Source organism: Lampris incognitus, chromosome 3, assembly GCF_029633865.1.
Source record: "Lampris incognitus isolate fLamInc1 chromosome 3, fLamInc1.hap2, whole genome shotgun sequence".
Lineage (NCBI taxonomy): Eukaryota > Metazoa > Chordata > Actinopteri > Lampriformes > Lampridae > Lampris > Lampris incognitus.
The window spans coordinates 77207146-77279234 of NC_079213.1; the positions used below are offsets into that span (position 1 = coordinate 77207146).

Below are 72089 nucleotides of genomic sequence, written 5' to 3' on the forward strand. Positions count from 1 at the left end.
GGCCCCGTTCACCACTGTTTTCCGCGGTCGTTCGTGCCTGCGGAGCTCACGTCGGTTCGTTTTGTTTTTGTACGGCATGATGCTCACCGCTCGCCCCTCCAACCCCCATACGATGGCTCATTTCGGGTTCTTGAGACGGGTCCTAAGGGTTTTGTGCTAGATATGGGTGGGCGTAGGGAGCGTGTCACGCTTGATAGGCTTAAACCGGCGCACAGGGTGGCAGGCGAAGTTGTGTTTCCGGCCCAGGTTCCCCGTCGGGGTCGTCCTCCTTCCAGGACCCCGGCAGTGTCTTCACGGGTTCAGCGTTCTGCTTCTCAGCCGGCTTTGGACTGTGTTTCACCTACTGTTTCGGCTGAGGGACGGCGCAGCCGTTATGGCAGGCTGCTTAAGCCTCCAGTGAGACACTAATTTTCTTTCCAGGAGTCCCTTCTGGGCGTTCGGGGGGGGGCTGTGTGGCGGACACCAGGGGCTATGCCTTTCACTCAGCAGGACTGTGAGCTGGGGGCGTGGTTTACGTTCCCGGGCTGGCCGGTGCAGGGTTGTTCCTGCTGCAGTTGGTTTTTGGAGTTGAGGAATAAACATCAAACTCGCCTTGGTCTCCCGTGTTTTTCCTCATTCCTGCCACAATGGGTGCTTAGTTTGAAGATGTTGTTTTAAATTCGTAACTTAGTTGTGGAGTGTTACACTTGCTCAAAAATGGTATACCTTACACACCACTTTTTTCTTTGATTCGAGGTTCTTTCGGCTTAGCCTGCTGTGACGCAGTGCAGCTAGCATATCAGTGTGTTGTTGTAGTGGGCTGTTTTCTGCGAGTAAGCTCACGCGATCTGCTTGTAGCGTCTGTGCGCGAATGGAAAACAATGGGGGGAAAGTGCAGAGCACAAGTAAGGATTCTAAGCGCACATTCGAAGGTTAATTTAGCTAATAATTAATAATTAATAAAAAAAATTCACAATCGAAGAATATTCAAATATAGAATGTAAATTTGACAGCCCTAATGCTCATGCCCCCCCCCCCATGAAAACCGTAGGCCCGGCCGTCAGATTTGTTCTGGCGCCGACACTGAAGACGCGACTGACGTCTGCAATTCTCCAGCTGCGATCCTTGGAGATAGTTTGGCCACTCGAGCCATCCTGCTCACCACACGTGGGGTCAATTTTGACACACGTCCTCGTCCAGGTAGATTCCTAACATCTCCACTTACTTTAAGTTTCATACTTATTGCCCCTATAGCGGAAATTGGTATTTTCAACCGTTTAGCTATTTTTAGAGCCATTTCCTGATTTGTGTAGCACATCATTACAATCTTCTCGGATCTTTCCCATGATGATGGATGACTATTATGGGAATTTGGCCTGTGTGTCAGTTCATATTTATTCCCCGGTGAAACAGGTAGTAATGGGTGAATGGGTGACCATTTAAGTGCTCCTAGTAACTCAGGTGAACTTAAAAAAGTAAAATATGAACGGGAATATACTTCAATTAGATTTTACTCATAAGAATTTCAAGGGGTGCCAATAATTATGGCACAGATTCCCCCCCTTTTTTTCTCCCCAGTTGTACTTGGCCAATTACCCCACTCTTCCGAGCTGTCCCGGTCGCTGCTCCACCCACCCTCCTGCCGATCCGGGGATGGCTGCAGACTACCACACGCTTCCTCCGATACATGTGGATTCGCCAGCCGCTTCTTTTCACCGGACAATGAGGAGTTTCTCCAGGGGAATGTAGCGCGTAGGAGGATCACGCTATTCCCCCCAAATCTCCCCCGAACAGGCGCCCCGACCGACCAGAGGAGACGCTAGTGCAGCGACCAGGACACATACTGTAGCATTCCAGCCGGACTTTATTCAGACGATGCACTCCAATAACGACTGATGGGTCCGTGGTGCGGTATCAGACCATTTATTGCAGCATTTTACTAGTCACACCGTATATGATGTCTATGTCGACAGTCCTTCGCGCTATGGCCGGGTTTGGTGCAGCCATAGCAGAGCTTGTTCTCTTTCACAAATTATCTTCTCTCCTCCAGAGTCTTGGCGATGAACTTGGGACATGCATGTAGCCCGTGTTGACTGTCTTGGCAGAACGCACAGGGGTTTTTTTTCTTTCCACTGGCTGGCTTTTGCTTGTCACTGTCCGTTGCAGTTTGCGTACTCAGAACACTCGCCTTGTTCCTCTTAGGGTCCCTGTTATTCGGTTTTGCTGTGCTAGACTCGGAGTTGCATAAGGCATAAGGTGAGGTGATCGGATTGCATGCGATCGCTGCCTCCTTTGCCATGAAGGTGGTGAAGTCCTTGAAGCTGGGGAATTCTTGATTCCTGTCCAAGGCTTCCGTAGCCTTCCTGTTCCATCGAGATGCTGCCCAATCTGGCAGTTTGTGGACCAGCTTCATGTTCTCTTCACAGTCGTTCAATATTTCGAGGCTCTTCACGTGAGACATTGCGTCTTGGCGGGCGTTCAAGAAGTCGGAAAAGTCTCTAAGTCCCTCTGCATCCCTTGGTTGGATTTTTGGCCACTTTGTGAGCCTGTCTCTGAAGGCTCTCTGTATGACAAAGGCCTGTCCGTATCGGTGATTCAGTTTGCTCCATGCGTCCTTGTAAGACTCGCCGTCGTTTCTGTAGAAGGTCCCTTCCAGTGTCTTACGAGCTGGGCCGCCTACATATTTCCTCAAGTAGTAAAGCTTGTCTGCTGAGGAGATGGCCTTTGAGTCAATGAGTGACATGAATGAAGTTCTCCACTCAGTGAACTGAATAGGGTCGCCATTAAATACCGATGGCTCTGGCACTGGAAGTCTATTCAGGGCTATACTATCTTGGAGGGCCCGGGCGAGGGACGACACGTTTACGTCAGGTGACGATGCCGTTATATTGAGGGTTTGGTTGCTGGTAACTGGGGAGCCGTGAAGATTTCTTTCAGGATCAGTAGAGTGGACACTGCCGCCCTGTGATGTTCCCTGGTTATAGACTTGAAGTCTGGCCCGTGCAGCCCTTAAGTCCTTTTTTGCCTGTAGACATTCAAGAGCGCGTTTTTCAACTTCAAGCTGCCACCTTTGTTGCTCCTCTGGCGTCCTTCGTTGCTCCTCTAGTGTCCTTTGTTGCTCCTCCAAACGTTGTATCTTCTCCCTTTGCTTATCTTCTTCAAGCAACCCTTCGAACTCCGCTTCCTTTGCTGCAAGCTCTGCTGCCGCGTCCACACGTTTGACTGTTAAAGTGCTGCCTTCGTGGCTGTGGACTGACTTTGACACTCTTGAGACAGTGGATCCATAGATTGAGCGCGCATAGCCGCCCTTGAGTCGCTCCTTGAGACGTCGTTGTGCTTGTTCTGCATCAAAATCTAAATCGATGTCTACAATCCTCTCGTAGGCGATTTTCTTAATCTCTGTTGTAGCTGCCTCACATGCATCAACAAGGCTTCTCATTTCGGCTGAGGGTGTGAAGTGACCTCGTATGTCATTATAGGTGTTCAACACAGCCTCTTTATCCTTCTCCAAAGTATCAAGCAGAGATGCCAGCTCAGTTTCCTTGAGGTCTTTCTTTAGCCGCTCTCTTGACTCACGAGCTCGACTCTTCCATTTTTCGCACGCTGAGAGGAGCTTTCTCTCCTTCTTCCTCACCTCCTCTTGTTGCAGTTCAAGCATTTTAGGAGTCGAGATCTTCACTCGAGTCGAACGTCGGAAGCTATCCCCATTTTGTTCTTGGAGTTGACTTTGGAGGCTACTTAGTGTTTCTTCCTTAGTTTGAATTTCCTTCTCTAAGTGTTCTATCTCTGTAGTCTCTAGCGTTTCGTTGAGAGCCTCTTGTAGCTTACTAATTTTAAGCTGTAGTCTATTTATCTGATTCTCTAGCTCTGACTGTGGGGCAGGATTCTCTGTTTCAGTCATATTCAATTCTGCCATGATAAATGTGATGTAATGAATTGTTTGCCTTTACTATAGCTCATAGACTACCCGAAGAGAGGAGCAGAGAACCTGGTATAGCTACAGACCGCTTAGAGGACTAGAGCCTATTACTGTAGGCTGACTGTTATATTACTCACTGCAAGGTTATAATATCAATCTCTCCACTGAATACAACATTCAGTTACCATTCAGACTGTATAAATCATGCATTAAACATTTCCCCCCTTTTTTTTACAGTCAACAGGAAGGATGATCAGTAAATGGATAGTAATAATAATAACAGTCAATAAGCAAAGTCACTTGATTCACTTGTTACTTTGTGTGAACTTATTTGTTCTATAAAGTCACATTGAGAAACATCAAATTCAATAAATGTCCATTGTTGTTGATGTCTTTTTCTTCTTAAACCTTTTCTTCTCAAACCATATGTTTATCGATGTTCTCAGTGAAGATGAATTGCTCCTTATCAATCAATGAAATGTTCCATACCTTTAGAGTCTGACCGTCGCACCAAACCTTTAGCCAGCTGCCTGATGACCGTAAAGTCTCTTTGTCTAGAAGACCCATAGAATGGCGCCGAGTTGCTCGACGAAGTGTCCGTTGTCAGCAACACCAGACGTAGTAGCAACTTGGCCCCGTGATTCGTCGTCGTAGACCTCTCGGTGCAGCGTGGCGGCAGGGTTGATGAAGGGGTTAACTCTTACTGTAGCATTCCAGCCGGACTTTATTCAGACGACGCACTCCAATAACGACTGATGGGTCCGTGGTGCGGTATCAGACCATTTATTGCAGCATTTTACTAGTCACACCGTAGACACACCATAGAACCACCGTAAGAGCTGTTCGCCTTCCAGCTAGTTGCTAAATAAATGATGATGATCAATGAATTATAAGTTGTCAATTCGTTCTGTGCATAGCGAACATGACCATCGTGTCCAACTTTCAGTTTTGTTCTGTCGTTTTCTCGCAGCAGCGCACAGCATCATGGGAGACCAGAGTTTTTTCAAATAAAGGTCACATAACAAAAGGAAGTGTAATTCGCTGTTAATATCAATCAGGACGGTACTTTAGGCACCAAATACAAATCAATAATGAGCACCATACAAATCAATAATAATAAAAAATATTATGACAAAATTATATGGGTCATTTACACATACCCACATCCGACTTCCCACCCGCAGCCGCGGCCAATTGTGTCTGCAGGGACGCCCGACCAAGCCAGCGGTAACACGGGGATTCGAACCGGCGATCTCCGTGTTGGTAGGCAACGGAATAGACCGCCGCGCTACCCGGGCAGATTTTTTGAAAGGGGGGGGTGTCTATATCGATATTTTTTTTCAATCATTTTGCTTCAATTACAAGTTAGATTTTACTTATTTTGAATGAAAGATCAAGAGGATAAGCAGCAAAGATATTTTTTCATAGCCACTTTTGCTCATATTTATAAAGGGGGCCAATATTAGTGGAGGGCAGTGTGTACCACTTACTATATTAACAGGCCGCTCTGCTGATTTTCTCTTATGACTAAACTATTACTGTGGCTTACCTAGTTGCATTGTAATTTAGTTTTTGCAACCTTCACTTTGCCCTCGACTAAGCTCATGGCTATGGTATTTTCCTTTAACTAGACTGCAGTGACCAATTTGAACATCCCTTCATTATATTCTTCAAGGGATCACCCTTTACATCCAGAAAAGCAAGGAACAAATATATCCGTTGTTATTCATCACAGGAAATATTTCAGAGGATACACCGAGTTTGCATTGCATTGTGCATTCACATGCACATATACCTACTTCTTGTTGAAACGAGAACACTTTATCCTCCTTTGGAGTCCAGCATATGCCAGCTAGCAAAACTGGGGAGGTGAACATTGATCTCTGGAGGATGTACTCCCATCTGCTCCCACTCATGTCAACGTCCGGATCCTAAGTTTGCATTTGAACTTTCTAACTTCTAAGGGGACCATCTAAGATTACAACAGTAAAGCTAGTGCAGGCGTATTCCACCAGTGCATGACTAGAGCTCAATGAAGACCAAGTTAACCATTTGACAGTTCTTTTTTAATCTCAAATAATTTCAATGACAACTTGCTCCAAGAATTGGGGACCCCCCCTTTTTGCTTGTTTACACAGCACAGCAAATAATATTACTGATAAGCTGTAAATACTAATAATAATGTCAAGCTGAAATGTATTTTATAGTAGAACCTCTAAGATGACACAATTGAAACGTATCGCCCAAAATCCAGCTGAGATAAGCAGCCAAAAACTTGACAACTCGAATTAAAATGTGTAACACACAAATATGAACAAACCCACTTTAATGGTGAGTAACAGACTATATAATGCCCTATAAACACTGACATTACATTTACAATGTAAACTATGTGAACCGCAGGCCTTTTATTGTGACCAAAAAATAAAAATAAAAAAGGAAAATAAAATAAAAAGGCCCTCTCACCTGTAGGGAGTGTGTTCCTGTCAGGAATCTCTCCCCATGTGAGAGTGGGTATGTAGGAATGCAGCAGTCAATAAGCTAGGGCTTGGTTCTGGCACATAAAATGTTATGCCAAGGCACAGCACGGACAGATCCTCACAAAGGAACGCTTCTTCCGTAGTGTGCAATTGGAATGAACGGCCAAAGCAAAGTGTATCAAAGCCAGGATGGATAAGTGGAAAATAACCATATGTCTCATAAATATCATCTACAAGAAAAAAAAAAAACTCCTCCCTAAACAGGGGTACACAATCATCATTTCCATGAACAATATATCCTAAGAATCAAAGGCAAACTCTTGGATTTTTTTTTCTTATCCAGTGTTGAGGCACGTGCTTTTATAGAAAATACATAGAGAAATATAAATGATATTTGGTAAATGGCATATTTTACAAAAAATGTACTGCAATGGAAAAAAAAGATGCATTGGTGCAAATGACAATAGCAAAATATTCAAGGTGCTGCTTAAAGTTCTTTATAAAACAGGGAAAAACAGAGTGTGATTCCAATCTTCCATGTGGTATTTAACAGTTCAGCTTGTGCATGAAGAGGACATCATGACCATATTTGCAAAAGTGCCGACAGTACACTTTTCATTCTTTTAAATACTGTAACTTTGAGCACTAAATGCCTCTTGCAAAAATATTTCACTAGCACCAGTAATACTCATGGCAGTTGTGAAACAATACTATATAGTGCAAACTTTAAACTAATAGCCTAATCTTTTGTAGTTGAAAAGAGCTTGTTATTTACGTACATTGACAACAAGTTATACATTGAGGCTGGATGATGCCAAACCAGTATTTATGGGGCAAAACTAGTGTGTGTGTGTGTGTGTGTGTGTGTGTGTATAAATAAAGCGGTTTTTTTTTTGGAAACCATCAATGGTGTTGATAAAAGTGCACAACAAATGAGGAGCGGAATATCAATATAGATGTAGGAAAAAAAACGTTTAATACATAGCAGTACAAGCTTGTTTTGTGCGTCGCACACTCATCAGCTGCTAATGTCATTAATAATGTAATGACATTAGCAGCTGATGAGTGTGCGACGCACGAAACAAGCTTGTACTGCTATGTATTATACGTTTTTTTCCCCTACATATATATATATATATATATATATACATATATATACTTTTCCAGGTGGTGTGTGTCTTCCTCAATCTTGGGGTCCACTCTCTCAGTTTGGGGGTCACAGCCCCTACTGCTCCTATTACCACTGGGATTACTGTGGATTTCACCTTCCACATCCGATCTAGTTCTTCCTTCAGCCCTTGGTATTTCCCTGGCTTCTCATGCTCCTTCTTCCTGATGTTGCCGTTGCTCGGGATTGCTATATCGAGCACTCGCTGTCTTCTGTTCCTTGTCGACCACCACAGTGTCTGGTTGGTTAGCCAGCACCTGCTTGTCAGTCTGAAACTTGAAGAAGTCCAGCAGGATCTTAGCTCTGCCATTCTCAACTTCCTTTGGTGGTGTCTCCCATTTGGACTTGAAGATAACAGCAAACAGGCCCAAAGATCAAAGATTGAACAATGAGGTGGGAAACACGACTTCACAAGGAAAAAAGACAGCGAGGGGAGCAATACTTCACTTTGTGCTCTAGTACTCCAATTTTCTTAAATTGACATATCTTGGATATTTCTGATACATAGATTCCAATGAGGACTTCAACTTCATTCTTAATACATATTTATATCTCAAATTCTACAGCTTATAGGGGTATTCACAGGAATGCATTGAATGGCAGAAGAGCTATTAACAGGCTCATTAACAATCTACTTTTGAAACTGAGCCTTATTTAAAGATCCAGCAATGAGGATGAAATATTGTCTGAGGCAATGCTACTCTGTGCTTATCCCTGTTGAAAAAGATTCAAGTTAAGATAAATCTCTTCAATTATGAACATGGGAATTCTGACATATATAACAAAGGGATGAAAAAAAAAACACAAATCTTCTCTCCATAGGCTCATGAACACCCATTCAAGGCCATAGTGTCACTTGATACAGATATATGGATTTACAGGCGCAGCTGAAGGAATGAGTAGGGAACCATTTCAGAAGAATACTGCTGAATGACCCAGTAATGGAATGTCTCTGGTCTGCTTGCTCTTAAATAAAAGTCCTGATCAAGTACTAAGAGACATTTTTCCAAAATAAAAACTTCCAGAGTTTGAAAAATGAGGAGATATTCCAGTTCTTCAATCTCCCAAATCCCCAAAAAATTTCACTATAGCTTTATCTAAAATATAACAGCAAGTACCTATTTATAACTTTATAAAACAATTAAACAATCCTCTTGAAAAATACAATAAAATTCTGTAAAAATTAACGTGCAAATTTGAGTTTGAATAACATACTTATGACTATAACTCATCATAAGATAGTTTGGAGCGAGTGCTCTTTGGAACGGTTTACAACCTGCTCTTCTGTCCTCAGTGTGGGGTGATCGGTGTGATCATGCCTCGATTTCAACTCTGGGTTCCTCGTGTAGGTGACACACTGGGACCCCCCAGTAGGGGGCAATGTCAGTTGTACACTATCCTTTTGTGTGAGGACTGGGGTAGAGGTGACCCAGCGGGACAGGCTCAGATCTGATGGATCGAAAGCCTTATCAAGACATTCAGAGTCCTTGGTGGGAGTTGGTTGGGACTCCTGCATGAGCTGAGGAGCTTCTTTGGTGTAAGGAAGAGTGTCTGTTTCTGTAGAAGTTAAAGTGTAGGGATCTGGGGGGCCATTTTCACTGTCTCTGAACACCGGTGGACTCCTCTGGCCCTTGCAATGGGGATTGCTGGCATCATCCACTCGTAAGGCTGACCCCTGACAACCCTGTGGTGTCTTAGAGTTGGTAAAGCTCTGTTGGCCTCTTTGACTGCAACCTTTTGGGGCAGGCTTGATGAAGGACAGGAAAGAAGGCTTAAGGCCAAGCTGTGACCCCACCTTGATCCTGCTCAGGCTAAGGATGTTCCTGCGAGTTTCGCCAGGGAGTTTATCCAACTGCCTTCCAACTTGGACAGAGCTGGGGAACAGGATGCCTTGACACGCCCTGTAGAAGTATCTGAAAGATAAAGTAAAGCCAGACTTCAAGATACACAGTCAGCACTACTATGATTACAAATACCAGACACTCAGGATAAACATAAAAGGCATCTGGTATCAATAACAGATATAACTCATGACAACGGGCTTGTGCGTATTTTCACATCCACAACACAACCTTTTAGTGTACCTGGGCAAAATTGATGTGACAGGGGTGATGCCACAGAGCAGGTAGAACATGGGATCTTGAAGCAGCCTTTGCATGGTCCAGTAAGGGTTGGAGGGGGAGTAGCAGGTTGGACAGGAGCCATTATAACACAGAGCCACCGTGAAGAACAAGGCTATGCTGAAGGTAATAGAAACCCAGTTTATCCAGGTCTAGAGCAAATTGGGATAAGTGAAAAAATGGGATCGACTGGGTGAAAGACATCTGACTCAGTGACTCACTATAGCATTATTCCCCTTGAAACACCACACACACACACACACACACACACACACACACACACACACACACACACACACACACACACACACACACACACACACACACACACACACACACACACACACACACACACACACACACACACTTATACCTGAAAACTAAAGCACATAATTAATTATGGTCTCCAAGCACACACAGTGTGGGGACGAGAAAAAGTGCTGGCTGGTTTCACCTCAAATACCCTTCACTTACTTTCACAGCTATATACCAATGTGTGCAGTATTTTCCTGAGCAGCCAGAGAATGAAGTACCTGCCAGCTAAACATTTGGAAATATTTAATTTTGGTCAGTGCTGTTCACTTTGTATTCAGGCTTCCATGCACTAGAGGCCATCATGTCCAGTTAATGATAAGGACATTTTTCATGCACAAAAGTTTTCAGACTAAAATTTACAGGCTCAGCATAATGGAAATGACTGCTCTATTGCAGGGTCATAAATTCTCATGACCGAGACTGCTGTGCCATTTATGAGAATCACACACGGGTACCTGAGATTCAAATTTAGGCAAAGCAAAAGGTATAAACAGGTATCAGTTTCCCCATGGCTATGTCAAATGGTGGTGTGCCATAATGTGGTGGATACAGTTTGCAGAAGGCTTGGATGGAGACAGACTAACTGCCAGGCTGATATATAGTCCCTGATGCTGCAGTGCCTTCTAGTTCAATCTAATCAGCCAGAGTTAATGCATAAGTATCCACGGGCGTTTCAGCCTCCTCATGGCTACACTTGCAAAGCCAAAATGCTGATTTGAGTGGAGGAAAGCAGCTCTTTGAGAGGAGGAACCTTTTTAATCTTGGAGGTATAATACTGCTACTTTACTACTGGTGCCCATACCTCTGAAAAACAATGAATTCATTTTCACAAAATCCTAGTAGAAAAATGTAGCTAGCTAACAAACTTTTTGTTGGACTAACTTCATCCAACTTGAGCTTGCTCAATGGATTTCTGATCAACCGATTTTAAATACAGCTTCATTTAAAGTTAGTCTATCATGTTGTAAATTGTTATATATAATATACATAATTATATTATATATTGTTGTGTTGTAGTGTTGTTATTCTATGTTAAGTACACTGAGAGCGCCATGAATCCGGAGTCAAATTCCATGTATGTGCAAACTTACATGGCCAATAAACATGATTCTGATTCTGATGTAACGTAAAAGAAGTTTCTTACCCAGGTTTTGGTTTCAATGCCCAAGTGTACCAGTATGGTGAACAAGGCTATGGTAGTAATGGGAGTTCCCCATGTAAACATATCCACATCAGAGTCAGCATAGGCCTGGTAAGAATGGGAGGGTAAAAGACAGGGAAATGATGGGAGGGGGAGAGAGAATGGCAGAATACAGAAATATCACTGGCTAAGTCAGGGCAACAGAAAAAATTTCCATCTTAATTAAAAACCCAAAGAAATTCAAAATATACTCACAAAGTAAGGAATGAAGAAACAGACCAGGCTTTGGTAGAAGGCATCGATCATATTCATCCAGAACATATATGGCTTGTATTCCTGCAAGGTAGACAGTGTTTATCAGACATGTACATATATCTACAGTCACTTGGATTTAGTTGTCTCCCTCTGAGGCAAACTGAGAATCAGAATAACAAAAAAGGTAAAGGTGCTTTTTTAATTGCCCCCCCCCATAATGTAGTAACATGAATAAAACAATTGGATTTTACAAAACTAGAACTGTACTTTAACTGATTCAACATTCTTTTGTGGCTTGCTGATCTACTGTGTTGATATACTGTGTACACAATTGTTGATGAATATACAATAGGACAAAACAAACACACAACCCCCCCCCCCGCCCCAATCCCCCCCCCCACACACACACACACACACGTTACGTGTCATCACAATATATGGAACACACTGGCATGCAAACAAATTGATCGGGGGGGGGGGGGACAAAAATAGCCCGATTGTGGTCTGAACCTCTGAGTTCTGCCCATTCATGTAGAGTTGAGGTAGTTGCTGGAGAGTCTCTGCTGACACATCTTTGTCCAGTGTGCCAGTGATGAGTTGTGGGAAGGCAGAAAACATCAGGTTGAAGAAGATAAGATACCATTGGTCAATCATGGCTGAACCTGAGAATCCACAGTAGAACTGATACCAGAAGATAAGGGCTACAAACATCTGTGGGAACAAAAAACAATATCACTTTTTTATGCATACATTCCAGGAAGTAGGGTGAAACATGGAAATAAACAATAACTTAAACAAGTGCTAGTGGGCTACTGATTCCCCATTCATGGATTCCATTTAAATCACTTGCCTATTTTGTGTCATTGTAAGCCAACCTTGTATCATGCTTTTCGTGCTCATAGTCACAAAAATTAAGCTATTGAATCGTGTCTTGGAACACAATTGTCCGACTTATTACGTGCTAACCAGAACGAATTTTAAAACCATACATTTTAAATGGGAGCATGGGGGAATGGGGAATATTGGGAGAAGAATGCTGAATATGGAGCTGACAGGGAAGAGGGAACGAGGAAGGCCAAAGAGGAGGTTTATGGATGTGGTGAGGGAGGACACGCAGGTGGCTGGCATGACAGAGGAAGATGCAGAGGACAGGAAGAGATGGAAAAGGATGATCCACTGTAGCGACCCCTAACGGGAGCAGCCAAAAGTAGTAGTAGTAGTAGAGATTTTAAATGGGAGCATTTCTCAAGACTTTTTTTCGTGCTGGACTCAACAACATTTAAACCAATGCATTTCAATTGGGAGCTTTTCAATTCAATTCAATTTATTGTCATTAAAAACAATGTGCAGGCACATGTTAAAAATGAAATGAGGACTGTGGCTTCACCAAACAGTGCAAGACAGATACAGACAAACACAGTATAACATATACACACATGAAGACCAAAAGCTAAAAGTAAGTTAAAAAAGAGCAAGAGTACAAAATATTTAAAAATATCTACAGACATTCAGTGGGTGGCCAGGTTCAGGTGGGCAACAGCTTGTGGAAAGAAGCTGTTTTTGAGCCTGGTAGTATGAGCGCCTCCCAGGGTGCAGGGGGGAGAACAGTCCATGGTTGGGGTGGGTGAGATCTCTGCCAATGCTGAGACCCCTTTGAAGGCAACGTTTTTGATAAATGTCTTTTTTGGCTGGGAGCTGGGTACCGGTGATATGACGACCCGCTGCAGAGCTTTCTGGTCTACCGAGGTGCAGTTGCCGTACCACACTGAGATGCAGCTGGTCAGGATGCTCTCTATGGTGCAGTGGTAGAAGTTGGTGAGAATTTTGGGGGATAGATGGGCGCTCCTCAGCCTCCGCAGGAAATGCAAGCGTTGTTGAGCCTTTTTCACAAAGGCCTGGGTGTTTAATGTCCAGGAAAGTTCCTCGCTGATGTGGACTCCATTTAAAGCTGGAAACATGCTCCACTTCCACCCCATTGATGTGTATGGGGGAGTGGCTGCAGCTTCTAGACCTCCTGAAGTCCACATTCAGCTCCTTCATCTTCTGCATATTGAGGACAAGATTGTTGGTAGTACACCATGATGTGAGGTGCTGAATCTCATCCCTGCAGGCCATCTTGTCATTGTTGGTGATACAGCCAATGACTGTGGTGTCATCTGCAAACTTAACTATAACATTTGAAGGGTGAGTTGGCAGGCAGTGATGGGTAAAGAGGGAGAAAAGGAGGGGGCTCAGAACACAGCCTTGAGGGGCACCTGTGCTGAGGGTCAGGGTGGAGGAGGTGTGGTCACCTAACCTAACAGACTGAGGTCTGTTGGTCAGGAAGTCCAGGGTCCAGTTACAGAGGGAGGGGTTAAGGCCAAGGGAGAGGAGTGTGGTGGTTAGTTTGGCGGGGATGATAGTGTTGAAGGCAGAGCTATAATCTATAAACAGCATCCGGATGTATGTGTTGTTAAGTTCAAGGTGGGTCAGAGCAAAGTGCAGGGCAATGGCATCCTCAGTGCCATTGCCCAGTTCGGTAGGCGAATTGATGTGGGTCAAATGTGGGGGAGATAATATTTTTGATGTGAGCCAGAACCAGTCTCTCAAAGCACTTCATGGCAATGGGGGTGAGTGCTATGGGTTGGTAGTCATTCAGACATGTGGATGTTGGTTTCTTGGAGACAGGAATGATAGAGGTGGTCTTAAAGCATGCCAGGACTATGGATTGGGACAGTGAGAGGGTAAAAATAGTTGTGAAGACCTCAGCCAGCTGGTCGACACATTCCCAGAGGACCCGACCCGGTATGCTGTCCGGTCCGGCAGCCTCCCATGTGTTCAACTTTAGAAGGGGGGGGGGGCAACCTAGTCGCCAGAATAAAATTTGGCATTTTATGTTTCTGCAAACCAAACTAGTAATTTTGGCCTACTCTGAAGCTTATTTTCCTGATGAAAGCCAAGATCTTTATTTTCAGACCTAACCCTAACCCAGGCAATTCAGGCCCCATACCTGTATTAACGCCCTGGATGGTCAGCAGGATTGCAATATGTAAAGGTGACTACACAGACAAACAAACAAAACAATTTTGATTAAATAAGTCACATTTACATATTACAATCCTGCTGACCATCCAGGGCATTAAGACAGGTATGGGGCCTGAATTGATTGGGTTAGGGTTAGATCTGAAAAGAAAGATCTTGCATATATTAAATATTTACTGCAGCTGAAACATAAATTACACTGTATTTAGGTGGCTTATTTGAAAAAAGAATACAAACGTTGATATATTTAGGATATTTTAGCAAGTATTGTAGAAATGCGTTTTAGGGTTGTGTTCATCAACATCAGAAACGTTCGGAAACTTTGCGTTCTAACAATTTTCTGGCGAGACCTGAAAATACCTTTGTAATAACTATCAAACTGAATATCATATACATTCATTGAATGAAGATTATGACAATAAAATGCAAATTTCTCACTAGAAATGTTATCAAAATGGTTTTTAATGCTGAAACTATCTTAAAATATGGCATTTTGGGTATCCGGGCAGCGTAGTGGTTTATTCCGTTGCCTACCAACACGGGGATCGGTGGTTCGAATCCCCGTGTTACCTCCGGCTTGGGCAGGTGTCCCCACAGACACAATCGGCTGTGTCTGCGGTTGGGAAGCCGGATGTGGGTATGTGTCCTGGTTGCTGCACTAGCGCCTCCTCTGGTCGTTCAGGGGAACTGGGGGGAATAGCGTGATCCTCCCACGCGCTATGTCCCCCTGGCGAAACTCCTCATTGTCCGGTGAAAAGAAGTGGCTGGCGACTCCACATGTATCGGAGGAGGCATTTGGTAGTCTGCAGCCCTCCCCGGATCAGCAGAGCGGGTGGAGCAGTGACCGGGATGGCTTGGAAGAGTGGGGTAATTGGCTGGATACAATTGGGGAGTAAAAGGGGCGGAAACCCCCCCCCCCAAAAAAAAATACATATATACTGTGTGTGTGTGTGTGTGTGTGTGTATAAATATATACATATATTGCATTTTCCACTGACAGCAGACAGAAACTTGAAGTGGACGGAGGCTCCACCAACATTGGCTATATGTAGAAATGTTGATGTGAAATGTATTTTTTGTTCAGAAACGTCTAGATTTTAATGTAGCCCCCCCGTCCTAAAGTTGAAGAAAATCCCCCAATTGAAATGCATTAGTTTAAATGTCATTCAGTCCAGCATTAAACATGTCTGAGAAATGCTCCCATTTCAAATGCATGGGTTTAAATTTTGTTCTGTGCAGCATGAAATAACTCAGATGATGGTGTTCCGTGACACAATTCAATAGATTAATTTTCACGACTAAGAGCCCAAAAAAGCGTGATACTGAGTAAATTAGCATGCCCTAGCCAATAATTAACTATTTTCTACATACTTGTCTTCTCTTTCATCAACGTGATTTGTGAAGCTAACAGCTAATAACTAACTGTAAATATACCACAAACAACAACTGTTAACCTAACTTTGTTAAAACCAGTAACAAAAACAACCAACAGACATGAAGGTAGACTGTTAGCATCACTAGTGATTAAGCTGTTACAAGTAGCTGGATGGCCCATGTATATCTGTGACAGAATGCAATTTCACTGTAATTACAGCATAAATCATTATAATTGAAGGATGATTCCATGTCCACACAGGCAATATACTGTAAATACACCAATTAATTTGGTTTATTTGGGCCAGTTGAACCTCAAAAATCAATATACGTGGTGAAAGAAGCTTACAGCATTCTTGTAAAAGAAGTACAGAATCATGTTAGCCAGTCGAGAGTAGCACCAGTGGCCATGGACCAGCAGAAGCTTCTGTAGGTACTGAAATCGTGGAAGAGCAAAGTCACTCGCCATCACTGCCTGGAGGAGAGAAGGAGAAAGACCCAATAATAAATCTCTCTGCTCTATCTCTCTATCTTTTGCAGGTTAAACACACACACATACACACACACACACACACACACACACACACACACACACACACACACACACACACACACACACTGATTAGGGCATAACCATTCAAAATGGCAGGCTCTGGTGCATTTATATTCCTCTTTTTAATGAATCTTTAGTGGGTATAATCTCTCCAAAGCAATAACCCTTAAATGGGTTGTCCACTTTTTGGGATTCATTGCTGCAGCGGCAGAAAATTGTCATACTCATGTTGCAGAATACAAGACAGATGCCTCTCAAAAGCCTACTTATTCTGTAACTAACATTTCTAATGTTAACAGTAACCATTTATGAAGTATCTCAACTGTCAACCTTAACTGTCAACAAGAAAAATAACAGCAGATGCCTCATTTTAAAGTAATCTAGTTTCTGCTGTGCTCTGATAACAGAGCTTAAATGACTACGTGGGGAGCAAGTGCCCGATAGAAGAAAGGGCTGTTAATCATAATGCAGCGTGTGCGTAGGCCAGAGCACAGAAATGTGTATCTCAGCACACTATGGGATCCTAAGGAGTGACTGCCGTCTCATTAGGACCACATTTTATTAACAATGATTAATCTTGCGGACCAGTTAAGGACAGGATATTGAGTCTTTAACAGATGTGCTACGCTGTGGCTCGCCCGGAAAGCCTTCCCTGGAAGTTAATTGGAAGGCTCCATCATTGCTATGCACAATCACCTTTCTGGAATATGGCAAGTGCATGGGGGAGGGTCAACACACCCCTTCCTGATGTCATTGCTAAGGCTGATACTGTAACTCTGACATTGGCTGTGACCTTTGAACAGGAATGAAGAGGAGAAAGTACCTCTGATGGAGTGAAGCCTTGACATGAACATACTCCTTTCCAGTGGGACACTAGCAAAAGCAGGAGCCCCAACCTAGCTTGACTCAGCAATATAAAGGCAATCCTATTTGAAGGTGCATATTAATAAGTATAGAGGCAGACTATGTTGGATATAAAATGGTTTACAGATCTGTCACAGTTCACAGTTTTGGTAACTATAAAAAAGCATGCGAGCATCTGTTTATCATAGAAGCATGCAGCATTCTCTTCTTATGCAGTATCTCCCTATATATGTTCTTCCAGCCCGTTTCACTTTTCTTAACCTCTTAAGAGTCTTTCAACCCGCAGCCACTCACACAGTCTTTTCTATATCTATTATAGTCCCCTCTAAATCACCCCAAAGCCTCATCCACTCCTGCTCTCTCGGTGTCACTCTGTTCATCAGTCACCCTATCATTCCTCCCATTCCTGGACTTCCCTGTCCATATTTCTCCTTACCTGCATGCCTTCCTGTCCTGAGATCCCCACACCCACGTCAGCCACCTGGATCATGCTGACATCATTAGCGCCATCACCTGAGATTAATGTGGCAAGGCAGACACAAATAGAGGAGAGAGAGAGAGAGAGAGAGAGAGAGAGAGAGAGAGAGATCTTTATTGTCTTTGAAAGGATAGAGACTAATGTAAAACATATGTCAAAAGGAAATGATATCCACCATAAATTTCTCACATTGCACAAAACCTCACATAATGAATTAATATTTAAGCAGAAATGAGCATCAGAGTGTGTCAACAGGGCATCAGCGTACAAGGAGCATTAAATTATCAGTGGGAGAATTTTAATGAGTGACAGACAGCGAGTTTTTATAATGATAAGCCTCCATTTCCCTTATTGTGTCATACTGTTGCAGATCCAGCATGACAAAATAGGGGGAGTAATATGAAGTTTCTGCTGACGGTCAAGGACACGAGGTTAGTTTCTACTGACCATGTGTGTGATAATAATCCTTGATGTTGTTAAGGTGATATAGGAAAAAAAAGAAGTTTGTTTCAGTAGCTAATGAATTCTCCACATCCATGCTGTTAAAGCAGCATATGGGTAAAGAGTATGACTAGTTTGATAATGCCATATTACAGGCAAGAGGAGGTGGAAGGATTTGGCTGATAAGGTTTTTAGTTTTTATATATTGGTGGAGCTCTGTCAGCAGCCACAGATTATTATCAATGGTTAAAAGTGAGATTGATCGTCTATTGTTATTCTAGAGACTGCATGCCCTCTACCAGTTCAGCTGTCTATCTTCCAGCTGTTGAGCTGTAAACACGAACAGACTTGGTGAGGTGACTGTTCGGTGTTTTATCTTTTTTTCTGTTTTTGCTCCACTTTGAGAGCTTGATGGGTTTTGTCATAACAGGCCATGAAGTAGGAGATGAAGTGTTGGTAGGCAGCAAGGGTTTTATTGCCCTAGCAGTGAAGAATATTACAATGGCAATGCTCTCTGAATATTTGTGCTAGGTGGTGTTGGGGCTTTTAGCAGAGGTCAGCTTGCATTGGGTGGTGGTTAATCTTTGACTGGTAAAAACATTACTAGAAACTTGAAAATCTTCCCAAACAAGCTTTATCTAGTATATCCCACTGTCAGAAGCATTAGCAAAATATATTATTTTTTATTTTAAAGAAACAACTTTTCAGAAAAAACGGTGTTTTAATCAAGAGAATGCAAATTTAATTCAGCTGGGTTGTCTATCCATTGGCCTACTAATTGTGCCACAGTATAGTCACATTTTCCTGCTAGGACTCAAGCTTTCATAAATCAATACTGACATCACTTCTCTATTATATCAGTGAACACAATATCAGAAATTAAGACATTAAAAAAAAAGAAGACATGCATGTTAGGGTTAATACTCCTGTCTGTGCTCCTGACCGAGGCAGGGCAAGACGAACTGGAGTTGGTCCCTGGGTGCTGTACGGCGGCTGCCCACTGCTCCTAGCTACACAGCTAGGATGGGTTAAATGCAGAGTGTAATTTCCCTACGGGGATCAACAAAGTATCTCAAAATCGAAATCAAAATGACATAATTATGCCTACTCATGGCATCAGTCCTGAGCCGTTGTTGCCATTTTTGTCCAAGTAAAACAAAATGTGTCAAGTGAGACCAATTGGAGCCAACACATTTTATAATCAGTGTCTTTTTTTCTGCAGCTAACAAAGTAAGGCATATCTACAGCATCTTTAGTAAACATTTGCTTTCAAACTGTTTTATATTAACAGAACTTAATATTGGCGAAATGTTGCGTTGTAACTACTTAACCCTTTTGTAGCATGCTTACAAGTATTTCATTATCCATCCATCCATTATCCAAACGCTTCTCCTGCTCTCAGGGTCGCGGGGAAGCTGGAGCTTATTCCAGCAGTCACTGGGCAGCAGGCGGGGACACACACTGGACAGGCCGCCAGGCCATCACAGGGCCGACACACACATTCACACCTAGGGACAATTTAGTACGGCCGATTCACCTGACCTAGTACATGTCTTTGGACTGTGGGAGGAAACCGGAGCACCCGGAGGAAACCCGCACAGACACGGGGAAAACGTGCAAATTCCACACAGAGGATGACCTGGGACGACCTCCAAGGTTGGACTACCCCAGGGCTCAAACCCAGGACATTTTTGCTGTGAGGCGACCGCACTAACCACTGCACCACCATATTTCATTATGTGAGGAGAAAACCCTTACAGAATTGTAACAGGTTCTACTTTTGTTAGTGGTGTGTAAGGCGATATCGGCCAACTTTGTAAGTCTGGTGTCATATGCTTAAAAAATGGTGAATCTGAATGAGACAAGGTAGTGGAGGTGGTGAGTCCCGATCATCCGATTACCCTGATAAGTATTAAAAGGCAAGTTTATCAAGACTATCCCAGGAGTGGAAGGATGAGAAATGTTAGCTCCCTATCTCTCTCCACTAAGCAATTCCACCTTACTGCTAACACAGCAATGACAGAGAAGTGCTTGGCAGGCAAAAATGGGACCCTCCGGCATGAAATAGTAACAAATAAATGGTAAACAGTGAAAAGACAAGTCATAAGTCACTTTACCTTCCTCGTGTAAAGCTTACTGAATGAAGTCGGCCCAATGAAGCTGTGTAACATGGCTTCATTAATCCGAAATCTACGATTATAAAACATAGGCCGATCTTACCCTAAAATTAAAGTTTTTGAATTGCTATTTTGTTGATAAAGACCATAAAAATTCATTATATAATATATAATCTTTACTTTGAAAAATCTATACATCTTGAAGACAGTAAAAAAGAAAAATGTCTAAATAAAGCTTTGTAACGGTTTGATTTGTGATCAAAATCAAATGCCTCAGATGCAGTGGCTTATACTACTGCACATTAAGATGAGAAATAATATGGCAGCAGGATATCATGGGGACCGGATGTGGCGTATGGACCTGCTTAACCATAATTCTGGTAATCCATAAAAAATGCCAGCATCTGTTGCTTTTTCTGTTGCAGCTAGAAAAGACAAGGTGAGGTGCAGAGCAAAAGAGTGGTATATTTATTTTATGGTGTTCATGTTGCCGTGACCGGAATGTGATAAACTTTTTAACATTAAGGTAATGTTTTAGACAGCATTCTCTTCATTATTCACAATCTAAATCACACAGCCAACGTGTTTCAGAGATAGACTTCTGTTTGGGAAGGAATTTTGTGAGCGAGTGCTCAGATTGGGGACTTGGGGCTTTGAGGCAGACCACCTGTTAAGACCTCATCTATCTCCCCACAACCGCTGGTTTTGAGAAGCTCTTGCTCAGCCAAAGTAAACTGCAGAGATCCCTCATAATACTAGTATTCCATACCAGCCCCATACCATGATTGACCCATCACTGACAAATTACTGATTTCTTACATGTATAAAAACTTTTAGACAACTCAAGCAAGACAACAATTTGCTTTTTTTACAGTTACTTGCAATGTATTTGTTGGGCAAAACTTTTATTATTTGTCATACTTTATTAACATATGAGAGAATTATAATGCCAGAGATCCAATAAAATGAAGCAGAAAGCCATAAGAATGAAAAAAAAACCCCAATCTGAACGGCAAAATATGGCAGCAACTACGTTTTAATTCTAATGAGTTGAACTACTACCAGAACAACTAAATGAGTAAGCGAGGAGTTTGATGTCTTGCTTATAGGTGAGTTTCACAGATGGTTTTGTGTATGTATAATCAGTAATGATGAGTAAAGTAGTCAATTTGAAGCAATAGTCATTACTGTGTACTACTATACTGACAGAGAAATCAACCTGCTCGCACTGTCTTTCCCACAACGCCTACACGTACCTAAATGCATTGCTGCATGCAAGCTTCTGTATCGCCATCCATAAAATTATCTGTGCTAGTGTTGTGGGATGTCATTTCCACCATCAGGAACGTAGCTTAGTCGAGAGAACGAGGATGCTTTTTTAACAGTATGTTTAGAGGAGATTTTTGTATTAGAAACCCTGCTAGGCTGTCATTTTTCCGGCCGCCAAATGATGTCACGATACGTTGATATAGTAGAAATGATCAGGAAAAACTGCAGGTGTTTTTCATGTGCTATCCCTGTCATAGATAGGCAGAGATAAGTTTGAAAATCTGTGAATTTTCCCTTTAAAGAAAAGTTTAGACGATGTATGAGTAAGGGCACTCTCTTTATCACTATGACACTGTGCCAACTGTGAACTATTAGACATACTGTAAGTGGTTGTGCTTTGATTGCTCTTGACCTTCTACATACCTATCGCCAGAGTCATGACCTTCAACTTGTTTCGCACCAGTTTGACCACCATGCTCTTCTGCAGCGGTGTGGAGCGGCAGCAAAGCACTGACCGGCAGCTCCGAGCGACAGCTAGAAACTTATCCTCCAGGCTTTTATCCAGGGCATACGCCAAGGTCCTCCCATCAATCACCAAGCCCAGCCGGTGTACCATGAAGGAAGCCGTGTGGGTAGAGGAGTTGGGAGATGAGGAAGTGTAGATCTCAAAGGCCGCAAAATCACTGTGGAAGGCCTTGGCAGCCTGGTCCGCAGAGCCGCAGAGGAATTTGGCTTGGATGTAGTGTAAACTCTCCTCCAGCAGCAATGCACATGCCTCCTGATTCAGAGGGGCATAAAATGGGTTGGAGTTTAGTATGAGAACACTTGCTTGATATGAAACTGTTCTACCCACTCACCATCTGGCAACCAGGCACACCAACAGGTTCGCACTGAATCTTAGTTATCCAATGACAACTCAAATTCCTTAGTACACCTAACTATTTACTGAAAAATCCCCGTGAAAGGAAAGTTGTCAAAGAAACGCAGCTATAGCACGCATTACTGCGTAGTCAAAAATAATACAAAACCAGTTTATTCATATGATAATGGTTATCATCGAAATAGGTAGCAATTGTACAGAAAATAGCTTGTGTTCTATTATAACAGGTGTCTGAAATTCAGATTACAGTTGGTAACTTTTTTTGTTTTATTTGGTAAAAATGCCATAATACCCTTTCAGCTATCATTAATATAAGTGGTCTGAGAATAAATCGGGATCTCAGTGTTATCCCCTGCCTCTGTATTCAGGAATCTGAAAATGCTACCGCTCCCGTAAGCTTTGCCCAATCAGGGCCTCTCTCTGGCCTCTCCGCCCTGATCGGTTGAGGGGCTGTCCCTACTTCTTGTCAATCATGTTGCTGTCTGAGTTTCCTGAGCGTTCATGAGAAATCCATAACAATGGCGGACAACGAAGCTCAGGCAGCGTTGGAATCGACTCCTAGTAAATTTCCAATTCCTCCGTTGCCAACAACTGCATATTCAAGCAAAAAAAAGTAAAAATACCGAAGACACTGGCACAAAAGCAGGCAAAAGTCCTTTCTATTTTCTGTAGCGTTAGGTTGTTATTTCTCTGTTACCACCGCCAGTAAAATGAACTCACACGAACGAGCCTGAGTTTTGTTTGGGGAAAGGGCTACCTGAGGAAGGGAGGGGCTGGAGAAGGACCAGGAGGGGAGGGGGTGCTGGTGTTTGTGTTAAAAATCTCTCGAAATCTCTCTTGTTCTTTTTTCCAAAGTTACCAATTGCAGCTTTAAGTGACTGTTGCAGCTAGAAAAGTGCTATAGAAAATGCAACTTGATTGATTGATTGATTGATCACCTTTAGTTACAATATACTATATTGTATATTTAGGTATAAATCTCAATTATTTGAGGCATATAAATAAAAATAATGTATTGATATTGCCAGTATTTTATGATTGTTAACTGTAGAAAGTACAACTGTGGTAACATGGTTACAAATTCACAATGATTTGTGCATCCCTCTCTACACCAATGGGAATAGGCTGAGGGTCACCTGGGAATCAGCGTTAAGGGTGATGATTTCCTCCTCGGGGTCCAGCAGCTTGCAGGCATAAGCAATATTGACAGCGGTCTCCTGTTTGTCACCTGTCAGTACCCATATCTGCAGCCCCGCCTTCCGCAGCGAGGCTATGGTTTCGGGCACACCATCCTGTAGCCTGTCCTCAATGCCGGTGGCTCCTGCAGTTGTAAGAAAGGCTACTGTGACAGAACCTTGCAGCAGATAATATAACCATATAACTAATAAATAACCTAGGTAAATGTTAAGCGTACTGGTATTATCCACCATCACCCAGGAATCACCCAGGTGATGCTACACATTGGTGGTGGTTGAGGTGAGTTACCCCCTTCAATGTGAAGCGCTTTGGGTGTCTACAAAAGCGCTATATAAACCTAATGATTATTATTATTATCCCAGCCACCACTATGGGGTGGATGCTATAAATGCTATAACATGACACCCTCATATCAGGCCAAACATGATTACCCAGAAGTTGGAGGTTTGTCTCCAGTCGCAGAGCTGACTGAAAGAGTAATTCCTCTCTCCCCTGGATGGCTGTCTCTGCCTCCAGATGGCATTGCAGCCAGCCTGCATATTCATCCTTACTCAGAATCTGACACACACACACACACACACACACACCACACATACACACACACACACACACACACACATTTGTTTACATTTGGGAAAGAGGAACGTCTGGGAAAATTAAGTGAAGAAACTTTTCCTTTTTGCCTACATGTCAAGCAAATAGAAAGTAGCTATCCTGGGAGTATGTGAGACCTTGAAAAGGTGTTTTATCACATCAGTATGGTGACGGGCTTTACATAAAGGAAGCAAAAGCAGGGATATAATGAGCCTAGCTTGTGAGAGCATAAATTAACAGCCTGGGAAAGTAGCACAGATTGCAGCTGAGTCACAAAGAATGTCACTTTGGAAAGCTGATTCATACAATCTTCTGCGCTGGGCTACAAAAACTCACCAGATAGCCAGTGAGATAAATCATCATAACCACCCTTCCTATGTTTCATTATTACAAATACGCTGAGATAAGAAGTATGTGGAGTTCATCTCTTGCTGAGGTAGAATTAGTCTCTCTTACCTTTTTGGCAATGCATAGTGTTCGGAGGCCATCTGCAGCATAAAGGTTCAGGTAATTTTGTGTCTTGTAGAGAACCTTTCTTTGCTGTCTCCCTTTGGAATGATCTTTACAAAAAACAAAAAAAAGAGAGAGAAAAAGGAAAAAAGAGTTGATTAGCCATGTTTTCAGGGAACTGGCGTAAATGATTTACCAGATTTTACCGGATTACTAGAGATTCTTCCAAAAAACACATGACAGCCATCTGGCTTTCACACATCAACCAAACATGCAATCCTCCAATAAATCAAGTAAAACCAATTCCCCAGTTCATTTAAATGTTGACTAAATGTCTATGCTATTGAAGAAATATGAAACAGTTCCTGGACCAACTGTTTGAAAAGAGGTCTAATCTGTTTCAGACATAAATTGGTCTTAACAATTTAACATTACATGTTAAATTGAAGCATCACGTGTCTTTAAAGTAATATACAACAGACCCTCTTGCTCAAGTGTCTCTATCCTAACATCTTGGCCTCATCTTTCTGGCGAGGGAGAGTACACCAGCAGACTGGCTTTATCGGTCCCCTGACATCAGTCAGCTCTCATAATGCCAAGCTTGTATTAACTTTATAACATACCAGCTTGGTTTGCCCTACAACAAACACAGAGCCGTGTGTGATTATTTCTACTAAAAGAGGAAAAGAACAAACTAACACAGTAAAGTCACTAACTTTTAACTCTAGAAAAATGTGTGACTTTTTTTTCTCTTTACCATAAACAAGGCCACAGTGTTATAGAATAAATAGAATAGAATAGAATACCCCTTATTAGTCATTTTGTACATACATACAAATGAAATTTACTCTCTGCATCTAACCCATCCCAGCTGTGTAGCTAGGAGCAATGGGCAGCTGCAGTGCCCAGGGACCAACTCCACTTCTTCTTTCCATTGTCTTGGTCAGGGGCAGAGACAGGAGTATTAACCCTAACATGCATGTCTTTTTGATGGTGGGAGGAAACCGGAGCACATGGAGGAAAACCACGCAGACACGGCGAAAACATGCAAACTCCACACAGAAAGGACCTGAGACAGCCTGGAGTTCAATCCCAGGACCTTCTTGCTGTGAGGCAACAGTGCTAACCACATTCCATCGTGCCGCCCATTATTATATATTTGAAGCAGAACTGTTGTGTGACTGTTGTGACAAATATGGAATCATTGCCTTAAGTTTGCAATTGGAAGTATGCCTATTATCAACTGCACATTTTCAATTGAGTAGCTAATTGTGTATATCATTTACATAATATCCTGATTGGGCGTTTAAAGGTACAATATGCAAGTTTATCTGCTTAAACAAAAACTTAAATAAAAGTAACACATCCACAGGAATTGTGTATTGCATTGTCAAAGTATTACTTTTCCTGGAAAAAAAAATCACCCATCTATTTTTGTTTTAAAAAATTTGATGGCCCAACAAAATCTGTTATGTTGTGGTCTGAACTTCAAACACAACAGAGGGTCCCACATGGGAATGTATGCCTAAGCAGCCAATTACAATTCTTAGTTTGGATGGATCCAAATGTAACTGGCTGCTAAGGCGTACATTCCCACATGGGACCCGTTGTGTATAATTGATTAATTTGTTAAATTAATGTTAAATTAATTTGTTAAAGCGGTGCTGTGTCCTCACATGGTACCGATGGAAACTATAAAATCTGCTGTGGCGACCCATGAAAAACAGCTGAAAGAAGAAGTTTGTTAAAGTAGGAAACTATCAAAGACATTGAAAAACAGATGCTTCTGCACTAGTTCAACAGGGTTAAAGTTAGCTCGCCCAAATCATGTTACTGGGCTAACCGACAACCCAGAAAAGCGGGCTGAATTATCAGAAACCCTTCAAAACTTTAATCAAAAGATTGATTTGGTTGTGCACGTTAAAGAGGTGATGGAGAACGCCCTGCTAGCATCGCTGTAGATGGTGTTTCTGTGAAATGCTAGCTCAAATGAAACCACATCGTCAAATACTAGAATAGAAATACAAATACAAATTTGACGTTAAGAGAGGGAAAAAAATGTAAAAAACTGAAAACCTTCTTACCGATGAGGATTATAATGTTAGTCAAAAAAGAACAAAAAAACCTTAGCATATACTTAAAGATGCACTCAGAAATATTTTCGTTGCAGATGGTATAGACTAAATGTAATACTAAATGTCCATTTGTGTTTGAGTGAGTCATTTAAAAACCAGGTTCAAAAAGATATGAAAATATATTTCATATTCTCAATTTAGGCAGACTTATTTTTGCCCTGTGTCACAGTTAAATAAAAGCTTCATCTTTTTGCACGTTGTATAGGTTGACTGTGCTACTTTCAGTAGTTTGTGCGGGAAAATCCTTTGCCTCTTGTCGTAAAGAGCTTCCCCTTTTGACAAATAGCTGCTAGGGGCAGCAGGCCTGACAGTCACAGGTGGACTATAACTCGATGTTGTTTTCCCTGCCCCTTGAAGGGAAAATCCAACCCAAAACAGCATTTGCAAACTCCATTTTATTCCTATGGTTTCAAAGAGTTCAATGACAATCTGCAAACACAAACCCGAAGCCAGAATCCAGTAGGCCATGATCTGGATCCACATGTTCATGAAGTCATCAAGAGACCAGTGTCTGCAAATTCTTTGTATGCAGAGGAACTTATTCATGAACATAATAATTATTATGTTTTTAGGGTGGACATTCGCTTCAGTACGAAAGCTGCTTCATTCATAGCCCTGGGCCTGGAGCAAGCTTAAAGTTACATCATGAAAAACAGCGTCAGTCACAAACCCCTAAAAGGTCCACTTTCAAACTACAGCACCTCCACGTACATGGTTACTGCAGTGACTTCACTGCCTGAATGGAGCTATTGTGGCGGTCCATGTTATGAGGAGGCCCAACTCATGTCGCACTCTAATTGGCTGTTTTTATCCAATGGTAAAATAAAGTACAGAGTTGTTTGGGAAAGACACACCCTGCCAGCCATTAAAGCTGCTCCTAGACATTGTACTGAAATTCATAGTGGAAGAGGGACTGGGGCTGGGGGAAGAAAACTGTCCGAGAAGAGCAATCTCCTTCTCTGTTCTGGCGTGTACTGCCATGTGAATTTTAAGCGGGTAAAAAGACGTACTTCTGAAAATAGCAGACAATGCCAGCATAGACACTGCTCTATAGAGGACATTTAAAATGATGAACATTCAGCACACCATAACACCTAAACACAAAGGGAGTTGTGTGATCCACATAATGGAAAATAAATGTAATGGATCTCATTTAAATTCAGTTTCGCCAAAGAATAAGTCTGTACCTAAACTGGAAAACAGCCCAAAACAAAACAGCCATTGCCCTCATCAACTGATTTATTACAGTTGACAAGTCCTTCTACAAGGTAATAATTTTACTCTTGATCATATTTCAGTTATGGCTGGATAGACACCTTTCTTAGATGAACCCTTTTCTTTTAATCAACAAGAACAAGCTACTCATTCGAAATCACTAACCCGATTTCTAAAATATGTGTTGCCTGCACACCAAGACAGCATGCTTTAACTGAAAGATAGACAGAAAAAAAATAATAATGACATTTCGTCAAATGCTTTGATTCAGAAAAATCACAAAATTTTTATTGCCTAACTTTATTACCATTTGTTTTCTTTAACCGTTTTGTTTTGCTTGTCTAGTTTGCCTCTGATGTAAAAGCATCTGAGTATTTAGAAAAGTGCCATATAAATCACATGTATTATTATTATTAAAGTTAGAAAAAAAACTTCAAATAACTAAAAGAGCTTCGTTAGTGGCCACATTACAGACTGCCTGAAAATGAACCTAAATCTTAGTAAAACATATTGATTTCTTGTAATGACATTTCCATGGAGCAATCGAGTTTAACCTAAATGAATTTCTTTCATCATGCTTTCTCGCTGCTGTGGCAATCTTTCAATCTCTGGGTCAGCACAGTCCTTGCTAAGCACTACTGGACAGATGTCTGGTAAGTGTGTACAAAGCATTAGTGAAAATTGCCTCTGTCGCTCTGTATGTGTCTGGAATACTAACAACTGGGTGCACCTTTTCGTTACTCTTAAACATTTAAAGAGCATGGAATAAGGGTTAAGACTAGTGGTAAAACATACACAAGGAAACAGGAAGGTTTTTTTTTAGGGGCCAATCAAGGCAGGTATTCAAGTCTCTTAGCAGGGACCTGCTCTTGCGTAACAAGTACCATGTAGGATTATACTTTTATAAAAATAAGAAAGTAAAACCTTTAGGTCTGCAAAGAAGACAGAGAACACCTCCCTTTGCAGGCATGTTATAGGCATAACATAGTTAATGCCAGAATTCAGACAAGGGCCTATGCACAGCCAGTGCCCAGAACATGTTTAATAGGGATATTCACAATATGGTCAAACTATTCAATGACCATATTGCGACTACCCCTACTAAACATGTTCAGGGCACTGTCTGTGCATAGGCCCTTCAATAACCCAACCACTGGGAATGCACAAGCTAGTGCATTTTTAGCGCTGGTCCCAAGCCTGGATAAATGGGGAAGGTTGCGTCAGGAAGGGCATCTGGCATAAAACATCTGCCAAATCAAATATGCGGATCATAAATCAGATTTCCATACCGGATCAGTTGAGGCCTGGGTTACCAACGACCGCCACTGGTACTGCTAGCCAGCAGGGTGGTAGTGGAAACTATGCTACTGTTGGGCAAAGGAGAAGGAGAGGGGAAAGGCATGTCCAGAGGCAGCGGGAGAGGAGGAAAGGTAGGAGTGTGGAGGTGAGAGTCAGAACTTTGAATGTTAGCACTATGACTGGTAAAGGCAGAGAGCTGGCTGATAGGATGGAAAGAAGAGAGGTCGATATACTGTGTGTGCAACAGACAAGGTGGAAGGGGAGTAAGGCCAGGAGTATCAGAGGACAGAAGAAACTCTTCTACCATGGTACATATGGGAGGAGAAATGGTGTAGGCATAATTCTGAAGGAAGAGTATGTCAAGAGTGTGTTGAAGGTGAAGAGAGTGTCGGACCGAGTGATGAGAATGAAGCTGGAAATCAAAGATGTGATGATGAATGTTATCAGCGCATATGCCCCACAAGTTGTGTGTGAGATGGAAGAGAAAGAAGAATTCTGGAGTGAGTTGGATAATGTGGTGGAGAGGGTACCCAAGGAGGAGAGAGTGGTGATTGGAGCGGACCTCAACGGACATGTTGGTGAAGGGAACAGAGGCGACGAGGAGGTGATGGGCAGCTATGGTGTCAAGGAGAGGAATGTGGGGGACAGATGGTGGTGGATTTTGCGAAAAGGATGGAAATGGCTGTGGTGATTACATATTTCAAGAAGAGGGAGGAACACAGGGTGAAGTATAAGAGTGGAGGAAGGTGCACACAGATGGACTATATCTTATGTAAGTGGCACGATCTGAAAGGGATTGGAAACTGCAAGGTCGTGACAGGGGAGACCATAGCTAGGCAGCAATGGATGGTAGTCTATAGGATGACTTAGGAGATCAAGAAGAGGAAGAGAGTGAAGGCGGAGCCAATGATCAAATAGTGGAAGTTGAAGAAGGAAGACAGGAAGACTGTTGTGTGGAGTTCAGGGAGGACTTAAGATTGGAAATGGATGGTTGTGAAGAGTTGCCAGATGGCTGGGCAACTATTGCAGAAAAGGGAGACAGCAAGGAAGGTACTTGGTGTGCCATCTGGACAGAGGAAGGAAGACAAGGAGACTTGGTGGTGGAATGAGGAAGTACAGGAAAGTATACAGAGGAAGAGTTTGGTGAAGAAGAAGTGGGCTAGTCAGAGAGATGATGAAAGTAGACAGGAGTACAATACAATGAGCTCAGGTATCACCTTTTCTGTGCCAAAAAAGGTAAAATCGAAAGTCATCAACTCCCACCTTGTAAGGACTGCTTAACAAAACACGCACAGCGAGCCAACTACCAGGCTGGTATATGGAGAAGATGTTTGGAGAAGGACCCACAAGTGCCAAGCCCTGTTGGCAGAGGATGGAAGATAGAGAGAGATAAGGAAACTGAACAATTGGTAGTGCACTGGATGGAAGGCCAGCCTGGTTCTACTGGCCTGTAACTGCCCAAAGAAATGTTCACTCCCAAGATGTGTGTGTGTGTTGCAAATGGCCTCAGGTGTACTGACATGTGTAGACTAGCAGACTGTGAGAACCAGGCATCCACCTCATAGAGTGTGGAAAGTTCCGATGAAGATGTGGAAGATGTGGAAGACCTGGAAAATTATTATGATTATTAGGTTATGAAAGTATGTAAAACAAAGTACGGAAGGCAGTCTTTGTAATTAGTTGTAATTAGTTTGTAATTAACAGTCTTTGTGCTTAGTAATTATTTGAATTCCTGAATAAATTCTTTACAAATACATGTGACTGTGTGTCCTTGGTTAAGTTGGAGATATCCAATAAAACGCGATTCTACATTGACGGTAACTGTACAATGCACCAGAAACAAGGGGGAGGTTCCCCTGAATCATATGATGTATAACATTTGATACTGACTGAAAGAATAAGCTCAGAATTGGCAAAAATATAATTCTATTCCCAGGCGTTTTTTTTCTATAGAGGTTTTATAAAATGCATGATAACATACATAAAGCTACCACTGCTGCAACGTTATCACATATTTTCTTGTACTAGGGGTGTACACCTTGCCAAGAATCAGCATGAGAATTATTCCTCCCAGATGATACCGACCAACCCTACTGGTCCACGGAATACAAGGAGATGCAGTATAAAGTGAAGAGAGAAGTGGTGAAGGAAAAGGCGTATGGCGAGTTGTGTGAGAAGTTGGACACTAAGGAAGGAGAAAAAGACTTGTACTGATTGGCTAGACAGAGGGACTAAGCTGGGAAGGATGTGCAGCAGGTTAGGGTGATGAAGGATGGAGATAGCGATGTGCTGACAAGTGAGGAGAGTGAGATGAGAAGGTAGAAGGAGTACCTTGAGAAGCTGATGAATGAAGAAAATGAGAGAGAAGGTTGGATGATGTGGGGATAGTGAATAAGGAAGTGCGGTGGATTAGCAAGGATGAAGTGAGGGCAGCTATGGAGTTATTTAGGAGAAATGGCAGTGGGGTTTTTAATTAGATTGTTTAAAACAATCTCTGAAAGTGAGAGGATGCCTGAGGAGTGGTGAAGTGTCTACTAGTACTACTACAACTTTCATCTGCTCCCGTTACGGGTCACCACAGCTGATCATCCGTTTCCATCTCTTCCTGTCCTCTGCATCTTCCTTTGTCACACCAGCCACCTGCATGTCCACTCTCACCACATCCATAAACCTCCTCTTTGGCCTTCCTCTTATCCTCTTCTCTGGCAGCTCCATATTCAGCATCCTTTTCCCAATATACCCAGCATCTCTCCTCCACACATGTCCAAGCCATCTCAATCTTGCCTCTCTTGCTTTGTCTCCAAACCCTCCAACCTGAGCTGTCCCTCTAATACACTTGTTCCTAATCCTGCCCTTCTTCATCAATCACAATGAAATTCTTAGCATCTTCAACTCTGCCACCTCCAGCACCGCCTCCTGTCTTTTCATCAGTGCCACTGTCTCCAAACCATATAACATAGCTGGTCTCACAACCATCTTGTAACTCTTGCTGGTACCCTTCTGTCGCAAATCACTCCTGACACTCTTCTCCACCCTGCCTGCACTCCCCATTACTTTGGACAGTTGACCCCAAGTATTTAAACTCATATGCACTCATCACCTCTACTCCTTGCATCCTAACCATTCCACTGTCCTCCCTCTCATTCACACATAGGTATTCTGTCTTGCTCCTACTGACTTTCATTCCTCTTCTCTCCAGTGCATACCTCAACCTCTCCAGGCTCTCCTCAACCTGCACCCTACTCTCGCTACAGATCACAATGTCATCCGCAAACATCATAGTCCATGGAGACTCCTGTCTGATCTCATCCATCAACCTGTCCATCACCATTGCAAACAAGAAAGGGCTCAGAGCCGATCCTTGATGTAATCCCACCTCCACCTTGAACCCATCTGTCATTCCAACTGCACGCCTCACTACTGTCACACTTCCCTCATACATATCCTGCACCATTCCTACATACTTCTCTGCAACTCCCGACTTCCTCATACAATACCACACCTCCTGCACCCTGTCATATGCTTTCTCTAAATCCACAAAGACACAATGTAACTCCTTCTGGCCTTCTCTATACTTCTCAATGAACATTCTCATCTGTGGTGCTCTTTCGTAGCATGAGACCATACTGCTGCTCGCTAATCATTACCTCTCCTCTTAACCTAGCTTCTATTACTCTTTCCCATATCTTCATGCTGTGGTTGAGTGCACTGGTACCAATTTTGAAGAATAAGGGTGATGTGCAGAGCTGTAGCAACTACAGAGATATAAAGTTGATCAACCACAGCATTAAGATAAAGAGGAGTGGAAGCTAGGTTAAGAGGAGAGGTGATGATTAGCGAGCAGCAGTAGAGAAAGCATGTGATTTAGAGAAAGCATATGACAGGGTGCTGAGAGAGGAGGTGTGGTATTGTATGAGGAAGTCACGAGTGGCAGAGAAGTATGTAAGAGTAGTGAGGTGTGTGGTCGGAAATGGATGGGTTCAAAGTGGAGGTAGGATTACATCAAGGATCGGCTCTGAGCCCTTTCTTGTGTCCAATGATGGACAGGTTGACGGACGAGATCAGGAAGAGTCTCTGTGGACTATGATGTTCATGGATGACATTGCTATCTGTCGTGAGAGTAAGGAGCAGGTTGAGGAGAGACTGGAGAGGTGGAGGTATGTACTGGAGAAGGGGAATGAAAGTCAGTAGGAACAAGATGGAATATACATGCATGAATGAGAGGGAGGACAGCTGAATGGTGAGGATGCAAGGAGTAGAGGTGGTGAAGGTGGATGAGTTCTAATACTTCGGGTCAACTGTTCAAAGTAACGAGGAGTGCAGAAGAGAAGTGAAGAAGAGAGTGCAGGCAGGGTGAAGTAGGTGGAGAAAAGTGTCAGGAGTGATTTGCGACAGAAGGGTACCAGCAAGAGTTAAAGGGAAGGTTTAGAAGATGGTTGTGAGACCAGCTATGTTATATGGTTTGGAGACCGTGGCACTGACGAAGACAGGAGGTGGAGCTGGAGGTGGCAGAGTTGAAGATGCTAAGATTTTTGTTGGGAGTGACGAAGGTGGACAGGATTAGGAATGAGTATACAAGAGGGACAACTCAGATTGGATGGTTTGGAGACAAAGAAAGAGAGGTGAGATTGAGATGGTTTGGACATGTGTGGCGTATAGATGTCAGGTATATTGGGAGAAGGATGCTGAAGATGGAGTTGTCCAGTAAGAGGAAAAGAGGAAGGCCAAAGAGGAGGTTTATGGATGTGGTGAGGGAGGACATGCAGGTGGCTGGCGTGACAGAGGAAGATGCAGAGGACAGGAAGAAATGGAAACCGATAATCCACTGTGGCGACCCCTAACGGGAGCAGCCGAAAGATGAGCAATAAAAAGAGGTTATACTATTAAATATTTGGGATATACTAGTTCTACTGAAATATTTTTCACTTATTGTGTGAACCTCAACGCCACCTGAGGATTAGGTCTAATCTACTCTACCAGGAAGATTAATCAGTTAATTAATCAACTACAAATGGGTAAAAAAAAATGGGAAAAAAATTATCTTTGGCTAAACAGTGGCTGAACTGATACCTTGGTTAAAATAAAGTGCAAATGATGACATTCGGAAACTTTTTATTGCAAAGGCAAAGAAACTGAATGATATCAACTCTTTGTGACTGTTAAACCGTAGTTAAACAAAAAATACTTAAAACTAATTAATTTGTTGCAGACCCCTTTGTTTGATTCTTTTTGGATGAAATACAGCCACACTTTCGATTGTTTTGCTTTGCGCATTTTGACCTAATTTAACATGTAAGCACACTTAACGGCACCTACTGTCACTTATTATTCACAGAGTGAGTGAACATGAAGTGAAGGCATATGACGGGGTCATTGGTGAGCACATAAAGTGATGCTTCTGTTGCCTGTAACTTCTGCTTTAGAGCACCCAAGGCCCAGGGGAAAACAGTGAGTGGATTATTCAATCGGCAGCTCAGACACTTTATTTTGGCACTGCAATGACACACCGAAATCTGTGTTGCAATTTGGTATGGTATGTATCAAATGTATGGGCACCAGTACCATTGTGGTACCGAGTTTCTGTACCCAATCTTACATAAGACTGGGTAAACTGCAGTGACATCACCCTTCATGGGTAGTACACCAGTAAAAACCTTTTCATCCCTGACATCACACATTGTTGGCTAACAGCCATTTTCAAATTAACAAATTAAGCTGTTGCCATCTAATGCCGGCTGAAATTTAACTATATAAAACTAACTATATAAATAAGAATTTCCCTGTATGTTGCCTACCTGTCGCAGGGGGTTTAATGAGGTCCATGATGACAGAGTCTGCTCCTTTCGTATAGACAGTGATCTGGTCAGTCAGAGGGTGTCTAACCACCACAGACATGCGTTTCCTGGTGGAGTCGAAGCCCAGCGTGTGCAGTAGCTCAAAGTTCAGCTTGCCCAAATGGGGCAGTTCCACAGTCACCTGGTCAGGCAGGCGTCCCACAAGGGAGCACTTATAGGCCCTGGCGGCATAAACCAAAGCAGCCTCATCAGGTGACTCAGCTTCATAGCGCAACTCACCTTCCTCCATGGCCCATGTTTTGCCTTCATAACAAGGGGGGGTGGGACTGAAGGCATTCTCTAAGCCCCCAGCAGGCCGCACCTCATCCAGCTTGGTGAGGGTGCTCTCAGCCGAAGGGGAGGACAGAGCACTAGAGCAGCCTCTGTTGGAGGAGCGGTTGGTGATGAGGCTGGAGGAACTGCTGTTGTTGGAGCCGGATGTTAGTCGGCTGGGGGTGAAGCGTTTGATAAAGTCCTCAAAGGTTTTCACTGGGGACTTAAGCTCAAATCTCATCCTGACCTGTCGGACAAAAGAGAATACAGGGACAGTTGGATTAATACACCCCTTTAGTACTTGTACTAAATCCACAAATAATGTTACACTCTATTGCCAGGTGTGTAAGTTACAGGAATGCCAGGCACATTTTCAACCTAATAAAATGGACGACAGATGTAGACACACACCTAATGGATATTATTCTTTAGCCAATCCTTTATTTCAAGGTTGTACTGTACAGTAAAAGAGAATCTGACTTGCTATGTGGTCTCATGGCATCACCAGCCACAGTTCTCACATATAAATCATTCAGGTACTGGCTCAGCTGCAAGGGCATTGTAATAAAAAAGCAAACAATTATAGTAGACTGAAGGACAAAAAAACAAAAACAAACAAACACTAAAAAAAAAAAAAAAAAACGTAAAGGATACTGTATCAAAGCCACAGCTTGCACAGAGATTTACATTTCCAACCAAGTTATCAGATAACCTCCAAATGCAAACATAGAAAACATAAATAATGTCACTTTATCAAATTTAATGTGCAGGGATTTGTGGCACTGACTGTCAGGACAGTGAGCTGGAGAGCACAGCATGCAGCTAGGAAACAATATCACCTCCAAACAGGACAACCACACCCAGGTCCACACAAGGCAAAACAAAACAAGGATACACAACTGAACAAACTGTGACCAGCACATACCAACTGTGAAGTCCATAAAATGGCCAAGGCACATAAAAGTATCCTTGATAGGTATTTTAGAGGATATTTGAGTCATAGAGATTGCAAAACTATGGGAAAAACAGCCAAATGCAATGAAAACAACATGCGCAAACGCATAACATACCCGACTGTAATATAAGGCATTCATAAGGCTCGGTTTGCCATGTGATGGAAAACCTTTCCAAGATGGTTAAAAATTCCATAGTCAAGACAGACTGGTATACAAACAGTATTATGTACAATGAAAAAAACCCCAAATGGACTACAAGCCTTTGGTTTTGTTATTGTTAAAGATGTACCGACTGAGGAAACTGATTACTGTTATTACCCATTTGTAGTCACTACTAACCACAGACATCAAAGCTAATCGGACTACTGGACTACTCAAGCACTTTCCTTGAACTCTGAAGCACTTTCAACGATTTTAGCACCTTTGTGATAACCGAGAAATGACCAACATTATTTCTGAAAATAAGTTTAATACAACGAAGAGGAAAACAAAGCAATCAAAACCAAAATCCTTTAAATAGCTTGTGGAATGACGTGTAATTGAAATGAAAAAGGGTGAACTGCAGTGACTTGGCATGATAGGTTGTACCTTCTGCCTGGGTTGGTTGGGCGATGACACCACCACAGTGTTGCAGATAGTGAGGGCTATGAAGAAATCCATGATGTCTGAGAGGTCAGTAGGCAGTTGTGATATAGGCTGGCTGTGGAAACGCATGAAGTCCATTTGGCTGCTGCATTCATTGACTTTATCTAGGAGCTGAGGGTCAGGGGTAATATCTTTCTCCTGCAGAACAAAAATAGGGTTTAACATAAAAAGCCCTAGAGCAGACGGTGAACAGCAGACTGTACAAAAATGTCTATTGGAATTTCTCTGGTCTACCTGGTTAACTCCAAAGCGGAGTTTACCACATATTTGGCCATATAACGCCAGCCCTGGGTCCCTACATTAGCTCCCGGTGTGGGCCTGATTTGATTTTCAAGGTGCCTCTGACTTATAACATTCTTCATAGCTTGGCGATTTCATACTTCAAAACCTCACAGGATACCGGCTATCTACCTGTTCTATGTCTAAAAAAATCTTCAGGTTGTGCAGGAAACAAAAGATTTTTTCTCTTGAGTGAACTTTGTCTTGCAATTAGTAAAGCAAACGTTTTAGAAATTTTTAAATCTATGCTTAATACTGGTCTGTTCTACTGATCATTTGGAAATTAACATAGAAAAAACCAAAACAAAGGAATTCCTCTTCATTTTGATATTGCTTTTGAATACATTACATTATATAATATCCCACTATTGTGTATGATACTATAAGGTAAGTACAGTTAAAGAATAAGTACTAGCTAACATGACACTACTTTTGAACAATAACAGGGCGACTTTATGCACGCTCAATAATACAGGGGAGGAAATCACAGAAAGTTGAATCAGTTCATCTGGACACAACGTTTATTGACAGAAATGTTTCATCACTCATCTAAATGACCTCTTAAGTCTCAATTGACTGCAGGTATCCCCACTGTTATAAACAACACAGACCCCAGGGCTTGCCGGGGGACCTGACCCTGAGGATCGGATCCCCGACACAAACAGAGCAATATAGTGTATGCTGTTAAGTGCCGAGAGGATTGCCGTGACTTGTACATTGGGGAAACCAAAGAGACGCTGGCCAAGAGGATGGCACAACACAGGAGCTAACACATCAGGCCAGGACTCCATCGTCTACACCAACCTACAGACCAGTGGCCACTCTTTCAGGGATGAGTATGTGCACATCCTTGATAGGGAGGAACGCTGGTTTGAACAGGGAGTCAAAGATGCCATCTATGTGAAGAGGGAACGACCATCTCTGAACCAAGGGCGGGGGCTAAGACTACATCTGTTGCCATCTTACAATGCTGTGATTGCAAACATTCCCAAACCCTCTGAGAACAGTACACATTGCTACTGCAACTCTAGTTAATATTCATGGAAATTTGCATATGAAACCGATCGCTGTTTTCGGTCATTATGCCACTGTATTGTTTATAAGGGTGGGGACACCTGCAGTCAGTTGAGACTGAAGAGGTCACTTAGATGAGTGATGAAACGTTTCTCTCAATAAACGTTGTGTCCAGATGACCTGATTCAACTTTCTGTGAATAACAGGGTGATTTTACACTTGAACTTAAATGTATAAGGAGTGGTCAGAGTATCAGACTGACCATGGGGCTGCTGAAAGCTGTGTGCTTGGACAGGATACTGGCTCGTTTTGCCTCGGCCCTGCTGCCTGTCCTGCGGTGGGACTTGGTGCTCTGGGAGCGCAGTACCACCCTGGCACTCTGGTGGCTAGTCACGCTATCCCTTCTTGGCAGGGTGCCACCATGGGACATGCACTCTTCCTCCTCAGAATCCACCTCTTGGTACATAGCCAGTCTCCTAGCTGGGAAAACACAAACCCACATCATAAACTACTAAAGTGCCTTTAGAGGAACTGAGTGACAAATACCAACTCAAGAAAACAACAATAGTGTTTGCAATGTGAGCTGGCTTCTTTCACCATTGGCATCATGGGAGTACTCCACCCCAGCCACAGTACAGCGCCGGAATACCATCTTGTTCTCTGTCAGAGTGCCTGTCTTGTCAGAGAAGATATATTGCATCTGGCCAAGATCCTCAGTGATATTAAGAGCCCTGCACTGCAGGTGAGAATCTGTCTCCTCGTCGTATAGATCCATATCCTGATGGATGAAGTACACTTGGCAGATCTTGACAATCTCAATTGACACAAAAAGGGAGATGGGTATCAACACCTATGAGAGGGGAACAAGCATTTGTGAAAAAAGGGAAAGACGGTTGTTTACAAGTTCAAATAATCCACAAGATATAATGGGGGGCTTCCTGTAAAACAAAAATGTTTTTTCAGCCCACTGTAAGGGATATTTCTATATAACTTTTTTCAAAAAATTTTAAGTTCGCGTTATTCAGATACTTTGTCAATACCATTTTGTGATTTGCCAACATGCTTGCACACGATATTGTAAACAAATGTGAACCATGAGAAGGCCAGGGACACATTCAAATTAGCCTAACCATGGGGCTTACCCACAGCTAAAATGCATTCATAAAAGTGATTAATGGTGTTGGGAAGGCAAAGAATTTGTGAATGCAAGCTGTTCATGAGTCTGGACATTGAGACAGTAATACAGTCATCTGTTTATCTGTCAGAGGTTACAGTTAGGTCTCCAACTTCTCAGTTACTGTTTTTAATGTTTACATTGCCAAACATTGATCTTCAATGACATTAATCTATGAAAGTGTCACCTGATATCAGGGGAACGAGCCGTAATAACTGACATTTTTCAGAATGACATTTTAGCTCGACATTTTAACTGACATTTTAGCAAACAAGAAAATAATTAACCCGAATCAATAACTGTCAGTCTGTTTTTTTTTTCTTCTTCTCATTTTGACTTGTCTTAAATACTTTATGGTTTAACAGCAGTATGAGCACATCTCACTACTGTCTTAATTCTTTTGCCATTTACTAAATGTTGAGACACTGATCTAAGGGGCACATAGACAGGTCTGCACAGACTTCTAGTACATCACATGTCAATCAGCTAGTGGTTAAATTCGCACCACAAAGGGGTAAGGTGGGGAAGTTGGCATATTTCATATGTGAAACCCGTCATTAAATATCCTTATATCATTGTGGTAGCTTCAGTAAACTTCTTTCTCTGATTCCTACCTGAAAGACGATGATCATAGTGAGGAAGAGATAAACAGCCGATAAGACAGGTGATAAGTCAGTCCCTTCAGGACTAAGAACGTCAAATACAGGCCTCTTATCTCCATACTGAAACATCCATAGCCCATGACCTGGAACAGCACAACCACAAGGACACCTCATGCAAACATTTCAAGTGACAAGATATAAATAAAAGTATGGTACACTCCAGGCACAACATATCACCACCTAAACAGGACATTCTCTTTCTCAATGAGTCCGAGGAAGCCAAGGCCCGATGAAGGGTACAAAAAGAGCATTTTTTTTCTTTACTGAAGCACAAAACAGTCCCAAAACAACTGTTAAGTGTTATTACTAAACTGGTACGCACCGATGGCAGCAAACAGGCACATGACCAACAGGATGATGACACACCAGAACACATCTACGTTCATTTGCCTCTCCAATTTACTGCGCTTGTAGCGTGGGCCATTGTTGTTCAGCATGGCTTTCGTCTCATGACCTACAAAACAACACGTTAGGAATAGTTGGAAGGTGTGAGCTAAGGAATCTGAAGGGGTTGCGTTAAGTCAATGGCTCTTAATCCAGTCTTTGGAAATCCATAGTACTGCTGGTTTTCTATTTTGTAAGGTGGTTAACCATGTTCACCTGGAACCACAGGTGAACATAACCTCGATCAAGAGTATTTCTCAATAATTGTACCTGGCTACTATACTTGTGTCCTCATGAACTTGTGAAACTCTGTTGCAGTCCAAGTATTTTCCAAAACCCAAGTTTGCATTTAGCCAAAAAACACTTCAAAAGCCCAGATGTGTTGTTGATCTGCACACACTATTGACAATGCATTGGTTAGTGACTTGGAGTTACACAAAGAGCCCAGCATTAATTTCACTGTTAACAGCAATGGCAGAGGAAAGCAAAGCTGAGAAGTGTTAATAATAAGAATTTTTTTTAGAACTGTTCTTTTTCCATCAAATTAACTTCTAAGGAAAAAAATGTGGTGAGAAATTTACAATGTAGAATTCAAATATAGATTATTGCACAACACCAGCAAGTGCCTCTCATCTCAAACTGTAAATTGAGCGTACATGCTTGCGATGTTGCAAGGCTTTATTTGCAAGTTCAACTTGTCAAGCACGTACTTATTAAGAATATGAGTTTGTACTTGAAGTACTTGATATTGAGAAATGCCCCAACTGGTTGGAATACCTGATTCAACGGGTGAAGGTAATCAACTACCTTGAAGAATAGAAAACCTGCGGTACCATTGATCCCCAAGCACCAGTCTGAAACCCATTGCATTAAGCAGTTTAAGTCGTGTGCCTCTGGAGAGACATGTATCCTCTGGCCTCAGACAGAACCTACATAGACACTGCTCTCAACTCTCCTCTTATGTCTCCTGTGTCCCAAGCTATTTTTCCACTATTTCAATAAACACACACACACACACACACACACACACACACACACACACACACACACACACACACACACACGATGAAAGCTGAAAACAGGGTTATTTTGAGGCCAACCTGCGTAGATGACTATTCCCAGTGCCTCCTCCGTGTTGCGAATGGTACAACCTCTCAGCAGTAGGTTTTCTTTGTACAGTCCATCTCTTCTGCCGCTTCGATGGATTCTGTAAGTCAGGTAACAAAATGCTCAAAAATCACTGTTGGAATGGGCCCATGACCCTATATTTGTATCAAGGGTGCGAGCAGTGAATTGACCTACTGATCGGAGTATGTTTTAGGACAAAGTAGGCATGCCGCCAAGAGGAAAGTCCAGCAAAGACTTGAGTCTGTTCTGCTGAGCACCTCAATCGATCACAATCTAAAGCACTGCGGTGTTCCCCCAGTGGGACCCCTTATCGCAGCACTAATTCCCCTCCGATACAGACCCACTGACCTTACTACTCGTCCACAGCAACTCTACTGCCCGAACCCTTTAAGACACGCAGTTAACCAGGCGATGCACTGCTTTATCACCTTCTTTTGGATCTCATTTTAAAACCCCAAGTTTGAGGCTTATCAGGCTCATCAAGGGCACCCTCATACAAGGCTTGAAAACATAACCAATGTTTAAGAGCACCCTGCCAGGGAAGTTCAAATCCCTCTTAGTGTAAGCTTTTTGACAAAACATGAGATGTACACTGAACAGTATTAAATGAGGGACGAGTGTTATGTGCCTGTAGTGGGAGAGTGTTGAGCTTTTAACGTCAGCCTTAATCCCATTACTAAATCAAGGATTACAAGTGTGTTAGTTAAATAGCCAAGAGCCTTTGCTGGGAGCAATGCTTAATCGTTTAAACCTCTGCTATAGCTTTTTCACTGTTGTGCCAATGTCAGCATATTCCCTAATAAGATGGTTCAGCTTCTGGTCACTGACAGCAGGTAGACTGACCCATCACAACCATTACAGATTAATAACTCTGTCTCTGGGCTTTTTGGAGGTGTTAAGCATGGTTCACAGCTCGTCCTAGTTCATTGCGCACCCTGGTCACTAAATTGATCACACTCTGAGACACAGAGTGCTTTTTCTCCCAGCGAGTTAGTGAGACTAGACTTGGTGCCATTGCCCATAATGTAATAAAACACTCCTCAAGACAAGCCCCCTTCCTACTCCCTCCTCCTCTTTACTCCGTTGTAGCCTGGCAACAGAATGCTTACTGCATCTGGTCGCCACCACAGTTTGGAATAAATGTTATAATCATGTGGATTCGAGTCAGCTGACTGCAAGTTCACTCCACTGTGAACTCAACAGGCGATTCTTATTGTCTGCTTACCAAAAGTGAATCACGCACCTCTCAATATGGAGAGACAATGAAACACTGAATAAACAGACTTGGCATGAATAAAGGTTCATGAATATTACGATAGTAGTTGGCATGACTATGCCAGTGTAGTCCACTGAGGCGGTGGTGGTGTACATGAAATTAACAGACTCCAATCCTTTCCTTGGATAGATTTAAAAAAAAACAAACAAAAAAAACGAACATTTATGAACTAAAAAAAATTCAATATAAGACAGCTAATGGCAAAGCAACAATATCGTGACAACATCAGCTCCTACAACAAGATAAACTGTCAAAAATTAAAGACTACACTGCATGAAAGGTGAAAAGAGGACTTTTTTTGTCATAAATATAGGCTGATAAAGGGGCACAGTGGATAAAAATGATGCGGCAAAATCACAGCTTTACCAAGTGGTCAATCTGTGACATCATAATTTCTCAAGCATGTGGCGAAGCCATGCTAGCACACTGCACGCAAATGAATAAAGGTCACATGCCGCCGGTTAGCAAAATAGTCTTGAGATTTTGAGCTGAAGAGTAACAGGGACAACTGCAGAGTTAAACAATGACAGATAGCCTAAATACAATGGAATAAAGTTTCCATGAGGGAGGTTATGAGTTGAACGTTTGCCCTTTTTCATTTAGATGTATCGCAAAAGTAAGAAATCACAACACAAAGTTAGTTCTAAGGACAAAGTCAGCCTGTCTGTCCTTAAAAAGAACAGCTCAGCTATTTTCTCACTCAACTGAAGATTGACCTCCGCCCCGTCTGTGGCTCTGATCACTGCTCTCAGACTGAGAAATCCTGATCTAATTCTCTGCGACTTTCACTGGTTCCGCCATGCACCACAGCTATCACATATCTCTCGAAATTAAAGTTTCTTACAACTTCTCGGACTTGTATCTTCTGTTTTTGCTCTGTTAATGTACTGGCATAATTATGTTTAGATGATTAAGGTCGAGAGGTCATTTGAATAATATGTTTGTACCTAAAATTTAAAGCCAAGACTTCATCATGCTTCGCTCTGTGTGGGTCAGAAATTCAAACTTGCAATTTGTTAAAGGAAAAGGACAGCCAACATGTAAATTGGCTTTTAGCGTTTCACTATTGAATGTCACAGACAAATAAGCAAGCAAAGCTCAATGATCTGTCAGATTTGACATGTTTTATTTTCGTGGCAGTGGTTGAGAGGTGGTTGCGTATGCAGGGGGTTAAGTATCGTTAAAGTCTCATTAAAGTTCAATCATCAAATATTCACTTCTTTGCCTTTTTCTGGGTGAGTGTGGCTTTGTGTGTGAAGGAACTGTCTAGCAGTTATACATTGCCTGAAAGAGGGGCCCAGGGGACTATCAATTCAGAACACGACATTTTTGGTAAAATGAAGGACAAACGTTACAATAAATCTGGTTAGTTATAGGAACTGACCAAGATAAACGAAATTAAAGCTTCCGTTATCAGGATGTAGGGGGGACTAAGTGGAAGTCCAGCGTATGTGGTTCATGAGAAAAAGGGTATATCTTCTCTTCGCATTTACACATAACCAAACAAAATAACCCTGCATACAAGGGACGATCAAAAATCAAGTGCTTGAAAAACAGTTCAAGTCATGTCTATGTGTAGGAAAGTCTTGGCTCGTCAACAAACCCGGATGTTTCCCACACATAAAACTTGGCAGTATACTTAAACTTAAAAAAAACATCCAAACAACGTTTTTTTCCTCACTGCATATTGATTGTGAAATAAAAACAAAACTATAAACTCTGAATGTAAGACAAGAAGCAGCACAGTTTATGAGTCAATAACATCTGAGCACCTGAAGATTTAAAGATTACATGTATATAGTTGACATAGAGGAAAAGTTGCATCTACCAAAGACTCATGTAGAGTTAGTTTGCACACAGAATAAGGAGATACTCACATGTAACCCCTGAATCTATTCAAATCATTGTTGGGCTTTTCACATTCAATGATGGAGTTGTACTTTAAAGGGTCAAAGTCACAGTCCTGTAAAGCAGAAGTTACAATTGTTTAATTGTGGGTCATCAGTTTGCCAGCCGTTCAACATAACTACTGTCTCTGATGTCAAGGACCAAATCAAAAAAAAAAACCACAATACATACACAACAGGACTTCTATAAAGTCATGTTTACTACAAATGGAATTCTATCTGTTTTGAAGGCCTACAAAGAGGTCGCAGTTATGGTTGCTCATGTCACATGACAAAAAAAACAAAAACAAAGAACGTTTAAATGCAGTATGAAACTGAAAATGGTCATTAAACGATTGTTTATCATGAAGATGTAGCATATTCACACTTGGGTGTTTGTTATTTATTTGGCAGGCTACTTTCGGTAGGCATAGAGCAGGCCAGATTCAGATTCAGACAACTTTATTTATCCCAGAAGGGCAATTCAGGTCAGCCGAATACACCAGCACATGGGCAAATACCTTTGTATAGTTATCAGCTTAATTTGTAAAAAAAATAACAGGTTAGGGCTTCAAAACAAATAGATCTGCTAGTGAAACAGTTGAGGAAACTGTATAAAAAAATGTTTTGGCTGATAAGAAATAGTGCAATTTCTGTAAACTATCTAGGACTGACTCAGTCATCTTAACGCTTTAAAAGCTTTAGCTTGATGTGATTCTCTTGTATGAATTTATTTCAGTCGGCAAATTTTGCTGACTTTCAAATAGAAAGAGAATATTTTATATATAAGATGACAAAACAAAAACCTAAATATTAAGTGATGCAGACTAAGACAAGGAAGAAAGGGACAATGGTCTCACCAGGTCAAAGAAGCTGCGGACGACCTGCCTCTGCTTCAGGTTGGTCTCTCCGTCCAGCGTGGCAGTCTCAATGTGGCACAAGCGATCCGGGTCACTGGAGCTCAGCAACAGAACATCGGCTGGAAGGATCTCATTACAACGCAGCCTGATGAAATCTCCCACCCGCACCTCCTTCCAGTATTTCTCCACATAGCGTCTTTCCAGTCTGTCAGAAGAATGAGGAACGGTTTTAGTCTCTGGCTGCAAGATGGGCTGTTGTACAATTTTCCCCATTAGTGAATGTGCTATGAGTGAACACTTCATTTTGAACTCTGGACATTAGTATAGGTGGAAGAAATCTTATACAGCAAAGAGAGAAGCCTATGTGGGAGTACAAAAGCTGGCATGACCTTCTCTCATAATGACTTCAAATACATCTTGACCATAGACAGTAAACACCAGCATGTGTGTTTATACAGTAGTCAAATGCAGATTGGATTGATTGCAGATCATAACATGATCATCCAAACATCTATATGTTGAAGAAAAAAAAGAAAAGAGGCCATCCTTGAAAAATCTCCTAAGGCACAGAACAGCTGAGTGTGGAACAATCTCCGGTCCATTTCCCACCCAAGAAGATCAGAGGGTAATAAGTTAGATATAATTCACTTAAACTGAGATTTTTGAGTCTGTCCTTCTCTTGCTTTTCTCTCCCAGATAAGACAGTGAGGCATTTCTACTCTTTACTCTACATATAGCAATATCATATTTTGAGACACTGAACGTACAATGGAAGAGGAGAGACTTGGACCTTTTAAAAGGGGTTAAACAGACATGATTATCCCGTGGAGGAGGAACGATTCCACTCACATGACCAAGCATTGTCTTGCTCACAAGGAGGACACTGTTTGATAAAAATGCCACCAAAGGCTTTTTATTTTCAGTGTGAAAATAGGACGGATTCATCTTACCATGAATAAATAAATGTATGGTGGCTACAGTAATAACACTGTACACGACACCAAAACCTTTAGTCCAACAACATGAGAGCCCCTTACAGTAATTATCATTAAGGCATAAAAGCACCCACTGGTGACTTTCAGATATTTGAACCATGTCCAGGAGTAATAGTATCTGGCAAAGATACTATTCAGATATTCGGGTACAAAAGTGACTCACAGATGTTGGCAGTATGTAGAACCCACTCAAGAATATTTACAGGGCTAATAATAAACTCTTTCATACATTATTGCCTCACATCCTTGTGTAAGAAGGGTTTTTTTGTTTTTTTGTTTTTTTTGCTTCTGAGTCTTGTCTTTGTACCACACATGGGGTGCATCAGCTTGAAATATCATGAAATGTAAGAATTTACATAATTACTGGTCAAATTTCCAATCTCAGTGGCCTAAAAAATTGTATGGGCCACAGTATTTACAAAACTGAAGATTTAAAGGAATAGAACCTGTATTTTTTTTTCCAAATAAGTGGCCCAGGTGTGCAAACACCCAAGGAACTGCTTCAGGCCCTTAGGCTAAGTGTTGCATGTCAGAAGACTATGAATGCAGCAGACCAAATATAACAAGAATAACATCTCTAGGTAGGAACACAGGCTGATCTGGCATGAAGCATGCAGTAATAAGTTCATGACATGAAGAGGTACTTTGCTGGAAGACATTCTTGCTTTGGATATGAGCAGGTCAAAACCAGCTGAGCAGTGTCATTGTAATGTGCATTTTCTCAACGATACATTTTTATGTTAAAAACAATATGGTTTTTTGGGGGCATCGTCATAGGGATCAGCGCCCAGATGTCCTTGCACAAAAGGAGATACCACTGTCTCAGTTTAATTCAGCCTGTGTGCATAAAAACATAAATCTGAGCACAATGTAGGCCGTTGAGTTTTATGACAAAATTAAAAAGCAGATGCCAAGATTGGTCATTGTAAAACAATAACACTTTCAAACAATTAACAAACAACAACAACAACAACAATAACAAAAATAAGCAGCAGTCCTAGCAAGCGAATCTACCTATTAATATGCCATATATGTAATGTACAAGAACTTAACTGTAGCGGATAAGACAAGACAACAACACATCCCCTAGTTAGTTTTGCTGTTTGGTTTCAAATCGTGCATAATTCAAATAGCCCACTTAAATCCTAACATACCAAGACATCTAGGAATCAATATTATGGCTAGTCATTACATATGTTAAATAGCGCTAGCATTCTTGTTGAAAGTAAACAGGCAATGTCATGGGTTTTGGCCAATGCTGTCCCTGCACAGTGACAAAGAGGAGCACAACAGCTCTAAATGGAGGAAATCTGTAGCATTCTTATTCTGACAGTACAATTAATCCTTTTAATATTGCATTTGTCTGGGTATCAAACACTGTAAAAAAATCGTTTTAGTGTTTAATCATCATTTATTTTAAAAAGGATACGGAAGCCACTCAAGGCTCTGCAAACGATTAATGAATTATCATCTTAAACAAAACATAAGAAAGAATTTCTCCATGTGTTGCTTTGTGTATTAGCAGTGAAAATTCAGACCTTTGATATTGCTTCAGATTCATCCTTTGTTTGTTCATTCCTTCATTTATATTCTTTGCATGTAAACACAAGATAAACACAGTGGTGAATGCACTACACAAAAGGGATAAAAGCGCTCAGCATATGTTCACTAATTCATCTTCAACGTGTTATCATCTTAGATACACACCAGTTTCATAACCTGTTGGGGTGTACTGCAACTTCTTCGATCCAATGATATCCAGAAGTAATTTGGTGGACAAGGCTCACAGATCTTTACAAGTCACAAAGCACATTAAAAGCCAAATAATTCCAGGTCATCGAAGCATAGAAGTCATAATTCAGGGCCTGACTGGACCGTCTATCTTTATCTTGGATAGGGCTGTGTACGGAGTACACAAATCAGTCATAACAAACTTAAAACATAGTTGAACCATTTACTAGTACCACACATTCTGGGTTTATATTACTTATCTTTTGTATGCATTCGCTTTTTTGATAAATCTGGAATTCTTCTTATAAACACGGGGTCGTTCCACTTTGCTGAGCCACCCACGTAAGGATGATGGAACTGTATTAAGTCAGGGTTGATCTGTCCAATTTCTGCACACAAAACTTTTAAGTATCCACTATAAAAACAACGTGTTGAGTTCTTAAGCTGTAATTTACTAATTCCAGAATGAACAGACAGTTAGGGCCTGTAATTTCTACTGTTACACATGAGTTCACAGATAAGTGTTACTGGTTCAGAGAGAGGATGCTGTTCACAATGCTGACCACATCAGAGGAAAACCAAGTGACGTTCCACCTTGAGAGCTGCTTTGGTTAAGACTTAGCTAAAATTGTGGAGTCACTAAACACTGAGCCTTTTGATTGCCATGAATTATGCTCTGTACAGGGACGACAGTGCCGCTTTTCATTAGCAAAATACACTGCACACAAGCATGGGAAAATAGGTGGGCTTCATCGTTTTAGTTACCCAACTCTTTGAGAAACATCTGGAGGAAAAGCAAGGTTAATAGGTAGCGTTTCGCTTTGGAATAAAAATGCACAGAGCAAACAACGACAGCATCCACAGAGTACCGCCGCCACCATTCATGGAAAAGGCCTGTGACTACTTTCAGAAGTAGGTGGGCATAGTTGTAGAAAACTTGGGACTTTTACATCAACATAACTAAATGTATGTATTGGTGATTTTCATGGCAATGTGGAGACAATCAGAGTTCATAGATAGATAGATATTTTGGTGTCTTCCTCATGCTGTCAGTCAGATTTTCTTGGCCTGAGAAGCATGTATTGCCATAGTGGAAAATAAGGGGGATGTTATTGGTGGCAGTTAATAGTTCTGTACTAAGTCGTGCATGATTGACCTCAATAGAGTGGTAGAAACCATCTGAATGCATGAGCAAAATGGCTATTGCTATGAAAAAGTACACATGCCTTTCACCTTTTGTTCATGTTAGGGGGAAAAACTGGAGAAAGTATACCCCTGTATAGTTATCACCAGCATAACACACAAAACAGCTGCCTCTGTTTTGTGTAGATCGCAGTTTAACCATCTCGATGACCGGATAACTTGGGCCTACCTGCTGTAGACTAGACAGTCCATGTGATTTATTTCTTTATCCGATCTGTGTCTTCTGTAGTCCTCCCATAGATCTTTGATGGCAGTGACAGATAAAATGAAGACTACCGGCGCCAATGCAAGTTCTGGTTGAAATGCATTGACAACCGGCACAAAATTCAGCAAGGCGATGAAAACAAAGTAAACATTGGCAAACCTGTGGAACTGCTCAAAAAGATTCTTCGGCAGAAAAGACAGAACCGTGTATTTTGTCGTTTTTATCTTATTGTTTGCATAGTGTCGATTGGGATTTTCCTCTCCTTTGGAATGGTCATACAGTATGTTTGCGTGGACGATTCTTGTTTTGTTCTCCTTGTTTTTCTTCTTTCTTTGCTTTTTAACTTTTGCACCTTTGACCATCCCGGCTTCGGCAGTCTGTCGCGCCATAGCCTCCAACTTTCCCGGAGTTTGATTTGGTTTCTTTGGTGGTTTTTTTTTTTGGGGAGTTTTTTTAAACAACAAACTGCTAAGTTATCATTCTTCTAGCATGGGTAAAACGACCTCATCAGTCTTTTCTTCAACAAAGTTTCATTTTCATCCATCGCGACTCCTCACTACGAGGGGAAATAAAACTTTGGCTTGTCTGGCTTCCTTTTTTTTCTCTTATCGCTGGAAATGATGCTGAAATAGTAAAGCGCAAAGATTACTCCCAGCACTCAGCGGCTCAAGCAGTGAATCCTAAAACATGAAGATTTCCTCTCCGCAGCAGTTGGTTATGTTTTGTGTATATATATATCAGCGAATCTGCGCAGGTTCAGCATAAAGACGACGTTCGTCAAAGGGGGGAAGGGTCGCACTTTTCTACGAAATCTGACCCTCATGCCCCTCCTTAGGTTTTTTTTACCAAGTGCCACGCCGTATTATTTGACTTCTCACTGTCCTACGGGAAGTAACGCAGCCTACTGTTCAAATATCTGCCATGACCCAACTAAATAACTTTTTTTTGTTTTTGTTTGTTACAGATGGAGCCTGTATTGTATGACAGAGAAGAAGTTATATTCAGAGGAGGAAAGAATTGACTACTTAAAATTCCTGTTCAAGTAAATGTGCCGTTAGTTTCAGGTTCAGATTGATTTTAATTTGAACATGCTAAAATAACAAAATAAAATAAACAGGCAGAAATACAAGAACAAATGGAAATAATAGTGAACTTATTTTGTAAACTCTCTGTAACAACACAAGTAATAACTGGACCATGTTCGAAAAGGGCGTAGGATGAAGTAAAGAACTTTTCTGGTCCTACCCCTTTCTTATACTTTATCAATCAAATCAAAACAAAACAAAACTTTCAAGACAAAACAAAAGTGGAAAAAAGAAAAGAAATGCCAGTGCATAGAGATCAAAATAAACAAAACAGTACAGGTCAAACAAGGCACCTTACATGTCATGTATCATGTCGTTATTTCAGTCCACCTTTGTTCATCCATCCTATATCTAGTTTAGTGATGATTTACTTGAGTCTGAAGCAAAAGTATTGATTTAGGAAATTATTCAAGTAGGAGTAAGCGAGGTACTTAATTAGAAACTGCTTGACTAATTTATGAGTTGCCTTTGTTCTTTTCATATGTACTTGTACATATGTTGTACATATGAGCTACAGAGTCGTTTGTAAATGACTCTGTAGCTTTAAAAATATGGAAAGCTGACATAGCCTCTATCACTGGAAACAAGCACACTGTATGAATAAACCATTATTTCGGCAGTGTTAATCTCCAAAAAATACCCAATATCAATAACACTTGAGACTTATTCAAACAAATTATTCATTTAGCCTTTTTTTTTAAATCTAAAGCAGTCTTTAAAATAAAAATAATTAAGTAGAGTAAATGAACTGCGTTTATATAGTGCTTTTCTAGTCTACTGACCACTCAAAGCGCTTTACAGCGTATACCTCACATTCACACACAGGATGGCAGAGGCTGCCATCTTGTTCATCAGGAACAGTTAAGGGTTCAGTGTCTTGCTCAAGGACACTTTGACACGCTCTTCGCAGGAGCTGGGGGTCAAACCAGTGACCTTCCGATTGCTAGACGACCTGCTCTACCTCCTGAGCCATGCTGCCCCATGTACTTTATTATAAATCAACGCATAGTAAAAGAAATATAATGTTATTACACTCAAACTATCATTGCAAGGAAAATTTTACTCAAGCACTGTAACAAGAGTAGTTGCGGTTTGCTCATTTTCCACCCCTGGTTATATTACAATTAGAAAGCCTAGTTCAATATGGCATTTAGCCCTTTGAAAACTCTTTGATAAGGGTCACAAAACAACACTGAGCAAGCCTTTAAGTTTCCAGAGCAAAACAACAAAAATTATTAAACAGCTGAGAGGCGAAAACTGATTAGCGATTGAGAATTAATGGTTGTGTTTTATGTTATTGTACACTCAGCCTCTGTGACTGGCCTTTTTTTTTTTAGGCCAGATTCAGTCAGTTGCCTCAGATCCACCTCTCTTTGGCCATCAATCATGGGGAAATTGAATTGTTCCCCTTGCCAAGATGCCACAGACTACAATCAGCCATTAGTTTTTAGCCCAACAGCTGGATGGTTCTGGAGCAAATTGCTGTAGACGGCCCTGGGATAGGCCTTTGATTTATCTCCTCTGGGGCCACTGTTGGCTAAGTGGCCAGTCTGTCTGTGGAAGTGCTGATGTTTCAGAATTTTAGGAGGTGTGTTCATGTCTGACACTGCAGAGCTCGTGGATCTGTGTGATTTCTTGTCATTTCTGCCCTGCTGCCACTTATTGTAAGAGAAGGGAACTAACTAATAACATAATTATTTGGCCAGGGAAAATTGTAGATTTTTTTCCCCCTACTTGTTTTGCCACGGGCTTCACCCATACATTTTCTTTTTCTGACTCTTTGTGAGTTTAAACCAGAGATTTAACACTTTCTATAACCAACAAGAGATACAAGTCCGAGTTTTGATTTTAAATCGTTGCTATGAACAATGCTGTTGTGGCTATGTTCCCTGAGTAAAAAAAAATGGATCTATGCAAGCGTGAAATACACATTTTGTCATTTCATTTTATTATCATCATTTCATTTATTTTATTCTAACTCAGTCACATTCTCTGTGTTACATTAGTCATTCTTTAAAAGATCTCATTTTCCAAAATTAAAGACCTTCAATATCCGAGAGTGTACAACACAGCCATTGCGGATGCACACGTCAGTGCATTCTTAGTGCCATTCCCAAGGCCAGATAAATGGGGAGGGCTGCATCAGGAAGAGCATTCGGCATTAAACCTTTACCAAATCAAATATGCAGATCATAAATCAGATTTCCATACCAGATCATTCGAGGCCTGGGTTACCAAAGACTGCCACCAGTACTGTTAGCCAGCAGGGTGCTGGTGGAAACTATGCTACTGTTGGATGAAGGAGAAGTAGAGGAGGAAGGCATGTCCAGAGGCCGCAGGAGAGGAGGAAGGGTAGGAGTGTGGAGGTGAGAGTCAAAACTTTGAATGTTGGCACTATGACTGGTAAAGGCAGAGAGCTGGCTGATATGATGGAAAGAAGAAAGGTAGATATACTGTGCGTGCAAGAGACCAGGTGGAAGCGGAGTAAGGCCAGGCGCATTGGAAGGCCATGAGCATCGGAGGTGGGTTCAAACTCTTCAAACATGGCGTGGACGGGAGGAGAAATGGTGTAGGCATAATTCTGAAGGAAGAGTAGGTCAAGAATGCGTTTAAGGTGAAAAGAGTGTCAGACTGAGTGATGAGTATGAAGCTGGAAATCGACGGTGTGATGATGAATGTTATCAGTACATATGAACTGCAAGTTGGGTCTGACATGGAAGAGAAAGAAGAACTCTAGATTGAGTTGGATGAGGTGGTGGAGAGTGTATCCAAGGAGGAGAGAGTGATGATTGGTGTGGACTTCAGTGGGCATGCTGGTGAAGGGAACAGAGGTGATAAGGAGGTGATGGGCAGGTACGCTCTCAAGGAGAGGAATGTGGAATGACAGATAGTGGTGGATTTTGCAAAAAGGATGGAAATGGCTGTGGTGAATACATATTTGAAGAAGAGGGAGGAAAGCAGATTGACGTATAAGGGAGGAGGAAAGTGCACACAGGTGGACTACATCTTATGCAGGAGGTGTGATCTGAAAAGCATTGGAGACCGCAAGATGGTTACAGGGGCGAGCATAACTAGGCAGCATCGTGTGGTCTGTAGGGATGACTTTGAAGATCAAGAAGAGGAAGAGAGTGAAGGCAGAGCCAAGGGTCAAATGATGGAAGTTGAAGAAGGAAGATTGTTGTGTGGAGTTCAGGGAGGAGTTAAGACAGGCACTGGGTGGTAGTGAAGTGTTGCCAGATGGCTGGGCAACCACTGCAGAATAGTGAGGGAGACAGTTAGGAAGGTACTTGATGTGTCATCTGGACAAAGGAAGAAAGACAAGGGGACTTGGTGGTGGAATGAGGAAGTATAGCAAAGTATATGGAGGGAGAGGTTGGCAAAGAAGAAGTGAGATACTCAGAGAGATGAAGAAAGTAGACAGGAGTACAAGGAGATGCGACATAAAGCAAAGAGAAAGGTGGTGAAGGCAAAGGACAAGGCATATGGTGAGTTGTATGAGAGATTGGGCACTAAATTCAACATCACACTGACTGAGCAACTGGGAACACATTACACTGGATATGTGCTCTTGGAAGAAATACGTGCAGGAAGGAGCTGTACGTCATGAAATGGAACTCCACTGTGTCACAGAGAAAAAGTGACAATACCAACAAGGAGAGAAAAAAGGCTCAACTACCGCCACCAACCACCACCACTTTTTCCTGTCCACTCTGCACCAAAGTATGTGGATCGAGATTGGCCTCTACAGCCACCTGAATACCTACAAGTAGACAACCCAACAGAGAGGACAGTCATGCTCACTTCAAGTGACTGCCGATGATGATGATGATGATGATGATAATGATGGACACTAAGGAAGCAGAAAAGGACTTGTACCAATTGACTAGACAGAGGGACTGACCTGGGAAGGATGTGCAGCAGGTTAGGGTGATGAAGGATAGAGATGGAAATGTGCTGACAAGTGAGGAGAGTGTGTTGAGAAGGTGGAAGGACTACTTTGAGGGGTTGATGAATGAAGAAAATGAGAGTGAGAGAAGGTTGGATGATGTGGGGATAGTGAACCAGGAAGTGTGGTGGATTAGTAAAGAGGAAATGAAAGCAGCTATGAAGAGGATGAAGAGTGGAAAGGCAGAAAGGCAGATGACATACCTGTGGAGACATGGAGATATTTAGGAGAGATGGCAATGGAGTTTTTAACTAAACTTAGCACAAAAAGTAAGGAAATTTGTGTTTGGTAGATTATTTCTTTGTTGTAACAATGCTTCTTGGCAGTACATCTTATATCAGGCACCTGATTGTCAGCACCTGGGGTACCAGAAGCTCAAAACAAGAGTCAATAGCAACAGCAAAATAAGCTGCTTGGCACTGGCAGAGAAGATTTTGCAAATTTTTCATGGGCGCAAGCCACATACTCAGCTCTGCTGCTCATCCCACAAATGCATGTTCCTTACAAATGTGGCACCATCTAAAAGGGAAATAAACAGGCTTTCCGACTGTGTAAGATTTATTGCCAAGAAGCCAAAGAAATAATCTACCAAACACAAATGTTCTTACTTTTTGTGCTAAGTATAGATTTTTTTAACACAATCTTGGAAAGTGAGAGGATGCCTGAGGAGTGGAGAACAAGAATACTGGTACCAATTTTCAAGAATAAGTATGATGTGCAGAGCTGTAGTAACTACAGAGGTATAAAGTTGAACAGCCACAGCATGAAGATATGGGAAAAAGTAGTGGAAGCTAAGAGCGGAAGTGATGATTAGCAAGCAGCAGTATGGTTTCATCCCACAAAAGAGCATTACAGATGTGATGTTTGCTATGAGAATGTTGATGGAGAAGCACAAAGAAGGTCAGAAGGAGTTACATTGTGTCTTTGTGGATTAGAGAAAGCATATGACAGGGTGCTGAGAGAGGAGGCGTGGTATTGGTGGTATGAGGAAGTCGGGAGTTGCAGAGAAGTATGTAGGAGTGGTGCAGGATATATATGAGGACAGTGTGACAGTGGAGGTGCGCGGTTGGAATGACATGGGTTCAAGGTGGAGGTGGGATTACATCAAGAAACGGCTCTGATCCCTTTCTTGTTTGCAATGGGGATAGACAGGCTGATGGACAAGATCAGGCAGGAGTCTCCGTGGACTATGATGTTCGTAGATGACCATTGTTATCTGTAGTGAGAGTAGGGTGCAGGTTGAGGAGAACCTGGATAGGTGGAGGTATGCACTAGAGAGAAGAGGAATGGAAGTCAGTAGGAGCAAAACGGAATACATATGCGTGAATGAGAGGGAGGACAGTGGAATGGTGAAGATGCAAGGAGTAGAGGTGACGAAGGCGCATGAGTTTAAATACTTGGGGTCAACTGTCCAAAGTAACGGGGAGTGCAGGAGAGAGGTGAAGAAGAGAGTGCAGGCAGGGTGGAGTGGGTGGAGAAGAGTGTCAGGAGTGATTTGTGACAGAAGGGTACCAGCACGAGTTAAAGGGAATGTTTACAGAATGGTAGCGAGACCAGCTATGTTGTATGGTTTGGAGATGGTGGCACTGGCGAAAAGACAGGAGGCGGAGCTGGAGGTGGCAGAGTTGAAGATGCTCAGATTTTCATTAGGATTGACGAAGATAGATAGGATTAGGAATGAGTATATTAGAGGGACAACTCACGTTGGACAGTTTGGAGACAAAGAAAAGAGACGGGATTTAGGTCAGTCTGGGTACTGGTGCTGTTTGTTATTCTTGTTGGACCTTTAACCATGCATCCATTATCCAAACCGCTTATCCTGCTCTCAGGGTCACGGGGACGCTGGAGTCTATCCCAGCAGTCATTGGGTGGCAGGCGGGGAGACACCCCGCACAGGCCGCCAGGCCATCACAGGGCGGGCCACTACTGATAGTTTTAATTTGACTCAAATGGACCTTTAACCATTTGAGCCAAATTAAAACTATCAGTAGTTTGCTTGGTAGCGGACTATATGGGGTTTACTTTTGTCATTGGGAACCCTGTGCTCCATCCACGAGTTATACTGTGTGACTTCTGACAATGTTTCTATATATTTAACGATGATGCATTGGTGGTTAAAATATGAAGTGAAAATGAAGTGGTCACACAGGCACTTCCATCAACGGTAGGCTATGGTTGAGGATATTCAGGGAGTTGTTAGTGCAACTACCTTAACATTGCTGTCAGTCATTTATCAGATGCTTTTATCCAAAGCAACTTACAATAATGTTCTACTCTGTACTGCATCTAAGAGCATAACCCTAAGCTTAAGGAGTAACCACTTCTTCTTTCTTTCTTTCTTTTAACCTTTTTTAACGGGTTCTTTCTCTTCCTCACCTTCCTGTTGGCTGGTTTGAAGGGGAGGCACCTGGCACATCTATTCAATGTCCACCAGTCCAAAGTGAGTTGCATCATTGCTTCATGGGCAAGTTATGTAGCCACTTTACTGGGGTCACAGTGCATTTAAAACAGCGCCATCAGTAGACCGGAAACACACAAGCAGTATTAGGTAGAATGCGGAAATGATTGTGAATAGAGCGCATTGTGTCTGTACGACCAAGCCGGAGGTAACACAATGATTCGAACGGCGATCCCCATGTTTGTAGGCAACGGAATAGACCGCCATGCCACCCGGACGCCTATGTCTATACAGGTGAGGTGATGGTGTTGACAGAAATCTAGTGCTAATTCAGCAAATATGTAATTTATAAAAAAAATGTCAACTGTAAGGTTGTTCCAAAAAAAAAATGGTTAGATATAGCCAAAACCTCATTTAACAAAATGTATACATAGGGTTTGAAAATAATCAAGATTTTTTTTTTTAGAAAATCAAAACCTGTTTGTCCCTGATCTCAAGAATCACTGTGGTACTTCTTATGATAGGAAATCCAAATCCAATCTAAATCTCTTCTGTGAATGTATGATGGCTTATTGAAGCACTGCTTGAAATGCAGGTCAGGCAGACCCGTGCTGGTCATGGTTGGAGCAAAGAACGAAAAGGGAGTCTGTGGGACAGCTTAGTGTATCATCGCACTGTTACCAACTCTGGGAGTTTTCCTCATGGATTTGTGTCTGTTCAGTTGTTTTATTATACCAATGCGCACAGTGCTTATCTACCACTTCACATATTTATTTTTTCTTTTGTTGCTTTTCTTGATACTCCTATGCTATCCATTGTGACTGTTATCTATCTGACAAATATCCTTTATCATCAGACTCCAGAGCTGTTTGAATCAATACATTTTTAATTCCATCATGCTGAAGAGAAAAGTATAGACCCACTTGCAAATAAGTCAAATCTTGCAAATGTCAGATGGTCTGGGTGACTCCTAACAAATCTGATGAATTGATTTTATTGTAGTGGTTATGGGGCTAAATAATTCCCCTTATTGAGCTAGTAGGAATGTTAGTTTACAGCTGCTGTTTCCTCGGTTCGGGTTTACAGTGACACAATTCCGCTGCGCGGGTTTTTTGTTGTTGTTGTAATGGTGGAAGGAATAAATGGTGCACGTTGTGGAGCCGAAAGAGAAAGTTGTCACGACTCCTGCTTGAGCTCCTCTACACTGGTGACCCCGACGTTTGTCTCTTGGTAGTTATCAGAGACAATCTTTCGAACGAACATGGTTGACGAAATCAACGCGGTTTCTCTCAAATTGCCAGAGTTCTGGGAGTCATCGGCAACGACATGGTTCGCCCAGGCGGAAGCGCAGTTTGCTATCCGCAAAATAACGGATGATGCTACTAAATACTACTACGTGGTATCGGCGCTCGGGTGTTCGACTGCAACTAGAGTGGCGAGTCTCCTTACAAATCTTCCGGCGGCAGACAAATACAAGGGGCTCAAAGACCACCTCTTGAAGATTTTTGAACTTTCCGACGCCGAGAGGGCCCACCGTCTCTTTTCTCTGCAAGGCTTGGGTGACAGCAAGCCATCCGAGCTCATGGACAAAATGCTGAATCTGCTGGGACCGGCGCACACACCTGATTTCCTCTTTGTACAACTATTTCTGCGACAACTGCCTGCTCAGGTGCGGACCGCTTTGGCTAACACCAGCATGACCGATTGCCGCAAGCTAGCTGAAGAAGCTGACAAGTTCTTCCTGGCCAGCCAACAGCAGCACTGCGCGTCCGCGCTCACCCCTGCCCACCCCCACACGCCACCACCTGGTGACTCCATGGTGGTCGCCGCGGCAACCCCCGGTCGGCGACAGGAGCCCGGCCTGTGCTTTTACCATGCAAAGTTCGGGGCCAAGGCGAAAAAGTGCACCTCCCCGTGCAATTTCAGCTCGTCGGGAAACGCCAAGGCCGGCGCTCACTAGTGGCCATGGGCGTCGGCGTGGAGGACAACAGGCTACTTTTCCTGCGAGACTCCATCGCGGGTCGGCGTTTCCTATGCGACACTGGGGCTCAGAGGAGTGTCGTACCTGCATCGAGTGTGGACGCCCTGTCGGGCGCTCACGGCCCTCCCATGGAAGCTGCTGACGGCAGCTCTATCCGTACGTACGGCACGAGGCACATTGACATGTGTTTTAACGGACAGCGGTTCAGCTGGGATTTTGTCACCGCCGACGTGGCATTTCCCCTCCTCGGTGCAGATTTTCTTTGTGCTCATGGGCTGCTGGTGGACGTCAAGAATCGACGCCTGATTGACGCCGTCACCTTCGCTTCACACGCATGTGCACTCAGCGATACAGGCTCCGTCAGGCTGTCCAGCATGCTCGCCAATGAGGACGTGATTCTCCATCTTCTCTCCGAGTTCCCTGACCTCACTCAGCCCACATTCTCGTCATCTACGACCAAACATGGGGTTGAGCACCACATCGTCACCACCTGCCCGCCGGTGCACGCCCGAGCTCGGCGCCTCGACCCGACCAAGCTCTCTGTCGCCAAGGCGGAGTTTGAGAACATTGAGCGCCTCGGCATCATCCGTCGCTCCAGCAGCCCGTGGGGTTCACCCCTCCACATAGTGCCTAAGCCTGGCGGTGGGTGGCGTCCATGTGGTGACTACCGTCGGCTCAATGACGCAACAACACCGGACCGCTACCCGGTCCCTCATATCCAAGATTTCTCCGCCCACGTGGCTGGGAAAGTGATCTTTTCCAAGGTGGACCTCGTCCGTGGATACCACCAGGTGCCCGTCCATCCCGCTGATGTCCCCAAAACGGCTGTGACAACTCCGTTCGGACTGTTCGAGTTCCTGCGCATGCCGTTTGGGCTTAAGAACGCCGCGCAGTCCTTCCAACGCCTCATGGACTCAGTGTTGCGGGACCTGCCTTTCCTCTTTGTGTACCTGGATGACATCCTGGTCGCTAGCACCTCCGTGTCCGAGCACTTGTCCCACCTCAGAGCCCTTTTCGAGAGACTCAGCCTGCACGGGTTGATAGTTAACCCGGCCAAATGCCAGTTTGGTCTGAGCACCATCGATTTCCTGGGCCACCGGGTCACCAAGGACGGGGCGGCCCCCCTTCCATCTAAGGTGGAAGCCGTCGCAGACTTTCCACGCCCACACACGGCCCAGTCCCTCCGGGAGTTCATTGGCATGGTGTCCTTCTACCACCGGTTTATCCCCCGGGCTGCCGATCTCCTCCGCCCCCTATATGAGGCTCTGAAGGGCACAGCCCCCAAACACGCTGTGGACTGGTCTGCACAGAGGGACACGGCTTTTAAGGATATGAAGGCCGCCCGGGCTGACGCGGCGATGCTGGCACACCCTGTGTCTGGAGCACCCATTGCCATCACGACGGATGCTTCGGACTACGCTGTCGGCGCGGTTTATGAGCAGTGGGTGAGCGGTGCGTGGCAGCCGCTTGCCTTCTTCAGCCGGCAGTTGAACCTGAGAGAGCGCAAATACAGCACCTTTGATCGTGAGCTGCTTGGCCTTTTCCTCGCTGTTCGGCACTTTCGTTTCCTACTGGAGGGCCGTCAGTTCACGGCTTTCGTCGATCACAAACCGCTGGTGTTCGCGATGGCCAAGGTGGCAGAGCCGTGGTCAGCCCGCCAGCAGCGACAGTTGGCCTACATCTCAGAGTTTACCACCAACGTGAGGCATGTCGCTGGGAAGTCCAACCCGGTCGCTGACTGTCTCTCCCGGGCCATCACTGGTGCCGCCCATTTGGGACTCGACTACAGCCAGATGGCAGCTGACCAGGCCGCCGACCCAGGAGTGCAGGCATGCAGGACCGCCGACACAGGGCTGCAGTTGGAGGATGTGGCTTTCGACGACACCGGCGCCACGCTCCTGTGCGACGTCTCTGCGGGTCAGCCCCGACCAGTCGTTCCGACTGCTTGGAGGCGACGGGTCTTCGACGCAATCCATGGGCTGTCTCACCCTGGCAGAAAGCCTTCACAGAGGTTAGTGGCGGCAAAGTTTGTCTGGCATGGACTCAAAAAGGATGTGAGGGACTGGGCTGACACCTGTGTGGAGTGCCAACGCTCCAAAGTGCTCCAGCACGTCAAAGCGCCCCTGATACCTTTCACGGTACCTGAGAGGAAGTTCGACCACGTGAATGTGGACCTGGTAGGCCCCCTACCCCCCTCCCGTGGTTTCACATACCTGCTCACCATGGTCGACAGGACCACGCGATGGCCAGAGGCCGTCCTGCTTTCGTCCACGACAGCGCCTGAGGTTGCCCGAGCGTTCATCGGAACCTGGGTCGCCTGCTTTGGCACCCCATCTGACCTCTCCTCGGACAGAGGGCCGCAATTCACGTCAGCGCTCTGGGAGGAGATCGCCGCGGGTTTAGGGGTGAGGCTCCATCGCACCACAGCATATCACCCTCAGGCGAATGGATTAGTCGAGAGGTTCCATCGCTCGATGAAGGCCGCATTGCGGGCTACCCTCAAGGACGACCGCTGGGTCGACAAACTGCCTTGGGTCATGCTTGGGCTCAGGACGGCTCCCAAGGAGGACCTCCAGTCCTCATCCGCCGAACTGGTCTACGGACAGCCACTTCGGGTCCCGGGGGATTTCCTTCCCACCACCACAGCTCCCTGGTCCGCCAGATGCCAACGGCCTGCGCTGCAGGAGGAAGCCAAGGCTTTTGCACCGGTCCCCACTTCTCAGCATGGCGGCTCTCAGTCCTATGTCCCCACGGAGCTGCGGTCGGCGGAGTATGTTTTCATCCGTCACGACGCGCACCGCGGTCCCCTGCAGCCACCCTACGACGGCCCATTTCGGGTACGGGACACTGGAGATAAGCACTTTGTGGTGGAGGTTGGCAGCAGGCTGGAGCGGGTTTCTGTGGACCGCCTCAAGCCTGCTCACCTGGTGTGATGAGAACTACAGTGCCCAGCATGCTGTGTACGTAAGAGGAGGGGCACGCAACCATATGTTTTAGCGCGGTTCTGTACTGGGGCATTTTGGGGATTGTCCGGGTCGGGGACTGGAAGCAGATGGCTGAATAAAGCACGTTATTAATCGCGACTCCCTTGCCTGTCGTTTATGCACATGACATGGTGTCAGAAGATCTTCGAATCCATTTACCTCTATAATCGGGAACGGAGTTGGTCCGGTGAGACGAGGAATGGCAAAATTTAATCCCCCCGAGGCATTTGATTTCACACAACCGGCGGCATGGCCGATTTGGATTCAGAGGTTTTCCCGGTTTCGACTAGCAACCAAGCTAAATGCGGAGGACGGTGAGATCCAAGTCAATTCCTTGATATACGCCATAGGGAAAGATGCAGAAGCTATTTTTAATTCATTTACGTTCGAAGAGGCTTCTCACGCTAACGATTATGACAGGCTGGTCAGTAAACTCAACGAGCATTTCGTACCACGGAGAAATGTAATCCACGAACGTGCATGTTTTCACCAGCGCTCGCAGAGAGCTGGAGAGACTGTCGAGGCCTTTGTGAGGAGTTTATACGAGTTGGCAGAACACTGCGAGTTCGAGGCATTAAAGGAAGTGCAAATTCGTGATAGAGTTGTGATCGGATGTCAGATGTATCGGCGTAGCGGTGGAGATTGGTACAACTTGACACTATTAGTATCTTTAGCCTTTGGCATATTTATTTTCCATCAGGCTCATCATGCGACCATGTTGTCGCATGATCTTGAATCAACAAGTCTACCGGAACTGGTAGGCTACCAACAGAAGAAGTGGCAGTGACATCACATCCTGATGCACTGCCTAGTGTAAACATTGCCCTCTGGTGGACAAATAATATTATTGCCCTCTACTGGGCACAGGAGTTATATCCATTACTATGAACACAATAAGTAAGGGCGTACATTATATTATAATAAAACATTCAACACCCCCACTCGCACATAGCTTATTGTGGTATAACAGTGCAATGTAGAAAACAATAACCAAAAATATTCCCGCTATTTGGGGATTAGTTACCAAAATAACAAAAATACAATGAGTCACACCATACATGGCGTTTTAGCAGTTCAAGTACCAAACAAGTGCTGAGCAAACTTTTTAAGTTGTAGCTTTGTGGCTGGTTTGGTCATCAAGTCAGCGATCATGCTGTCAGTAGGACAGTATTCCAGAGATATCTTACCACTACTAACAGTCTCTCGTATGAAGTGATATTTAATATCAATGTGTTTACATCTTTGGCGATTAACTGGATTTCTTGCTAAAGCAATTGCTCCTTGGTTGTCATCATAAACCTTAGTTTGTGCCTATTTGTATTTATCCATACCCTTGAGTAGCTGATGTAAATACATACACTCCTGAATAGCTGACGTTAAGGCCATGTATTCTGCCTCGCAGGTAGATAGTGCAACTGTCGGTTGTTTCCTACTCTTCCAAGAAATGAGAGAGCTTCTCTCACTTAGGCTGACACAATATCCCGTGGTGCTACGTCTATCAGAGACCTCTGAGGCCCAGTCAGCATCACTGTGGATTATAAGCCCTAGCTGACTTTTGTAATCCCTTTTAAAACATAAACCACGGTGACTTGTACCCTTGAGATACCTGAACACGTGCTTTACTGTGTTCCAGTGCTCCTCAGTTGGATCAGAGAAATGTTGGGAAAGTTTGCTGACCACAAAACTTAAATCTGGCCTAGTGCAAGTAGCCAAATAAATCAAACTCCCAACTGCCTCTCGATACAACCTTGGATCTTCCATTTTTTCTGCATCCTCTGTGTATTCTAGTTTTGCCTCGCATGGGGTCTCTCTAGACTTACAGTCTTGCATCCCAAACCTGGAGAGGATTTTATTCACATACCTCTCTTGTGACATAGTGACTTGGCTCCCTGACTGGTGAAAATCAATCCCTAGAAAATGATTGAGTTTCCCCAGGTCTTTCATTTTGAACCTAGCGGTGAGCATCATTTTTACAGTTTTCACAACATCCTCATTGTTAGCGGCAATGATTAGATCATCAACCCATACAATAATGATTACTTTTTCATTTTCCTTTTCCCTTGTGTATTGACAGTTATCAGCAGGATTTTGTTTGAAACCATTTTCTGTGAGGTATGCATGTAACAGAGCATACCAGTTCCTGCCGGACTGTTTAAGTCCATAAAGGGACTTCTGTAGTTTGCATACTAGTCGTACTCCGGTTTTTGATACCTCCTCATAACCTTCTGGTTGTTCTAGGTATATCTCTTTATCTATTTTTGCATGCAGGTATGCAGTTTTTACATCCATCTGATGTAAAACTAAATCGTCCTGCACTGCTTTCTGCATGACAACTCTAACAGTAGTCATGTCAGCTGTCGGCGAGAAGGTTTCTTCGTAGTCAATACCTTCCTTTTGGCTGTAGCCCTTAGCTACATATCTAGCCTTACATTTTTCTGACCCATTAGCGTCACTCTTTAGGGAATACACCCACCTGCCCCCCACTGTCTTTTTGCCTGGTGGCAACTGGGTGATTTTAAAAGTCTCATTCTCTTTCAGTGACTGCATTTCGTCATCCATAGCATTTTTCCACTGTTTTGACTTTGTTGACCTGATAGCTTCCTGAAAAGTTTGTGGTATGTCACAAACAGCTCTGTAACAAGCATCTACACAAATTACCAGTGTGTCTGTTGTATCAGTGTCGTATTCCTGTAAATGCGCTGGCATTCTCCTATTTCTAGGTGGGTTCCTTCTAACTCCCCCACTGCTTGGCTGTTCACTCTCGACCTCAGAAACATCACCACCAACACTTTGACCTGATGCATTTTCATCATCATTTATCTCATTGTCATAGACCATGGGTTCTACCTCCCTGTCCTGACATTCACTGTGTGGTCCCTGTGTCTGTGTTTCTTTCTCTTTAGGGGTCCTATTGTTGAACTTCACCAACCTGTGTCGTGATACCTTCTGTGTGTCAGGAAAATATACAAGATAAGCAGGACTATTCTTATCGTAGCCCACGAAAACACCCTCTTTACATCTGGAGTCCATCTTCCCTTTCTCTTGTGTGTATGTAAAACACACAGACCCGAATTTGTGAAGTCTGGACATGTCTGGTTTCTTGCCTGTAAGCATCTCATATGGTGTTTGCTGGGTGCGTTTACTATAGCACCTATTTCTTACGTGTGCTGCGGTCTGCACAGCATGACTCCACAGTGTATCTGGTAACTTGCTGTCTAGCAGCATACACCTACCCATCTCAAAGAGGGTTCGCCAACCTCTCTCCGCTGTACCGTTCTGGTGAGGTGAATAGGGTGCGGATGTTTCATGTTTTATGCCATTTTTGGTTAGCAGTGCTCTGAACTCTTTACTGGTGAATTCGCTCCCATTATCTGAGCGAATTATTTTGACCTTTCCAAAGGGGGCGGAGTCTGCTAAGTACCTCTCTGTGGCCTGTAAGGCATCACTTTTGGATTTGAGAAAATATACGGTCATCGCACCCGAATAATCGTCTGTAAAAGACTGTGCATACTTGTGACCTTCTAGACTTGGGGTTCTCATGGGACCAGCAAGATCCGTATGGACTAGCTGAAGAGGCTCTGTAGCCTTTTTATCTGCCTCTCTATTCCGTGTTTGTGTGAACTTTCCTTTAGTACATATCTCACACATCTGTGCTGGTCTAACAGCACTACCTCGTATTTCCATACCTCTTACCACACCCATTAGTTTGCTTACATCCTCGTAGTTGCAATGCCCTAAAATCTCATGCCATGTTTGCATGTCATGGCACACACTGCAAGTATCAACATTTTTCACAACAGTGGGTAGGTAGAACAAATTACCACTTTCATGGAAATCAAACCTGGTACCCTTCTTGGTGAGCATGTGACTGTCCCCTCTCTTAAAAGTCACTGTCGCCCCTGCATTGGTTGCTCTTGCCACTGAAAAGATGTCGTGCGGGTACGTCGGCATATACAATGCGTCCTGTAGCTGTGCGGTTTGTTCTCGTCCATCGCTGTCTAGTAGAGAGATCAGCGCCGTCCCTCTGCGTTGCGCTGTCCCCGTGCACTTAGTTCCATCTGCCAGCTCGATTGAATGGGCGTCGGGCTGGAAAGTGTTATCGAAGCTCTCGAACATGGCAATATCAGTCACAATGTGAGATGTCGCCCCAGCGTCCACCATGATCCCTTTCTTTTTCACATTGGCTGGTGGCCTGTCGTTGCTCGTCGTCATGAAGAGGAAGTCCCTGTCGTTCCTGCTCTCCTCCTCTTCGTCCTCTGCAACCTTTCGGGCTCCGTCTCCTTTTCCCTTCTTCCTGCACACTGAGTCAGCGTGCGAGTTGCTCCTGCAGTGACTGCACCACACTTTCTGGGTGCACTTGGTCCTGACATGTCCTTTAACACCACATCGGTAACACGTCAGAGTGGCTTCCCCATCTTTTCTTTGTGTCTTGGTGCCTTGTTTGCTTTGCTTAGTGTTAGTCTTCATCACAGTGTCCGCAGATCCAGACGTCCTCATCTTTCGGACTCTTCATACACCCTCAATCTTCTCTTAAAGTCTTGGAATGTGACATTGTCCTCATTTTGTGTTACATGGACAGCCAGTGGTCTGAATGAGTCAGGCAGTCCATTCAAGATGGTGGCTACAAGTAGCCCATCACTTATATTCTCTCCTGCATCGCGGAGAGCTGTTATAATATTATCTGCCCTTATTATGCAATCTGTAACAGTCTCAGTTCCTTCCATACTTATAGTGGTCAAGGATGTGTACAGATTCAGAATCCTTGGCTTGCTTTTACCTGTATAGTGCTCTCTTAATATTTTTAGAGCTTTGCGGCCATCTTCAGCAGCATCGTGTCTTATTAATGACAGACTCTTATCATCAAGTGAATTTACTAATTGTGCATAACAGTCTGCATTTCTTGCTACATCTGTAGCTATAGCGTTAGCATCGGCACCGTCGGCTGGTGCTTGTAAAATAGTGTCTTTTAATTTCAGAATGTGTAACCGGCTAAGAAATCTTGTCTCCCACAGATCGTACTTATCCTCTGCTCCGTCGAACACGGGCCTCATTAACTGCTGCTGTAACAAGGAGACAGTTCCTGCTGCAGCCGCCATTATCACTTTCTTTTCCAAGTTCAATCTCCAAACGTTGAACTGCGGCTTGTAGAAACTCTCGTTGCGCGCTTTTCACTGCATTTTCAGCGGGAGTCTCTCGGCGCCGTCTTCAGAAGCCCTTTTAGCCTAGCTAGTAGCTTCACTTGGCTAACAGACAAAAGTTCGTTTTTTCTGTTACCTTTCCTTGCTCTAAACTGGCATGACTGGGCCCATAACCTGTCAGATGTATCGGCGTAGCGGTGGAGATTGGTACAACTTGACACTATTAGTATCTTTAGCCTTTGGCATATTTATTTTCCATCAGGCTCATCATGCGACCATGTTGTCGCATGATCTTGAATCAACAAGTCTACCGGAACTGGTAGGCTACCAACAGAAGAAGTGGCAGTGACATCACATCCTGATGCACTGCCTAGTGTAAACATTGCCCTCTGGTGGACAAATAATATTATTGCCCTCTACTGGGCACAGGAGTTATATCCATTACTATGAACACAATAAGTAAGGGCGTACATTATATTATAATAAAACATTCAACATCGGAGTTGCTGACCGAGACGTGTCACAGAAGTTGCAGATGGAAGATGAGCTCACGCTAGGAAAAGCGGTGCAAATGGCCCGTCAGTTCGAACTGGTTAAACAGCAAAATGCGGAAGGAATTACAGCTGAACTGAATGCAGTTAGCAAAGCACAGGGCGCCAATACCAACCGCGACCGCAGTGACGCTAGCAACCACTACACTAAGGGCGACGGAAACGGACAGCGGCCCAAAACAGCCTGCCCCCGATGTAATCGCGTGCACGGGCAGCAGCAGGAATGCCCTGCACGCAACAGGCGTTGCAGGAAATGCGACAAGCTGGGACATTTTGCTGCCGTATGCAAAACCAGAGACGTGAGGGAGGTCGTTTACCAGGATGATGCGTATGAGGGCGAAGCGGAAAGTGAAAGCCGCCCCTACTTCCTCGGTTGCATTGAGGGGATGGATTTTGAGAAAAAGTGGCAAGTGGAGTTACCGATCTGCGGCAAGTTGGTTAATTTTAAAATCGATACGGGGGCGGACATCACTACCATGTCACAGACTGCATATAGGTCACTGCCTGAACGGCCACAGCTGGTTAAAACATCAATCGACCTGAGAAGCCCAGGGGGAGCACTGCAGATGCACAAAATTGGGATTTTTGTGATAAAAGGGCCAAATGTCAACAATCTATTGAGTCGCAGAGCTGCATGTGAAATGGGCCTAGTTTTTAGAACAGATCAGGTTAGCGAAGATGTTTTCGGGAACATTGGATTGCTTAATTGTGAACCTGTCATGATTGAGCTTAAGCCCAATATACAGCCTTATGCCCTCTGCGCGCCACGCAGGGTCCCTTTCCCTCTCATGCCAAAGGTGGACTACGAGCTGCAACGCATGCAGTCCTTGGGGATCATCACAGAAGTGACCGAGCCCACAGAGTGATGCGCACCCATGGTGCCCGCAGTCAAAAAGAACGGCAAGATACGGATCTGTGTGGACCTAAAGCGGTTAAACCAGGCTGTTAAGCGCGAGCGGTTTATGCTTCCCACGCTGGAGGACATTATGCCCAAGTTAGCAGGGGCAGGGGTTTTTACAACGCTAGACGCATCGTCTGGCTTCTGGCAAATTCCGCTAGATCCCAGATGTGTAAAACTAACCACTTTCATTACTCCCAGAGGCCGGTTCTGTTTCCAGCGGCTCCCGTTCGGCATCACATCGGCACCGGAGATCTTCCAGAGGGAAATGTGCATTCTGCTGAGAGACCACAAGGGCATGGTCGTCGTCATGGATGACATACTCGTGTACGGCAAGGACCAGGACGAGCACGATAGAAACTTGGAGGCGGTACTGCAGACAATCAAAACATTGGGGCTGAAGCTCAACCGGGAGAAATGCCGCTTCAGCAGGAGTGAGTTGCAATATTTCGGGCACATCATCAGCAAAGACGGCATCAAACCAGATCAAGTGACAATGCCACACAGTTTACGTCAGCTGAATTTAGGCAGTTTTGTAGGAACTATGATTTCCGCCACACAACCTGCAGCCCCCACTTCCCCCAGGCAAATGGAGCTGCAGAAAGGGCCGTCGGAACGGCCAAAAGAATTTTGCGGCAGCCTGACCCTCACCTAGCGCTGATGTGCTACCGCACCACACCAATTGCTGCCACAGGTGCGAGCCCCGCACAGCTCATGACCGGCCACCAGATCCGGACCAACATGCCTGTGCTGGAGAGGAAACTCCAGCCACAGCTCTTCGACCACAAGGAGGTGGAGAAGAATGACAGAAGGGCAAAAGAGGCTTATAAGTTTTTCTTCGACAGGAGACACTCTGCACATGCCCTAACCGAACCGCACTCAGGTGAGAGGGTACGAGTCAAACTAGACGGGCAAAAGGGGTGGAACATGCCCGCAGTCGTGGTGAATCCCTCAGGGGAACCACGCTCCTACACGGTGCGTACGGAAGACGGGGCTGTCTTCAGACAGAACCGCAGGCATCCGCAATCAGTGCCTGCCCCTGCAACTGTTGCAACCCAACCAGCCAGAGACAGCAATGACTTGCAGCAGGAACAACTCAGCCCACCGGTCGCCACCTCATCGGGCACACCCACGGAGCCGGACGTGCCAGCAAGGCCCTCTGGGTTCACCATCACCTCCAGTGGCAGAGTTGTAAAACCCCCAAAGCGGTATGATGTTTAGATACTGAGTGAGCAATGGGGCAGAATAATCCCCACACTCAGTCGAAGGGCTGGGCAGTCTACCCCACCCTTCAGGTTAATTTTTGAATATTGAAGTGCATGTCTTCATTGTTAGCTGGTTATGCTGTTAATTAGCAAATTGCTAATATGGTATTGCTGTTGCTATCTTTTATAATCTAGCAATGTTATTGTTTCCATTGGAACATACATGTTATTTAAAAGGAGGGAGATGTGATGAGAACTACAGTGCCCAGCATGCTGTGTACGTAAGAGGAGGGGCACGCAACCATATGTTTTAGCGCGGTTCTGTACTGGGGCATTCTGGGGATTGTCCGGGTCGGGGACTGGAAGCAGATGGCTGAATAAAGCACGTTATTAATCGCGAATCCCTTGCTTGTCGTTTATGCACATGGCACCTGGACTTAGACCGCCCTGTTCGTCTTGCCCTGCCCCCATGGCGGGGGCGCCCCCCGGCTCTGCCCCCCTCACCCGGCGAGCCACCCCCTGCTTCCCCAGCCCCTCCCTTTGCGAGCCGCCCCCTGCTTCCCCAGCCCCTCCCTTTTCCTGGTCCAGCTGTGAGGACTCTGCTGCTTTGCCTGCGGTTAACCAACCCCCAGCTCCTGTTCAGCGGATTCGTTGGGGCAGAGAGATCCGTCCCCCTCGCCACACTGACTTTTCGTATTAAGGCGAATTCTGGGGGGATGTGTGTAGTGGTTATTGGGCTACATAATTCCCCTTATTGAGCTAGTAGGAACGTTAGTTTACAGCTGCTGTTTCCCCGGTTCGGGTTTACAGTGACACACTTCCGCTGCGCGGGTTTTTTGTTGTTGTTGTAATGGTGGAAGGAATAAATGGTGCACGTTGTGTAGCCGAAAGAGAAAATTGTCACGACTCCTGCTTGAGCTCCTCTACATTATTGTCTCTTCCATAAAAAGCAGTGGGAAATGACAACATGTATATTTGAAGCTGGATTCCTAAACAAAGCAATCTACCTATGAAAACTAAGACCTATGGGCCATTCCTGTGGCTCAAAGACTGGGTCTGTGCAATCTCCAAGGGTGGGAGCCAATCTACTCATGTATTTTCACAATGTGTGTCTGGTGTGTGTCTGTGTGGGAGTCTATAAACGGCCAAACTAAAGCACTTGGGGCCTTGATTCTTTTTGAAGGTTATTGGGGATGATCAGGGGCACCTATAAAAAATAGCGGAACATTAAAATTATGCATAATATGCGGAATATGCATAAAATATGTGGAATCCCTTCAGAATCCTGAGCAGTTCAACAAGATGGTGGGCTCTGGCTACGTCACGCCTCGGCTCTTTCCGCCGTCCGCACAAACCTCGCATTCTTAACGGGTTGCTGGATGGCGGTCGGAGACAGCGAGCAGCGTTGGAAATACAAAGCGTCCGTGAAATAAGCCACAACGTCAGAGTCGCATTTGCATGGGTCGAGCACGGGCGTATATGGCGGCTGTCACGTGAAGTGAACTCAATAAAGTTTTATGTTTTTGAATGTGAATCAGCGCGTGCGGGCGGTTCGGGTTTTGGCGGGTCTGACGAACAATAAAGTTGGCCGCTGTTGCGCGCGTGGAAGTGTCCGAGTGTCTTATCTGATGAATCACATTTAAAGGCCCAAACATATAGTCCATGGGCCAGAGCCCAAATTTCCTATTTCGGTACACTCAAGGTGGCAAAACTTATTTATAATTTTTGAAAGGATCCGTGTCTGTAGATGATATTTGGTATGATAACCATTCCTGAGTGGCAGCTGTATCACAGTTATCAGCTCATGAAGTTAACCACCCCCTAAAGTAAATTGCATTTTAGACGCTGGTGCATATCCTGGTTTAGCCTCATGGTCAGGACATTTTTCAATGTTCTATAATATTGTCTTTGGTATCATTTTAAAGGGGACCTTCTTAGCTTTCATTCAAGCCCTGTTGTGGATATTTCTCACAAATATAGAGGTCACTTGAGCTCTTCAACCCGTCAATAACACACATCTTTCTGCAATTTTCGCCTAAACTATATACTTTCTTTTAGCCCTGTGGCATCTAGGAATATCAGGGACACAAAACACAAAAACTGGAATACTCACAGGACTGTAAAGATTCAGGAA

At 43.6% G+C, this 72089-nt stretch overlaps 1 protein-coding gene across 1 annotated transcript; it reads right to left on the reverse strand.

Annotated features, from left to right (window-relative positions):
• Positions 1–8777: 8777 nt before the first annotated feature.
• Positions 8778–50158, reverse strand: atp10a (ATPase phospholipid transporting 10A). The gene is made up of 21 exons (XM_056276812.1): positions 49734–50158; positions 45636–45840; positions 44767–44852; positions 41586–41692; positions 40424–40555; positions 40054–40184; positions 38863–39115; positions 38528–38745; positions 36916–37110; positions 35060–35618; positions 24622–24725; positions 24003–24129; positions 23511–23695; positions 21918–22272; positions 17626–17702; positions 16122–16247; positions 11888–12088; positions 11378–11458; positions 11126–11230; positions 9631–9818; positions 8778–9459 (listed from the first exon to the last, which is right to left on the reverse strand). The coding sequence occupies exons 1-21, from the start codon at positions 50156–50158 to the stop codon at positions 8778–8780; spliced, it is 4542 nt and encodes a 1513-aa protein (XP_056132787.1).
• Between the last annotated feature and the right edge of the window lie 21931 nt (positions 50159–72089).

Excerpts from the sequence above, each read along its gene's own strand:
- atp10a (XM_056276812.1), bottom strand. The coding sequence starts at position 50,158 with ATGGCGCGACAGACTGCCGAAGCCGGGATGGTCAAAGGTGCAAAAGTT. Across the intron at positions 24,130-24,621 it reads CACTATGCATTGCCAAAAAG|ATTCTGAGTAAGGATGAATA; the intron begins GTAAGAGAGACT and ends TGTGTGTGTCAG. Across the intron at positions 23,696-24,002 it reads GACAAACCTCCAACTTCTGG|GAGCCACCGGCATTGAGGAC; the intron begins GTAATCATGTTT and ends TTACAACTGCAG.